The 60948-nt window shown below is 41.1% G+C and overlaps 1 protein-coding gene across 2 annotated transcripts; it reads left to right on the forward strand.

Moving 5' to 3' along the window:
• Positions 1-5620: 5620 nt before the first annotated feature.
• On the forward strand, positions 5621-60291 carry SPATA6 (spermatogenesis associated 6). 2 transcript variants are annotated; one of them, XM_034778341.1, is made up of 13 exons: positions 5621-5762; positions 11725-11862; positions 13860-13908; positions 15601-15642; positions 16934-17058; positions 23304-23384; positions 25974-26252; positions 28129-28216; positions 30842-30882; positions 33624-33805; positions 46881-46980; positions 55466-55554; positions 59935-60291. In XM_034778341.1, the coding sequence occupies exons 1-13, from the start codon at positions 5715-5717 to the stop codon at positions 60113-60115; spliced, it is 1443 nt and encodes a 480-aa protein (XP_034634232.1). In that variant the 5' UTR covers positions 5621-5714; the 3' UTR covers positions 60116-60291. The 2 variants fall into 2 exon arrangements, with proteins under 2 accessions (XP_034634232.1, XP_034634233.1); XM_034778342.1 differs by lacking the exon at positions 5621-5762 and adding an exon at positions 8668-10013.
• Positions 60292-60948: the final 657 nt, after the last annotated feature.

The raw sequence follows: 60948 nt of genomic DNA on the forward strand, positions 1-60948 counted from the left end.
TTGCTAAAGTCAAGGAATAAAACATTCACTGCTTTCCCCTCATCCACAGACCCAGTTATCTCCTCATAGAAGGCAAATAAGTTAGTCAGGTATGACTTGTTCTTGGTGAATCCATGCTGACTGTTCCTGATCACTTTCCTCTCCTCTAAGTGCTTCAGAATTGATTCCTTGAGAACCTGCTCCATGACTTTTCCAGGGACTGAAGTGAGGCTGACTGGCCTGTAGTTCCCCGGATCCTCCTTCTTCCCTTTTAAAAAGATGGGCATTACATTAGCCTTTTTCCAGTCATCTGGGACCTCCCCCGATCACCATGCGTTTTCAAAGATAATGGCCAATGGCTCTGCAATCACATCCGCCAACTCCTTTAGCACCCTCGGATGCAGCGCATCCGGCCCCATGGACTTGTGCTCATCCAGTTTTTCTAAGTTGTCCCGAACCACTTCTTTCTCCACAGAGGGCTGGTCACCTCCTCCCCATACTGTGCTGCCCAGGCAGCAGTCTGGGAGCTGACCTTGTTTGTGAAGACACAGGCAAAAAAAGCATTGAGTACATTAGCTTTTTCCGCATCCTCTGTCACTAGGTTGCCTCCCTCATTCAGTAAGGTGCCCACACTTTCCTTGACTTTCTTCTTGTTGCTAACATACCTGAAGAAACCCTTCTTGTTACTCTTAACATCTCTTACTACCTGCAACTCCAAGTGCGATTTGGCCTTCCTGATTTCACTCCTGCATGCCTGAGCAATATTTTTATACTCCTCCCTGGTCATTTGTCCAATCTTCCACTTCTTGTAAGCTTCTTTTTTGCGTTTAAGATCAGCAAGGATTTCACTGTTAAGCCAAGCTGGTCACCTGCCATATTTACTATTCTTTCTACACATCGGGATGTTTTTTTCCTGTAATCTCAATAAGGTCAACAAGTTTCAACTAGGAGGAGCGGCTGTGAGAAGAGACTGGGATGGAAGAAGCGCTGTGATTGAATAGAAGATGCTAGAGCTAAATAGAAATGTTTGTGTTGTGGTGATGGGCTTTATTTTGGGCACCTGATGATTGTTTTGAACTGTTTCTGTTATATCTTACATAAGAATGACCATGCTGCGTCAGACCAGTGGTCCATCTAGCCCTGTCTTCTGACAGTGACCAGAAGTAGATGCTTCAGAGGGTGTAATCCATCCCCTACCACCCAGTTCCAGCTTCTGGCAGTCTGAGGTATAGGGACAACGAGAGCATGAGGTTGTGTCCCTCATAATCTTGGCTAAAATGTATTTAATTCTTTCTTTAACCCAGTTATACTTTTGGCCTTCATGACATCCTCTGACAAGTTCCACATGTTGACTGCGTGTGGCGTGAGGAAGTACTTCCTTATGTTTGTTCTAAACCTGCTGCCTATTAATTTCATTGGGTGAAACCTGGTTCTTGTGTTTATATGAATGGGTAAATAACACTTCTCTTTTCACTTTCTCCACACCATTCATGATTTTATAGATCTCTATCATATCCCCCTTAAGTGATAATCTAAGTAAGGGTTGTTTTCCAGAACCAGGGCCTAAATGATGACTATGGGTATGTGAACTTCATAAAACAGTCCTTGGTTTGTGACTGAGTGAAAAATGATTGAGTAATTTTCTATAGTTTACTTCAGCCAAAGCCAATAACACTGAGATATGGAATAAATGTTATGTAATGAAAGCACGTTAAAATAGATCCATCCATTTCTTCTCCTCTCTTAGACTGTTCATTTCAATGGAGAAACTGCTTACACTCTGAAACGTCACTGTAATAATGAGAGTGTTGAAGATACGCAGAATGTAGGTATCAATGCATAGGCTGACTATCGAGATATGTTGTCTCTTCGTGAAAATATAACCTTGGCTTTACTTCAGTCACAATTTACTTCAAAAGTCAAAGCTAGATATTCACTTCAGCCAAAGTCACTATCTGCTTAGTAGCAGAATAGAGATCACTTCCCCCGATCAGAACTGAAAGAGAGGCTGTAAAAAGCAAGAAGAAACATCGAGATTGAGGCCTGGTCTACACTGGGGGCAGGATCGATCTAAGTTACACCACTTCAGCTATATGAATAACGTAGCTGAAGTCAACCTACTTAGATCGACTTACCATGGTGTCTTCACTGCCGTGAGTTGTTGTATCAACCAGGCAAGGTACTAACAAGCTTCAACAGGACTTTATTTTTACAGTGGAAACTGCTTTACCAAGCTGCAGCGGCACCCTCTGTAACTCTCACTCAGCCTCCTCAACTTAACTAATCAAAATCTTGCCATATGACTGCACTGTGCAAGGTACCGTTATCCCAGTAATTAATCTGGAGATAGGAGTGAGATGTGAACACAGGTATTGTCCTAGTAGATCAGACAATAGGTCCATCGAGTTCAGTATCCTCTCTCACACAGTGGTTGGTTTCAGAAATTTCTGAGGCAAATATTAAACCCCAACAACTATGCAATAAGATGCCTATGGGAGAAGTTTCTTACTAACCCTAAGTCTGGTCTTGTAGCATGAGCACATCCCTTTATGTATTATAATTTATTTATTTGCATTGCAATTGTGCTTAGGTCCACTAGTCGTGGCGCAGGATCCCACTGTGCTAGGTGTTGTATTAACACAGAACAAAGACAATCACTGCCCCAGCTGCAGGTATTCCTATTGTTCATATAAATATCTAGCTTTCCAAATCCTCTGAAGATCTTTGCTTCACTAATTTGTTGTAGCAGTGAGTTCCACTGATTAATTATGTCTTTATAAAGCACTTTCTTTTATAATTTTTGAACAGGTTGCCTTTTAATTTTCATATTACCTTGTATTCTTACCCTCTATAAAATAAGTCCTAAACTTTTGTTTCTTTTCATATGGAAATCTTTCCATGCCTAGCAATTTTTTTGTTGCCCTCCTCCAGGTCTGCACATAGAGCAGATGTTTTCATTGAACTTGCCACAATTATTGTTAGGGCAATTACTCTCAGTGATGAAATCTCAAGAGAAAAGAGGCCCAATTCTTAGTTAAGTTAAGGCTCTTTTATGCTGCTCTGTCAATACGGAGGCTTTAAAGGTAGAGACAAATTAAACGAAATGGAAAATAATTGGATCAAGGCACAATTGCTCTCTGATCTAAACTATCTACTCTGCCTCTCTCTAATCCAGGGTACTTCCAAGACTTTGATCACCACAATATTATCTACTGCTTTATGTATGTGATTTCTTCCCTTCTCCACATTTCTGGATCCCTGAACCCCCGTCAGCAGGACTAAGTGAATAGTCTAGAAAATGTCCTGCCGCAACAGATCTAAAGCCTGATCCTACTCCCACTGAAGAAAATAGGGTCATGATTCTCCTCATGTTTGTCTGGTACTGGTGTAACTCCAATTCTTTTAGCGGTTACTCCGATTCTCACTGGTAGAAGTGAAAGCAGAATTAGGAGGAGGAATTTTTCCATTTACTTCCCTGTTGCCAGGATTTTCACTTTCTCTGTACATTGCCCAGATAGGGGGAGCAGCAGCAGAAGGTGCACTGGGTTCTTGATCGTATCGTTTAGATGGAGCTGAGTGCAAAAAATTAATATTATGCAAGGCAGCCACCAAGACATCTTTATTCACCTCCATAAAACTGAGTGGAAATAATGCTAAGAGAAGATTTATGCCTGCAGAAGCAAAGGAATTCAGAGTTGAAGAGGCACTTCCATACTAGGGGAAAGCTTATATCCTTTTAAACCCCGAATCCTTTAAACTAGCATGTGTTTCTTGTACCTCTGGTCACCAGTGTTGCTAATCAGTAAAGGGTATCCTTCCCTAAAAGCCTATCTATCGAGCTGCTTGGGTCTATAGTGCAGAGCAGTCATTGGACCAGATCATGACTGAAAGATCCAAATGGCTCTCATCCCTCCAGTTAAATAGGATGGGGAGGAAAATTGCTTCTGCAGTAGGACTCGGATCCCCGTAGGGTGCAGGAGTGGAGACTTTACAGGCTGAGACAGGGTTGGGGCGGTGTATGGGTGCAGGATGGGAATTGCAGCAGTGAGGTGCAGGGTGGTGAGGGGCCGTGTGTGGACTGGGGTGGGGGGGGGGGGATCTAGACTGTTCTCAGTGGTACCAGATGACAGAACAAGGAATAATGGTCTCAAGTAGGGGAGGATTAGGTTGGATATTAGGAAAAACTTTTTCACTAGGAGGGTGGTGAAGCACTGGAATGGGTTACCTAGGGAGGTGATGGAATCTCCTTCCTTAGAGGTTTTTAAGGTCAGCCTTGACAAAGCCCTGGCTGGGATGATTTAGTTGGGGAATGGTCCTGCTCTGATCAGGGGGTTGGACTAGATGACCTCCTGAAGTCCCTTCCAGCCCTGATATTCTATGATTCTAAAGGGTGTGTGTGGGCAGTGGAGTGCTGCAGGGTAGGGATCACAGCTCTGGGGTGAAGGTTTGGGGGGGTGGTTTGTGGGCAGGCAGATGGGGCGGTGTGTGGGTGCAGGGTGGGAATTGCAGCAGTTAGATGCAGGGCCGTATGTGAACGGGGGGGAGAGGGGTGGGGTGTGGGCAGTGGGGTGCTGCAGGGTTTGGAGGGGCAGTTGGTGGGCAGGGAGGTGCAAGCAGGTTGGGGTGCTGTGTGGGTGCAGGTTGCGGATTGCAGCAGTGAGGTGGGGGGGTGAGGGGCTGTGTGTGGACTGGAGGACAGTGGTGGTGTGTGGGCAGTGGGGTGCTGTAGGGTGGGGATCACAGCAGTGGGGTGCAGGGTTGGGAGGGGCAGTTTGTGAGCAGTGGGGTGCTGCAGGGTAGGGATCACAGCGGTGGGGTGCAGGGTTGGGAGGGGCGGTTTGTGGGAAGTGGGGTTGGGGCGCAGGTTGCGGATAGCAGCAGTAAGGTGCAGGGGGGGTGAGGGGCTGTGTGTGGACTGGAGGAGAGTGGTGGTGTGTGGGCAGTGGGGTGCTGTAGGGTGGGGATCACAGCAGTGGGGTGCAGGGTTGGGAGGGGCAGTTTGTGAGCAGTGGGGTGCTGCAGGGTAGGGATCACAGCGGTGGGGTGCAGGGTTGGGAGGGGCGGTTTGTGGGAAGTGGGGTTGGGGCGCAGGTTGCGGATTGCAGCAGTAAGGTGCAGGGGGGGTGAGGGGCTGTGTGTGGACTGGAGGAGAGTGGTGGTGTGTGGGCAGTGGGGTGCTGTAGGGTGGGGATCACAGCAGTGGGGTGCAGGGTTGGGAGGGCGGTTTGTGGGCAGGGAAGTGCAGGGGGTTGCGGTGGTGTGTGAGTGCTGGATGGGGATTGCAGCGGTGAGGGGCTGAGCAGGATCCGGGGGGGGCAGGGTGGGAGGGGCTCACAGCTGCGGAGCGATGGGAGGGTGCATGGAGGGGTCCGACCAGTGGCGCCTGCAGCTGGGGGCACGGTGCAGGAGGGGTTGGAGGGACGCTGTGAGCACAGCGTGGGGCCCCGCCCCCCGAGCGCTAATGCCACTGGGCTCCGCGTATCACGCATGCGCATAGCCTCCGAGGGCTTTGCTCGGTCTGACCCCGCCCATGGGGCTAACGTCATTCCATTAGCCCCGCCCCCGCCCTGGGTCACATGGTAGCGTCCGGAAACGTTCCGGTTGCCACGACAACGGCGTCGTTCCTTGCGGGCGGGGCCGAGCTAGCGGCGCGGCGCATCCTGTGCGGGCCCGGAGCCGCCCTTCCCCCTCCGGCCAGGGCCCCGGGCAGCCCCCGCGCCCGGCCCGGTCCCCCAATGCCGCGGAAGGCGCTGGTCTGCGCCCTGGAGCTGGAGCTGCGCTCGGTGAGTGGGCGGGGCGGGGCGGGGCCTGGCGCCTGCCCCCAGCGGGACCCCGCGCTGCGGCCGGGGATGTGCCGCCGCTGCCCAGCGGGGAAACTGAGGCACGGGAAGGCCGCGGCCGCACGCCCCAGGAGCTGGAGTCCGGCTCTCATTGCCCTCGGCTCTGCCGCCGAGCTGCTCGGTGACCGGGGCTGTGGTTCGAGCCTGGGCCGCCATCCGAGCAGGCCGGTGGGTTAAAAGGCCCCGCGTCCCTCTTCGGCCCCGCCCTGCCGCGCGGTGATGGGCTGCGGCGCCCTTAGTTTCAGCCTCCTCCGCTGGCCGCCCTCGCCTTGCCCGGCCCCTGGCGGGCTGAGCGCGGGGCCCGAGGGTCCGAGTCTTCCTAGGGCGTGAACCCGCACAGACCGGGGGGGCGCTGGAGACCTGGGGGGGGATTGAATTAGTTTAGGCTGCTGGTATTTCTGATGGCTGGGGCCCTACCAAATTCATGGCTGTGAAATCTGGTCTCCTCCTGTGAAATCGGGTCTGTTGTGTGCTTTTACCCAGTCTTATATAGATGTCAGATATATTTAAAGATATACCTTAAATACCTGGGTAGTGTCATATCCAGTGATGGCTCACTGGATAATGAGATCAACACACGACTATCCAAAGCAAGCCAGGCACTTGGCTGTCTGCGTGTCAAAGTTTTAAATCACCACAACATCTGGATGTCAACAAAACTGCTTGTGTACAGAGCGGTTGTTCTTCCATCTCTTTTGTACGGGTGCGAAACATGGACACTGTATAGGCGTCACATCAAGCAGCTCGAAGCATTTCACATGCGCTGCCTCCGCAACATCATGAAGATCCGCTGGCAAGACAAAGTGTCCAATCTCGAGGTCCTTGAGAGAGCCCAGATGACAAGCATCGAAATGATGATCATGAAGTCACAGCTACGTTGGACCGGTCACGTTAGCCGCATGGATGCCAACAGAATCCCCCATCCGCTTCTGTATGGTGAGCTCTCCCAGGGCATCCGGCATATAGGTCGTCCACGGAAACGTTACAAGGATACCATCAAAGCCAATCTGCAGTACAGCAGTATCAAACCTAGGAATCTTGAGGACGCCGCCAGCGACAGAACACAGTGGCGTGCAACAGTCAGAAATACCTGCATCGCCTTTGAGGAAGACCGCTGCCGGCGTCTACAAGAGGCATGCGAACGACGTCATAGAGCATCAGCAGCGCACAGTCCACTGACCCGCGAACTTCCCATGCACCATCTGCAGCAAAATGTGCACCTCTAGAATTGGCTTGTACAGTCATCAGAGGGCACACCATGAGACCAACAATAGATGATCTTCACAGATTTGTCATCATTGGATCGATGGACTACCAGGATACAGATTTCGGGGGGGAGACCAGCGTTTCTCAAATTGGGGGTCCTGACCCAAAAGGGAGTTGCAGGGAGGTCATGGTATTGCCACCCTTACTTCTGTGCTGACTTCCAAGCTGGGTGGCTAGAGATTGACGGCTGTTGGTCAGGCGCCCAGCTCTGAAGGCAGTGCCCTGCCAGCAACAGTGCAAAAGTATGAATGGCAATGCCATACCATGCCGCCCTTACTTCTGCGCTGTTGCTGGTGGCTCTGCCCTCAGAGTTGGGCTGGCCAGGAGCTGCCGCTCTCCAGCTGCTCAGCTCTAAGGCAGCGCCACCAGCAGCAGCAGCAGCACAGAAGTGAAGGTAGCAGAACTGCAACCCCCCCCTAAAATAACTTTGCAAACTTCCCCTCTTTTTTGAGTCAGGAGCCCTACAATTACAACACCATGACAATTCAGTTTTAAATAACGGGGGGAGGGGGGAGGGATAGCTCAGTGGTTTGAGCATTGGCCTGCTAAACCTAGGGTTGTGAGTTCCATCCTTGAGGAGGCCATTTAGGGATATGGGGCAAAAAAAAAATATATATATATATGTCTCAGGATTGGTCCTGCGTTGAGCAGGGGGTTGGACTAGATGACCTCCTGAGGTCCTTTCCAACCCTGAGATTCTATGAAATCATGAAATTTATGATTTTTAAAATTCTATGACCGTGCAATTGACCAAAATGGATCGTGAATTGGGTAGTGCCTTACTCATGGCAATCATGCAAGGGAAGTGATCAATTTTTTCTGGTAAAAGCTCCTGCCCTGCAGTTTCTCTTTGGACTAAAACGTTGTTTTAGGTAAAAGGAGGAGTGGAGCCTGCTATATTTTACCCTAGACTTGCCTGGAGACAAGTGTCAGTAGCAGTGTAAATGGTGATGTTTTCACTTTCATCAGCTGGAAGTAGCGTCATCTGATTCAATTGTGTGCAGTGCAGGACATGCCAGGACTGAATACAATTGGAATTAAAATCCATATATTTCTCCAGGTGACTACTGTGAATTGAGATGTTATGGAGGAGTCATGTGACCTCAACATAACTGTCTCGTCCCATGATCCCCAACCATAATTTGTAGACCTTTGGCGACACCTTGTGTGCCAGCTGGCAAAGTGAGGTTGGGATTATGGGTGACTCTGCAAGGTAATATTAGCCCACTGGTTCCTGAATGCACTTTGCACAAAGGAAAATCGTGGATGCCATCTAAAATATGAAAATGCATTGTCCTCACATTGTCAGTGAGAGCCTATGATGGAAATGGAGCTGGTGTTTTTGCTTTCTGATTTGTTCTTACTGCTGGTAATTGCATGTTTGCTCTAAAACAGCCACATGGCCATGCACTTATTATGAGATGAAGGATGGGGAGGGTACTAGCTTTCCTACAGTTGTTCAGGGATGGCATCTTGGTAGGTTTCATATCAGCCTGTATCTATGGCTGTCTGATTTAAAGATGACCTTCCCCCCCAAAAAGCCCTTCTTGGCTGCTGGAAAGAAGAACTAGTATTTTCTCTTGGTTCTTCCTTGAACCCCAGGTTCTGGGTGCTGTAATGGGGTGTGGGGAAGGGTAGCCCCTACTTCCTCGCTTCTGGCTGCTGCAGTTAGGGATATTTGCTACTCTTCCCACCCTCAAGGTTCCAGATTGCAATCAAAGGAGGCTTTTTAGTTATATCCACCAGCCTCGGTTCTGAATGCGCCTTCCTAGAGAATAGCTCCAGTGCCTGCCTTTGATGCTGCCCGTACCTTTCCCAAGTAGCCGCAGAGTGAACTTCACCTGATTCTTCATTTCACTGCCAACTAGAGAGTTCTTACCTGCAGCAACATACTGAGTTACTAGAGCCGTGTGTCTGCAGGCTAAGGAAGTTAGTGTTCCACCCCTTTACATTCCATTCACATTTGGAAGGTTACCTTTGCAACCGTATTGGCTAACACCTCATTGTAAGTGAAAACTCTGTAGGAGTTGATGGGCACTGTTTGTCCTTGACACTGAGAGCATCTTATTTGTTAGTAGAGAGTAGGCAAGTGGATTTTTGAAGCCCTGAGTCTGGAGTTAGTTAAATACACACACACACACCACAGTCCTAAAACTGCATGTAAACTCAAAGAGCAGGACTCCCCTTCAAAGGAGATCATGGTTCATTATAATATGCTGTCCCCTTATATGAAATGAGTTTGGTGGGTCTCATTCCATTTCTTATTGGATGCCTGTTACATCACAAGACCACTGCGACCACACATTTTTTGGTAAGCTTGGCACAGAAGACACAAATTGAATGAGCATGGATGCTGATCTAGTTTGTTACTGTATCTTTACTGGTGGTCCCTCCAGATCTGTTCTGAGATCAGTTTGGGGGTAGCACTGCCGCTCCCCTAACTGTACTTGTCTTGGGGATAATATTAACATATTTGTACATAGCATGTCACAAAGCATAGAGTAAAACTCTCCATTGTCCTTAAGCGATGCAATCAAAGAGGGGCTTCAGCGTAGTTGCCAAGGTCTGTGCAGCTCCATGTGACACATTATGGAAATTATTTAGTGAGTTAAAATGTATATTTGTAATTCACTGGTATATACCCATAAATTGGCTTTAAAAATTGTAGATTTAGTGTTTTTGCAGCTCTGCTAAATGAAGCCCTTAGTTTGTCTACAGGGCAGCAAAAGTGCAAGCTTCCAGCATACCCAAACGATGATCTGGGAAGAACTTCATTTTTCTGGCAAGGCAAAATGGGAAACTGAATGAAACTTGGGTCTGTCGGATTGGAGACTTGGATTCTGTTCTCAGCTCTGCCTTCAGTGACCTCCTTCAAGCTTTCTTTTTTCTTATCTGTAAAATGGGGGAATGCTAGCTGCCTCCTCTAAGGTAGAGATATGAGGCCTTGGTTATAAGGGTTGTGATGTGCACAGAAATATTAAGAACATTCAGTTGAAGAGCTGAGACAAACTCGTTGTCTCTTAGCTTGTAGTTCAGGGAATCTTCCCCTAGGCTACAGGGGGTTGCATGGGGAAGTCTCTCTTGCATTCATACTTATGTATGCATGAGTTTCATGCAAGAGGTGTAATACTTGGCAGGTCTGCTTCAATCTTTAGGACTATTAACCTGGTGCCTTTCATCAGAGATAATAGCTCTTGGAGGGGGAAACCTTTTGCTTAGCTAATATATGTTTTAACAGACTTTCTTGTTTAGACCATAGGTCCCCATTAAATTCCACAAATCCGATGCTTAATTTGTGCCGGGGTGAGCTCCGGCACCTTTAGGGTTGGCCGTTCATAGCCCCAGCACATCTGGGTTTGCTGCGTCAGTTATGAATGTAAAAAAAATTGCTTGAGCCCCGGCACCTCTTTCATTACAAATTAAGCACTGCACAAATCCATCGGATTTAGCCTCCATAACTTCTTTCATTCAAGGATTATTTTTCTGTGATATATGAAGAATCTTTCTTTAGGTCCAGTAGGCATTCCTCATGCAAAATGTTCATCTGAGAGAAGGAGAACTGTAGCAAACATACCTCACTTCATTCCTGTCACTCTGCTCCCTTTCTCCTCTAGCTGGCAATTGAAAATCTGAGCACTGCTTCTCCTGCAACCTTGTGTTGCAAGAGGCAACCTCACATTTATAATACTGTGATAATATGAGAGCAGCATAAACTGAAGTGAAAGGTGACTGGGAATTCTCTAGCTGGATCACACAGCAGAATCATCAGAATTGGAGAAAATAACATATAGCTGTGGGGAAGAGATTTGTGTGTGTTCTTAATGTGAGAGAACAGCTGAGAATTGTGTGATGTACATCACAGCTTGAAAAAATGTATGAGATGCTCAGTAGCCAGAGAACTAAACCCATGAGTTAGAAATAGATGTGAAAGACAATGCAGTGTCCACCCACCAGCAATGTCCAGGAGTATCTCTCTAGTAAAAAAGTCCAGTCTCCCTTTGGGACTCCTGCGGTACCCAAACTTTGCAACATCAGGAATTGCATTGGCAACTTCCCAGGAGCCCAAGAGCTACACTTAATTCCCACATACACTTCCATAAACTTAAAAAAATCCAACCCTAAAACAAATGTACCTTTCTTAGGCAGATTGAATTAGTTCACAAGCAATAAAAACTACCGGTTCATCAGCTGAGTCCTCACTGCTGGGAGGCTACATTTTAGGACTTGGACTGCTTTTGGCTCTTGGGACGTGTTTTGGATATCTCGTGTGTCATTGTTTGTTCAGTATAACCCTTAATGATTAAATGATGTGGATCGTGAACACCAGCAGCTATTATAAAGTGTGACCTTAAGATTGGGGAGTCAGGTTCAGCTCCGGCTGAAGTTAATGGAGCTGTGACTGCTTACGCTAGGGGAGAACTTAGTCCTAAATATTTTAAAACGATAAGTATTTGCCTTACTATAAGTAAGGACGGCTAGAATTACTTTAGAAAAGGAGGGTGTGCCACCGAATGTTACCATACGGTTCCCAAGCAAACAACTATTTTCATCTTCGCCCATTCTATTTTTTCTCCCAAATATAACCATTAATTCTAATGCTGAAGCTCAAGTTTGTATAATAAATATGTTGTTCTTCCAGATAACTTGCCCTGGAGTATTGCTGAAAGACAAAAGTGAGCTCTATCTCAGCGCCTGTGTATTTGGACAGTACAAAAGGACTCGATGTGTCCCTGCAGCATTTCCACTCTTCTTAGAAGAGAAACTAGTATTTGAAAAGGTATGAGCATAACATCAGACATGAGCATTTAAAAAACAAAGAACCAGAATCCCCAAACACAAATGATCAAACTGAACATGGTATTGTATTACTACTAATTTCAGCAGCTCTTCAACACAAAAGACATTTGTTTTTTCAATATAGATATGGTAATTTAAAATAAATTTGTGAGGATATGACCATAGTATATCATAAGGATTTTTCGGTTTTTGTTCGTTCTTCTTTTACGAAATGACCTTTTTTTCCCCAATAGTTCCTCTTAGTTCCTGCCAAGTGTTATGCTTCTTAACTGTAGGTCAAAATGGAAAATAAAAGTAGGGAATAGGGAGAAGAATGAAAATTAAAAATCACAAAGTTAGATTATAAAAACTATTCGTAGCAAAAAGACAGAATATGAGATTGGGCTTTCTGGTGACAGCTCTCTCCATATGAGCTGTTCTTTCCTGGTTTGACGTCGCAAGAGTCCCCTTGATGGCACTATAGCCTTGTAATTTACCGTTGCCTATCGCCTCTTCTGTGTCCCTACTAGTTTCATTGTGAGTGCCATAGGAATAATGAAATTCTGTACCTTACAAACATGATTCCGGTTTTTGACTACTCATGAATAACAATACTTTGCATGTCTCTAGTGCTTTTCATCCAAGTATCCCAAAGCACTTTCAAAGACTGACTAATTAAGCCTCAACAATACCTTTGTGAGATAGGTAAGGCATGGAGAGGGATAATTTCACCCACCATTGAAAGGCAAGGTGGAAATGGAACATAGCAGCTATTTAACAGTGCATAACTAGAGTACAAAACAACTTAGGACAGGAAGTGCTGATTACTGTATTCAACTGAAACTGAGGGAGAAATCTAGGTGTATTTATAGAGTGCAATTTCTTAAGTAGGAATTTAGCCAGAGCAGCGGGAATAACATCCGTGCTCTTACAAAGAGTGTCATTTAATAGCTTGAGGTATTCAGGTTCTCTACTTTTACATCTTCAAAAGTTTGGTACCTCCAGCAGTAGGGTGTCCCTCAACAGCATGCAGAGGTAGTGGCTCAGTATTGAATTGGTAGGAAGAGTGCCAGCTGCTGAACGTCCAACACTACTGTCTGCAGCTAAAATTGCTGTTTACCCTCTAATTGGGTGTGATGTTTGTTTACAAATCTCATTGAAAAATTCTGTAATGCTACAGTCCATATTCTGAAGATGAAAACTTAGCATATTGTCAATAGAGTACAATTTAGGCATGCTTTGCAACTGTTCAGCGGAGTTGTTCTTCTGCAGTTTAACTATAACTTAATCTATTTTCCCCTAGAAATTATAATAAACTAGTCATTATTTTAGCAGGACTTGCAAAAATGTTTTGGAGAGCTGCTCTTCTTGGCTTTACAGCGGTAGTTAGTGAATGAACGGTATTCCCAGGGTGGTGCTGACATGATCAGTAATAGTTATGCACAAACAAGAATGTAATGGAAATGTGCCACATTATTTTAAGTTCAGTTACAAGTGCCAGAAGAATTATCAACATTATACAAATGGAAAGAAGAAAAAACAAAAGGGAAAATAATTCTATTTTCAAATATCTAAGAAAATTGTGGGATTGCTCAGTGTAGAAAACCCAATAATTAAAAAAGCTGCTGACATTGTCCCTTTCATCTTTTTCAGTTAAAGATGAAAAATGAACTTTTCTAACAAGATTAGCTATTTGTCTTTTATATTGCTGAAATTTGTGCAGACTGCAGTTGCATGTTCATGTGATTGGCTCACATAATTTAGATGGAGAGGAAGAATCTTGAAATGGTTAGAAATCAGCTGACCAAAAGTGCCATCTTTCTAAGAAATAGATTCTGTCTCAGTGCCAGGTTATAATTTCAGTTTTCTGTTGTTTTGCCTATGGGGAATAGTACTGTTTGCAATAATCAATCAAAGGCAAACTTTAGTTTTCTCTAAGCACATCTTTTATTTCTGATCAAATGTGTCCATTACATTGCTTTTAATCTTTTGTTTTAGGTATTTACTGATGTAGTTGATCCTGGAGAACTTGTTGAGCTACTTGAATGTAGGTTTTGCTTTTTATATACATTATATTGTATGCACCTAGGGCTAGATCCTCAGAAAGAGGGCTTAGGCTCGGTATTGTGGTGCCTAATATGTAGGCATTCTGCTTCCCAGCAGAATTCATGGCCACGAGTTTGGTGCTTGGACTCTGTATAGAATGCAGTGAGGAGTTAAGTCCCTTAAAAATAATCATGGGGCAAAAGAAAAAGAGAGACTCTGTCTCCTAGTAGTTAGTGCTCTTTCTGGGAGACTCTGGTCCAGTCCCTGCTTCAAGGAATATTTAAGTATTTCATATAAAGTAGAACAGCTTTAACAGAAGAGATTGAGAGCCCTGCATGAGCTGGGTTCCGAGTTGCTTAGCAGTGTCAGGATTTAAACAGTTTTGCTCATGCCCACAGTCACAAATTTAGATGCTTAAGGGACTTTACCAGTGGAAACTTAGGGGTCTGGTTAATGTAGGTTCCTACGGGATTATGTGACCACTGAGTAGGGGTTTTAGAAGATCTAAAGTTTGAAACTTGGGTGCCTAAAATGGCATTTAGACACCTGAATTCCTTTATGGATCTAGCCCTTGGTGGCTAATATATTAATAATATGGAATCTAAAGATATTTTTGAGAGTTGAGGGGTTAGATAGGAAAACATTCTTACTATCTCTTTGAAACACTAGTGGCTTAAGAATGATCTGCTACAAATATGTGTGATCATTCAATGAAATACTCATTGCTCAATGTGTGATCCTTCAAATGTGAGCCTAGGAAAGTTTTAGAGATGTGATGGATTCTTTTGATAGTAATAACTTACCAGGAATACAGATAAATAAGAGGTCACTTCCAGAAATCTCTAAATTATACATTTCTTCTAGTGTATTCAAGAGAGCGAAATTTAAAACAGTTAAAAACGTAGCTTATTCACATACAAAGACTTCAGGAACTCAACAAACTGACCACATATAGCAAGCTCTGTTCAAATACACCTCTACCCCGATATAACGCGACCCATTATAACACGAATTCGGATATAACGCGGTAAAGCAGTGCTCCGGGGGGTGGGATGGGGACTGTGCACTCTGGTGGATCAAAGCAAGTTCGCTATAACGCGGTTTCACCTATAACGCGGTAAGATTTTTTTGGCTCCCGAGGACAGCGTTATATCGGGGTAGAGGTGTACTTTGAACTTCACTGAGTGTGTTACCTTGTCAAGTGATTGTGATTTTATTAAACAGAGTGACTCCACAATGAACAATGTTGCCATACATTGAGCATGATGAATCGTATTAACAAAGTATTGTGCCTGAACTAAAACTCCAAATCTAGGTCCCCTTAAACAATGCGAGAATTATAGTCCAGAACAGGATCCAAACTTCATGGCTTCTCTGTAGTCTCTTCAGAGGATTGAATCCATCTACTGCCAAACTTGACAGTGTCTGTTATAAGCTTGAGCCAATAATTTATTATTTGCATGATGGTAGTGCCTAAGGGCTCCATTGTGTTAGCTTAGATTTGTAGTATTCATATAAAGTGTTCATAATCTGCTCTTATTATTGGTACATCATAATTGTACTTATTCCATTAGCCCATACATTGTTGAGATGTTTAAATCAGTGAATGGTTGCTCTTTTACTTTGCATATTAAAATTACTTCTGATCATAGTTTATTTTTTGACTTATGAAAAAACTTTTTTTCCTTTCTAGTTGACACAGCAGTACTTGAACTAATACAACTTGTTCCTCCAGGTATTGTATCAATCTCTTCATAAATTATGCAGTTTAATAGGTGAATTTCCATGAGGACGTACAATCATTTTTCTCAACATACCAACCATGTAGAAAGCTCTTCAACAAATAGTCCTCCTGAATATAAAATGTTAATAGATCAAGAGGATCTCATTTTTGAAAGAGAATAAAGCTAATATTGAAATGTTCCATTTTCAGGCTTACAAAAGTGATAATACTTTAAAAATTGAAAATAAACCGAAATCACTCAATGCACACTTATTAAAGGCATCAAAATTCACTTGTGGTGTGTCTGCCTGTGAGGTTTCAAAGTGCATAATCTTGTTCTCAAAATGACACTTTTCTTTTACTTTAATGGTGACCGCTGGGGAAAACCCTTATCCACGCTATAAATATTACAGGTCTCTGGGGAGAGATGAAGATAATAAATAATGATTTGTCATATTTCTGTTATAGGTTTGTGTGATTATAAAAAATCTATCTTAATGAAATTCAAATGTTCCCATGGATAATATAAATCTGCATTTGAAGCAGGACTTGTTTGAGAACTGTGGAATTAAAAGCACCCATAGTTACAGGTCCTTAATAACACCACAGTAAGCAAGAAAATACTTGTTTCTCTCAGTGGCTCACTGGGATATTTATACAAAGAAACAAACTGAGTGTGGATTTTGTTGTTGTGGGAGTGTAGGAGATTTTAGAAGGAGAACGTTAATTTCAGGGGCTCTGAGATAGCTTATAATGGACGTTTGGAAAAGTGACTGTGGTAGAACAACTTGAAAGTTTTATATAATCTATCTTGTGTTTTTTCCTTAAAAAAAATAGAACAAGATTTGAGGATCTTGAAATACTCTTTTTGATTGTACCTAAATTCCTTTCTGACAGCTGGCTAAATCTCTGATTAACAACCATAATTGTTCTGTAATACAGATGTGAGATGTGAAGTTGGCTACTGTTAGAAAACCGTTGGCTGTACATAGGAGAGGAAGAAGGAAAGAAATTGAAGAAATGTTGTAGGAAAACCTTTTACATGTCTCTTAATGCAACAAAGGCAGTCTGATTTACATACATTTGATACAGTATTGAGTAAAAGCTTAAGGGCCCAATCCTGTGCATTCTTACTATCGGGCATAGTCCCACTTTAGTCAATGGTCTTATGGCCTAGTGTAGTAAGAGTTCACTCTTCATTTTTAAAGGTAAAAACTTGTACTAGTTTCGGCATAGTCTTGTGCATGTGTGTCTACACTGTGTAACTGTTTCCCAATACATTAAGTACATATTTCCTTTTTAGTGGGAGAAATTCTAGCCACTTATGAAGAAAATACAAGAGATTTCCTGTTCCCTGACCCTAAGCTTACTCGTGGGCACCATGGTTCAGATCGTGAAGTTTTAATGAAGCGGTCTTCTAGTTTTACAGTAAGTGCATACTGTGTATGGTACTTATGATACAGTGTGTTTCACAGAAACAGCTTCGTGTACTACCTCAAGCCAAAAGTGATTACTTTTGACAGATAATTCAATACCTGAAATGGCAAGTCCTAATCCAAGGCTGAACTTTGTGAAGATAGAATATGTCTGCTGGAAATGTTATTTTAACTTGATGTGCAAACAATACTTGTATAATGTGAACAAGTTAGTATCTAGATTGCTTTGATATATAGTACCATAGCCTTTATTTCTTCTTTTCACCCATCCAGTGGGTGGGAAGCTAGATTTACTACCAGCAGGAACCATCAAATTTTACAGCAGTTGAACTACGTAACAGGGTAACTCTCTCCCCCACTTACTCTTTTTGTTGCATTTTTGTCTCCAGTTACATCGGAAACCCTCTGGGTGAAGGTCCGTTGATCCATCTGTTTGTACAGCACTGTGTGCAGTGTGTCTCCAGCACTCATTGGGGCTTAAGGGATCTCATACAATAAGAATGAATAATCATAACCTGTATTAAAACTTGGTTTAGACACTGTTATAGCTTTGGTTGTCCCTTCTAGAACTTGTCAAACTCTCTTTAGCCTCCATTCACATTGACTGGCCAAGCCATTTTAGAAACTAGCCACATTTAGGCTTTCAAAAAAGCCATAATAGCTGAGGGGTGATTGGCAAAGTGAACAGAATGAATTAGCATTGATCTTTTGTAGCTGTGGGCTCAAATGTACACTAAATGAAAATAAGTTTGGTCTCAGCCTGCACCTTGGTAGGCGTTTAAAGCTGACGATTCTCAGATGGGAATGGGGTAGTCCTGAAAGCAACTTTAAAGGAGATATCATTAAAGTGACAGAACACTGAGATTGGGATGATTTGGGGCTCAATTGACCTGTCAGTTACTACTAGATTTCTTAAATTCATGATTAAAGGTCAAAAATGGCTTGCAGCTGGTACACTGTGCCCCATGAGGGCAACCTGAAAATCACCCTGTCAGTTACAAATAGAGGTGACAGGTTTCAGAGTGGTAGCCGTGTTAGTCTGTATCAGCAAAAACAACTAGGAGTCCTTGTGGCACCTTAGAGACTAGCACGTTTATTTGGGCATAAGCTTTTGTGGTCTAAAACCTACTTCATCAGATGCATGGTGTATATATATTATAGTATATATATATTACAGCACATGAAAAGATGGGAGTTGCCTTACCAAGTGGTGGTGGTGGGCGGGGGGTGTCAGTGTAACGAGACAATTCAATTAACAGTAGAATACCAAGGGAGGAAAAATCACTTTTGTAGTGGTAATGAGGGTGGCCCATTTCAAACAGTTGACAAGAAGGTGTGACGGTAGGGGGAAATTAGTATGGTAAAATTAGGTTTTGTAACGACTCATCCACTCCCAGTCTTTATTCAGGCCTAATTTGATGGTGTCCAGTTTGAAATTATTTCCAGTTCTGCAGTTTCACATTGGAGTCTGAGCATACTTCATTTAAATGACTTGAGTAGCAGAGATGGGCTTATGATGATAGGTTGTATTTGAATGAACTTTGTTTAAATGAACATTTAGTTGGGTGAGTTGGAATCCAAATAGGTGTGTGTAAGCGATTTCTCCTGTACCACAAAATTGTAACATCATGTGATGCAATTTGAAGCCTGCTTATAACCAATCCAGATCTGGACCAGGAGTGTTTTTATGTCAAAATTCAATACACAGGTGCACCTTGTTTTGGAAGATTCCACAATAACTGCTCTACACATACCTTTTTTTTTTTTTTTTTTTTTTAGCATCCTATCTGCATGTTATCAAATATATTTAGTTTGATGATAGATACTCTAATGCAGTATGATTTGCTTTTATATTGTAACTTCCAATATTAATAGGAAGGTTTTTCCCCAAAGAAAATAGTCCTATTATACATTGTTGTTTAGGACTTAGAGTAAATATTTGATGGTGGGGTAGTATTAAATATGAAACTTATTAGAATTTTTTTTAATTAAAATTTGGAATTCTTTAATTCCATTGAAAAGCTAGTTCATGTCTCCCCAAATTCTTTATGGTAAATCAAACGTATTTGTATTTGTATTCATTTTGAAAGGCTGTCTACCTTTTTGTGATACAAGCGTCCAGATAGTTGGCTTTTTGCAACAATCCCTGTAATGAACCATAGTAGTTCAGCTGTGCTTTAGGGCCTTTGATTCTTGTTGAGGTGTTGAGCTGGGGCATTGGCAGCTGCATAATGAAGCTGTAGCAGCCCTAAAAAGACTGGAATGATGGAATGGGAAAAGGTGCTCCAGTCTCTCTCACCCCCAGGAAAGTATGTGGAGCAGTTTAGATGGTGAAATCCGTTCCTGCAGAAGCATGTGTACCTCCTCCCTCCCAGAAACATGGAATGGTTTAGAAGGGTAATGTGGGTAATGGCTGTACCCCAAGAATAATTTAAACAATTTGCATCTCCTTTCTCTAGCTGATGGTTTGGGCAGCCATGAGGGAAACAACCTCCCCTTCCAAACCAAGATGAAAGAGTCTCAAATGTTCCTTCCCAGATCCCCATCATACCAGCTGTGTTTCCTTTTGGGTGGGTCTCCCTCTACTCTCTAAATTGTTTCAGATTCCTGAGGTTTGGAATGATGGGTGTTTCTGCCCCGCTCCTTTGCTCTCTTCCCTCTTGGGTGAAGGGTGTTCTAAGCTGTACCAGTAAGATCTACTTGCTGTTCCGGTGGGCAGCAATCAATGTATGTAAATTTTATTGCAAATGGTAAAATATTAATCATGATCTTGAGAACCAAAAGTACTCACCTTATTTCCACACTAGTCAATTGAGTTCTTCCCACAAGAAAAGTTATAACAAGCTGCCGTAATAAGTGTATGTGACGGGTTCGGTCACAGAGATCCCCTTGGGACTGTCACCTGCTATGCTGAAATTACCTCTGAGCCATTTTTTCCTGCCAGCTTGGGACTCCAGAACCCTGCCTTGTTGAGCCAGACACACTAGCCTGCTGCAACACAGACCCAGGGTCTGGGCCACGCCCCGACAGCTGCAGACTTTAACTAAAAATAGCTCAGCAGGTTACTTGTCTGCAGCACCAGACACCCAGCTCCCAATGGGATCCAAACCCTGAATTAAATTTATACAGGGTAAATTCATAAATTGTCCGCCCTCTATGACACTGGTAGAGAGATATGCACAGCTGTTTGCTCCCCCAGGTATTAATCACTTACTCTGGGTTTATTAATAAACAAAAGTGATTTTATTAATTATAAAAAGTAGGATTTAAGTTTCAAGTAATAACAGGTAGGACAAAGTAGGTCATCAAGCAAAATAAAGCAAAAACATGCAAGTCAAAGCCTAACACATTAAGAAACTGATTACAGGTAATATCTCACCCTCAGAGATGTTCCAATAAGCTTCTTTCACGGGCTAGACTCCTTCCTAGTCTGGGCCCAATCCTTTCCCCAGGTACAGTCCTTGTTAGTTCCAGCAGACATCTCAGGTGGTAAGCAAGGGTTTTCTCATGACTGGCAGCCCCCTTTGTCCTGCTCCACCCCCTTTTATAGCTTTGGCACAAGGCAGGAATCTTTTTTCTCTCTGGATCCCCACCCTTCCTACTAAATGGAAAAGTACCAGATTTAAGATGGATTTCATTATCCAGTGACATGGTCACATGTCACTGTAAGACCCTTAGTCTCCATTCTTCCTGGGTTGGCCCACACATACGCAGGAAGGCTTGCAAGTAAATAAACCATTTACAACCAGTTGTCCTAGTCAAGGGGAGCCATCAAGATTCTAAACCACCATTAGTGGCCCACACTTTGCATAATTACAATAGGACCTCAGAGTTATACTTCATATTTCTAGCTTTAGATACAAGAATGATTCATGCATACAAATAGGAGGAATATATTCAGTAGTTTATAACCTTTATTATGATACCTCACAAGAGACCTTTTGCATAAAGCATATTCCAGTTACATCATATTCACACTCATAAGCATATTTCCATAAAACATATGGAGTGCAAGGTCACAGTATATTTGAGTGATAGCTGTGCTACAATAGTGCTTTGATGCCCAGTAACTTTTTCTTGTGTTAATACTAAAGGTAGCAAAAGCAAGGTTACTGTTCTGGACTTCAGCTAGGCAGTGACAAGCAGTGTCTGATTAGCACTGCTAATCTGCCAGTTGGAAAGAATCCCAAGATTAGAAATCAGAACTCCTTCAGAAAGCTGGCACTTGTCTGATAATGTCTCTAGCTAAATGTCTTACAAGGCTCACAACACACAATAAGAATATAAGGCATTCCTAGAGTTCTCTCAGAACAATTGTATTTCTTTTTTTCCTGCTCTGTTGTTGTCCTGCTGATGCTTTTGCTGATTCTTCAACATTTCTGTGCAGACCTCACCTCTAAGAACATGATTAACCTGCTCTGATTGTGACTGCTTATATAACATACTATCTTCTCCCTCTGTGAAATGTTTGCAGCATCACTTAAACAGACCTTTTCTCCCCTCCAGTATCTTTCATTAGGGTCCCAAGTGGGGAGCTGTTATTTTTTTTTAAACACAGACTGCTTTTCCTCTTACTGCTAACAGTTGCAAACCTGTCATCTGATGCTTCCAAAGTCCTTTATAAGCATTACCTAGCTTTACGGTGTTCCCTTGATCTAGTTCATTTTATACCCATTTGACAGCTGGGTAAACAGTTGGCACAGAGAGGCTGAGTAATTTGCCCAAGGATGCCTACACCCTCAAGCCAGTGGCAGAGTAGTGAGTAGAACAAAGGAGTTGAGACTCTTTGTCCTCTCTTGCTGCTAGTCTGTCAGGTTTTCTGAGGCATCCATTACTATAATACCTAGGTGCTAGTCCAAACTTGCTCTCAAGAAACGGTTTCTCTGTTGAACAAATGTCTAAAGTTTCTGTAATAATTCTTGGTCTCTTTAAGAACAGTAGGCACTTTACTGAGGCTTTTCATAGGAGATGTATTAATTCTAATTTTCTCCTTTTTAGACAGTTGATAATTCATGTAGATAATAAAAATGAGTGCTGATTAAAGAAGGTCAGCTTTAAGATGTGTTTATACCCTGTGGTTTGACTTTTTCACTAAAATTAACCACTAGATTGAATTTGTCACCATCCAGGGCGCTGATGATTGTCATGGCTAAAGGTAACGAAGATCACGTTGGGCTTTGTCTCTTGCACTTCTGATTTCAGTACTCTACGTTGGGGCCAGATCATGCCATCTCATGGAGGGTAGGGAAATCAGTGGTGTAGGCGTGGGGGAAGAAGGGGCAGAGAAAGGTCTCACTCATGGAGTTCCCCCAAAATTCTTAGGGTGACGGAAGCAGGGTTCACAATGGAAGAAGGCTACCTTGAAATCTCGGATGATCTTGGAGATCTACTGGGGAAGAGGTCCTTTGCCTCCATACTGAATCCAAAGCCCCTCTGTCTTTCTGTGGTAGTACACCTTCTCTACCATCTGTGACAGTGCCCAGGACCCCCAGGCTGTCCTGCAGAATGTCCCAGCCCTTACCCTCCTGTCTCCCTCTCCCCACCATTTCCATGTTCAGATACCTAGACCCCAGTGTCCTCTGCAGGTCTGGGGATCTGCACATGGATAGATGTGTGGTGCTTGGAGGGGCTGGAGGATGAGGTTCCCTAGGGACAGCCAACCCCTAGCTCTCTTCTGCACAGCTGAGAAAAATGCATGTGTAGATGGGTCCCGCTGTCCCTTGATCTGCAGAACATGGTATGGCCCTTAATTCTGTATACATTTTTTTCTAACATTATACACAGTCAGTGAATACCAAAAGTTCACATATAAGTAAATAGAAAAACAATAGTTTAGCATAAGCCACAAGCAATAATGTGTTTATAAATAAGTTTGCGAAGTCAGTAGGAATGAAACTTGCAAAGCATTACTTGAATTTTTATTGATGTTGTAACATGACATGAAAAATCTTTAAAACTGCTTTTGACAAAGAAATATATTGAAATAAAAGTCAGACCTTAATTGTTGTACAAAAGCAATGTAATCATCTGTAATTGAATTGTCAGAAATGCAAATGTTATCTTCTTGACATTTACCATTGCTGTTCTGTCTTTTCTAATTATCTTTATTAAAGGCTGAAATTAACAAAGGAAATGGTTTAAAATTAGGAATGGTTTGTTACATTAGGTGACATTTATTTCTTTGATACCCTTTATCTTTAGTTGGAGCTTGATGTTCAATTATTGTCTCTCTTCTAGGGAATTGCACCAAAATTGAGATTTTCTACCAGCTCCCTTATTACAGAAAGCCTGTTAAGTTCAGGAAGGATTCATGTACAGGTTAGCATAATTTAACTGTTTGTGATTTAATTTCCAGATTGAAATTGACAGCTGCGCTGTCAAATGTTTGCATGTGCTACTCCCTACAAACTTTTTTCATCCTTTTGTTTTGAGTAAAACAGTTGTCAGAGGTGCTTGACAACTTGATTAAATTTTTAATCAAGCATGAGTAAAGAGAAGGCTAGGTGCTTGACAGTAGGTGCTGAGAGTTCCTCCAATACGAAACAATTAACAGCTTCCATATCCTGTGATCAGCTGAGGGGCGAGTCCCTGATATGTGTGGAGTTGGGAAGATGTCTTCTCGTCATTATCTAACAGTAGCTGGGTGAACCTGGAGATGACAAATTATTAAAAACAACAAACCAATAAATAAAGTATAATAGTAATTATCTTGAGAAATTATTTTTGTAATGGAGATGAAGACTTCATTTTAAAAAACAACAAGGAGTCTGGTGGCACCTTAAAGACTAACAGATTTATTTGGGCATAAGCTTCCGTGGGTAAAAACCTCACTTCTTCAGGCGACCATCAATTTGTCAATCAAATATCCATCTGAAAATTATGAAACAATGATAAGTAATGCTTTAGATGCCCTAATTGAACAGACTGGAGGAAACTATTTTTCTGCAATTTGTTTACTTTGTGTGTTTGACAGCATTTTGTGTATAGTCAGTTTCACTGTTTTGAGAATCCATTGGGCTTCCTGTCTTATGCACTTATATGATGACATCACTCTTTTCCACGTTGTTCAAAATGGTGTTTATTAGTAATAGCGACAGCAAAACTGAAAATGAACAGGCGGTAGGCAGGCATGTGAACAGAGAACGAAAGGGGTAGCCTGTGAATTTTTGGGTGGTGGTGATGATGTTGGGTCTATCCTTAAGCAGGGGAGAAAAAAAAAACAACAAACCCTCATCAACATTTTTAAAGGAGGATTTTTTTTTAAAAAAAAGGCACATTCTATTAGAAAACTGAACGCTTCTAAACTGATAAACCTAAAAAAAAAAAAAAAAATCAAGTTGACATTGTCACTTTAAAGAGATGCTGTCATATTGGTGTTTTTCTGAAATGTATATAGCATGTACTTGAGATTTTTAATGTACTAAAAGGTACCTGAGATTCTTAACATATATAGTCTTAAACACGTAACCATGAGTGCAGATGGAAAGGCAAGCAATAAACATTGAATACAGCCCAGTTACTCTAGTCAATTTCTGTTTCAGTTCTTATGCACCAATGTAGTGCAGTTGCATTGCATATGCAGCAGAATATTGTCTGTCATCTCTTTTTATTTTAAAAGGAAAAGTAATTTCCAAAGGAAAGTCATAAAAATATACAAAATGAAATACCAATAAAATAAGGTATTTGGAGCCAAACTTTACCTGAAATTCCAGTTCATTATACTGTTACATCAAAGCCAAAATGTGCCATTGAGAAAGCGTTCAAAGCATAGCCTTTCTTCCTAGCATGTCTCAAACTATAAAGCTTGTAGAGGCAGCTGAAAGATGACTTTGTGCTGAAATGACAAAAGAGTGATAATGTATTTCAAATTAAACTTCAGTACTGAAAGTATTAATCTTGACAGTTGACTTTTAAACTGGTAAGTGAAGAAGTTAATAGTTAGGGCTGGCTCTTTCCTTAATAACTCTTAGTTTGGTATTGCTGGTTAAAAAGAATTGTGGCTTGTTAATATACTATGCATGTCACAATGTGGTATTTTTAAAGCTTGTGTCAACTCTGAGCTAGACCCCTATGCTGGAATTTTAAATGGTCTCCAAACTTTGCCTCCAAACCATGTATTTGTGGATGCAAAAAATGCCATTTTTACAGGCAAATGTTTTGGTTTTGCATTTGTATTCTATTATTGGCATAACTGAAGAGGAACACTGGAAAGTGGGTCCTTAAAGTTGTATTATTATAGCTTTTTGCTAATTAGCCTTCTCTTTAACAAAATACCCCAGTAAATTCCCCATCTTTCAAGAAAATGCATTTTTCAAAGCAGTTAACTAATTATGAATCTTTGGTCAGCTTCTAAAATGCATATAATTTAACCATAAACAAGAATTCAGTCTGTTGCCATCCACTGTTTTTTAAAAAAAATAGGCAGATTTATTTAACCTTACACTCAGAAAGGCAAAAACTTGAAAATATTTTACAAAAAAAGATGGTAGCAAGTTGAGCAAATATTTTCGAATCTGTAAACTTTTAATCATATATGCTAGGCAGAGTTGTCATTAAATGAACTAAAGTAACATAATTCAACTTAATTTTATATAGTGTCTTTAGCACCAACTGTGTGAGCAAGCTAATTGGATAAATATCAGGCACTTAACCTTAAAGTCTGACATTTAACAATGTGCATTTTATCCTTCTCCTGTTTTTAAGCACATTATTTTAAAAGGACCATCTCTGTTTTTTTTCTAAATTGCTGTGTGATTATAGTTTTGTTAGGGTAACTTGAACTGACATACGTCTATTTCTGTCGGAGATGTTGGTTCCCGCTTTGCAGATGTTTTTGTTTGCTGTATTATCAGCAGCAATCTTTGCTCGGCATGCTGTCAAGCCACATAATTTCTCTTTTCACTTTAGGATAATTTGGATCGGGTGCATCATTCAACACCAAATGGAAGATTACAAACAAGGTCACCAAAGAAAAACACCCCTTCACCTGAGAAAAACAGGCACTGCTTAGCAACAAAGAACTATGAGCAGCCCACAATAGCTTCTAAATCACGATCTCCATCTCCATACACAAAAAGACGAATGTGTGAGCTATCAGAAGAAGCCAGACAACGACTGGCCCATTTAAATCTGGGGCCTTTTGAATTCAGAAGAGAAACCGATAAACCTCCATTTGTAGTTAGACATGTATGTATTCTCTGCAAAGTGTTTCCCATTTAAGCTCAGGTCAAACATTATTCTTTTGCTAAATATTACTCCCCCAATCCTAGTTTATATGAAAAATCTTTTTTTCTCCTAAACAGCCTGCTACATAGTGATTTAAATGTAAAATTAACTAGAATAAAAGTCCTTTTGTCAGCGTTGGTAACTGACAAGGATCAAACTCTTTCATGAATACCAGGTTTAAATTCTGAGTGCCCATTCTTTTTCTTCTAGCACACTGGACAGCATAATAGGTGCATAATTCAAGTTGGAAGTAATTGGTATTAGTATTAAAAGTGGCTGAATAGGATTTGAAAAGAGTGCAGTGACTTTATGAAAAGTCAGACTCCCTCCTTCGTACCTTTCTTTACGTTATCATCTTGTCTTTGAAATTGTCCCTTTACTAAAATATAAACGTAATCCTTCAAGTTCCTGAGCATTCTGACCCTGATCTAGTAAAGCACTTATGCATATGCTTAACTTTAAGTACGTGGGTCGTCCTGCTGAAGTCAACAGACTACTCTTGCTTAAAGCTAAGCATGTTCTTAAGTATTTTGCTGGATTGGGGCCAGAGTGCTTAACGTCTTGAAGGATCATATTGTTTGATATGTACTTTGTTAATTTTCTTTTTTCTTAATATTTCCTATGATCACTATAAACATCTACCTTAAGAATCCAACCTTGAAAGATTGCAGAGAGAAAGAGAAATGGGGCTCTTTTGTTTCTGTGCTATGATATCAGGGCTTGCGTGCAATTCCAGCGATCTTATCTGCCACGTTACCTGATTATCTTAGGAATAATCAGAGAAGTAACTTTTTTTTTTAGCTTATTACTAATTAATTCATTAGCATATGTTGTCAAACTCTGGAATTCACTTACAAGTTTTTTCTTTTACTCTTAGATACCCTTTAGAAATTCAGATGAGCCTTAAGCAACCATTAATCTTCATCCTACCGCTTATCGTACTCCCATGGATATTATTTTTTCTTTTAACTCAAATTAGTCAATTCTTCTGTTTCTGATCTATAGGTAATGTTCACAGTGTAATTACAGCACCTTTACATGACAATTGCTGCTTCTGATTACTGACTACTTTTGTGCCTCTTCTACAAAAAGAAAATGTGTATCTGCTGCATTCTTTTAATGTGCCATATCCAGACTTCCATTACATTTCTGATGTGATAACACTCCTTACGGGTATCTTTAATGCTGGGGTCTTCTTGGACTGGGAATTCTGTGTGTTACATTAAGATCAAAATTTGAACTTGCTAAAACGTTATCCTTTAATTAGGAAGAAGAGCAACGCTTTAAATATCTTGGTGAGATCTGAACTATTTCTGGTAAATATTAGATATCTAATTTGTAGTGAATGCAAAAAGGAAGGCCTTTCCTTTTCTCCTGTTATGTAACTGGTGCCTGTAGCAGACCATCTGTAATGAAGCTGCATGTTTGGCAAAATTCAAAACAAGAACTTGTATTTATTGGTTACTTTGAGTTACTGTAAGAAGGTTCTAGTGGATTTGCATCAATATATAAGACAATAAATTACATCTTGTTCTGCTGCGTGTCACCCTCTCACCTCCTTTCTGGTTTGCTTTATAATTTCTCATCTAAGGGTTTTCATAACTATGTTCTTACATTATTGTCTGTGTATATGTAATAATACTACATTTACATAGACAAAATTCTGAGAATAACTTCCTAAATATTATCAAAAATCTTAAATTTATAATTGAACCAGAAAGGAGCAGAGGTGTACATAAAGGAGAAGGAAAGATAATTTAATTTATTTGTGTGTGTGTGTGGTCGTATAAAAAGTTTACCTCCAACACTAAACGTTTTAACAATGTTTTGGCTCCAGATTGAACATCCGAGCCCCACTGTTGATGTTCATACTTGGTATCCCACCAGAGACAGTGGACGAGAAGGTTGGTCCAGGGTATCTTATGGTAAGTATTGACTTGTGTATCTCGTCTTAGATACTCCTGTTCCATACAGCAGGTTAGGCTTTTTAACCCCTTAGTGTGGAAAGACTGTCCTTTCTTCCTAGGATTTAGCCAGGATGCTGGGATGAATGAAACTACTGTTATAAAAAATGTGGCTTAGGATATCTAATTATTCCAATGATTGGGTCCTTAGTTCTGTATCATCTGAAAACAGTGTGTCCCCCAACATAGGGTGGTGCCTTGGTAAAGTACAGCCTATGCTAGCAAGGAGCAAGGCACGGAGAACCCGGGGAGAGACACTCACTCACCCTGGCTTGGAAACCTGCAAATGTCTGTTTGCTTGAACAAAGATGACACTGGAGAGGGCACTCCAAGCACTAGGCCTGAGGAGCCCTGAGAACCTGAACAAAAATCCCTAATACGCACTTTGAACTGTAACTATTTTAAGCCTCTGTACCTAGGATATCTGCAACCTTTCCCTTTCCCGGCAGCCAAAGTAAAATACTCTTTCACTTAGCCATATGTCTGATTGGTTATTGGGACCCACCTAGCTGCTGAAGCCCCTATAATGCTTGCCTCTGAATTTCAGGTTTCAGAGTAGCAGCCGTGTTAGTCTGTATCTGAATTTCAGTACACCCGGCGTGCTACTGTTAGCCTACAGGGTTGGTGTACTGGGCAGGGAAAATAATTATGTATCTTCATATGCACTGAAAAATACTGGCCTTCTTACAGTGTTGGCTATGCTTGGCCATTTTATTTAGCGTCTGATCTCTTATTTCCCATATGCACGACATGGATTATTTGTTTTGTTGCTTCCAGTAATCCATGGATTAAAGTTAGAATCCTTTAGTGGAGAGCTATGTTGAATCCTCCTTCCATATAGTATATTTCCACAGACTTTGGAGATTCCCTGTCTGTCTCAAGTAAAATTAGGGAAGGTGGTACTTTAAAACATGGTTTAATTTGTTCAGTATTCCTCATGTATGAGAGCATGAACTGTAGTGAACTTCATCGGTATTTACTATTTACATTAGATTGTGACTCCTCACTAGTAATACCTTCATTGCAATTCACTGTGAATGAAAGGTACTTTGCAGTTTGCCCATAGTGGAAGGACTGGAGGCTCCAGATGTAGACATTGGGATGCAAAGCCTTTCACCTCAGGGTCATAAACTTGAATCTGTTGCAGTTTGATAATATTAAAGCCACGTTACCACCTTAGAAGCATCAAGCATTTATATGAAATGAGTTAGTGGTCTTGGGCCAGTCACTAGGGGACTGAAATCTACCTCAGAAAAGAGTTGTCACTTCTAACAGTCATAAGATTCCTTGGTAGAGAGCAACCCCCTGCCTATGTTCTGGGGTATAACAGTTATAAGGATCAGACTTCTGAAAAATACAGATTCCTGGAATCAAATGTTCTAATCCTAGAAATGACAGCTCGGTCCTCTTTCATCCTTCTGGAGGTAGCTAACTGAGTCCATGCAGTTTACTGCAAGTATATATTGATCTTTTGGATGAGACTGAAAACTGGAGGTCCTGTCTGCTTTCTAGGAGGGGATTTAGAAATTTGGTTAGTTGGTTGCACCCCCAAATTAGATACTAAATTCATTTTGTGCCTGCAGAATCAGAGACAGTTATTGAAAAATTGGCTCTACAGATACTATAGCGCTTTTAATTAAAGAAGGGTTTGACCCAGTGCTTAAGAGGGAAGCTTTCATCCTGAAGGATCCCAAATATATGACCTCTTTTAGATATAAGCACATTGTATTAAAACTTGGGAGCCATTGATATCAGTGGGATTTCTGTGCATGTATCTGTAGATAGAATGGTAGCCCCTTTCTGTTTCTCCTGCTCTCTGGATATCTAAAGTTGCACAGAAGAACTAAGCATTAGATATTATTAGGTGAACTCACTCTTACCTTGTAGGTACATCTCTACCCCGATATAATGCTGTCCTCGGGAGCCAAAAAATCATACCGCGTTATAGGTGAAACCATGTTATATCGAACTTGCTTTGATCCGCCGGAGCACACAGTCCCGTCTCCCACCAACATAGCTACCGCTGCTCGTTGCGAGTGATTTAGTTATGTCTACAGGAGAGCTCTCTCCCATTGGCATAGAGCAGATACGTGAGAGATTTTACAGCAGCACAGCTGCATCAGTACAGCTGTGCCACTGTAAGGTCTCTATGTAGACATAGCCTTAGGTTGCAGTCAAACCTGAAGTTATTGTTGTCAGATGAAGAAATTAAAACCCTAAAACACTAATGGCCGTGACATTACATTGTGTAATTCAAAATATCACGTATCAGAGGGGGAGCCGTGTTAGTCTGTATCCACGAAAACAACGAGGAGTCCAGTGGCACCTTAAAGACTAACAGATTTATTTGGGCATAAGCTTTCGTGGGTAAAAAAACACTTCTTCGGATGCATGTAAATTGCATCTGAAGAATGTAAATGCATGTAAATATATAACAGTAAATTGCTTTGGCTACTGTTTGAAAGGTGAGTTATAAGTGATTTTTGGGAAAGACTTTTAAATTTTTTTTCCTAAACTGCATGTAGCTTCTAGACCTATCGTCTCAAAACTTGTTTAAAAATTCTGCTGGGGTGCACTTTTTTCCAGATCCTTCTCTTCTTGGCAGCTATAGACCCAAGCTTACTAAAGTAAGTAATGCAAATAAAATCGCATGTAAATTTGTCTCTGTTTTGGAGTGTGTGGAATAGAAAAGTGTGTGGGATTTCTGTTGAAGGTGCCTGAGTGAAATCAAGTATACAACTTCTTCATCTTGTTGTTTGATGCTGTATATTGGACCATTATTAAATATAGATATTCCATTTGTACTATAAAGCATTCTCAAAACATTCTGCATAAACAAACTGTTAACACTATGGACATACATTCATAGTAAATCATGTTCTGCAGTTATAGGACCCAATTTTTATTGGTTTACCCAGTAAAGTCACTTTCACTTTATGATGCCGGGGTGAGTCAAGGCACTTTAAAGTGGGTGTGAAATTACATTTACGTTCACTTCAAGAGGATCCCTTGTCTCACCAGAGCATTGGTGTAAATGAGAACAGGGCCCACATTTTTTTATTTTTAAATTGCTGCTCATTACTTCAAATGTTTGGCTCTTGTGCTTATTCTCAAGTTTTGTCTTTCCTTTCTCAGCTAGCTGCTTTCCCCAGGTTCTTGGTTGGGATGGAGGGGCTTGTTTATCTCACCCACCTGATAGACGTGTGAAATGAGATGTAACTTGTTTATCCTTTTTTCCTAATTTTTGTTTTTCCTGAAATACCCCGGAAATTTTATTAGCAGACTGTAGACGGTTAATTATTGTGTGTGTGTGCCTATTAGATTGCCTAATGGCTGTCAAGAGAGGTGATGCAGGGAGGGAGAAGAAAAGTGAATTAAAAGGATAAAACTTTGGTTCAGGCCAAACTGTCTTGTCAGTGTCTCAATTTTCACCATGTAGGACTGCAGTTTTATGTGGCATGTAAGTCTAATATATTGTGCTGCTTCTGGATTATTCCATAGTGATAAGTGATAAACTGTACAGAGAACTTCTAAATATGCTTTTATGATGGATGTTTTAATTCAAATCCATTTTTCTCAAATGGGGAAGAAGATGTTAGTGGCAGTCATTGTTTGGAGCATATAGATATCACAGATACAGATTAAATTCATCACTCTCCTGATGCCCTTAAGCATTCCTGGTTCCAACAAAAAAATACAGGCAAAAGGGAATATACCTTTTATGTTGCCAAAAATAATTGTATAGCTCTGAACTAGATGTTGTTAATATTGTGTAGAGTAAGAGGACCTGAGAATTACTATTGGTGCAATGTAGCTCTTAAGGGGAAATCAGTGTTAAATTTAATAAAGCAGATGATATTTGGGCATGCTGTTTGTCTGTGTGTGTGTGTTTAATCTGAAGATTACATTTAAATGGGATTCTAATTTTGTAACAAACATCAGCTGCCTCTTTTAAAGTTGTTAGGTGAATTAGCTCATGGGGCCAAAATGTTAGGACTCTCCTGGCTTTTATTTGTTAATTTAGGTCTTCTGTGTGGTGTGACTGGGGCATTAAACTTTGGTTAAAGTTCACCTAAAAATACTGTCTTATACAATGGGGTTAGATACAGTCCTGCCTTTCAGAGGGTTTCCTGGCTAGCATGGACAATTCCATGGAATATTATTGAGTTCCTGTACATGTGTGATGTAAAATAACAAATCCAATTCCTTTCTCCCACAGGGTACAGGAAGCTTTAAAGGGCAAATGGTGTGAAGCTTTAGTCAAGGTTACATTTGAATAAGGCTATGATGACTCTTTTTGTAGGAATATATGGGAACAGATTGAATCTTGATCTAGAAATGCTATTTCTGCATAAGTGGGCATGGCAAACAAGATGAGCCGTGGCCTGTTCCCCTAAGCTGGAAAACGTGCATCCTTATCCTGCCCCACATCTTTGTCATGGAGCCTTTTCTGACATCTCTACAGTGTCCAAAGATCTCCCTTATGGGGCTGGAGCAGTATCTGGAGATCAAGAATTTGGCCCTAGTTGATGGGACCAGCAGGGAGTGAGATGCTGGATCAAGATGGTGGGATACTAAAAAAGGTTCATCACAGTGGGGCACCTTTCTGTGAAACTTAAGGAATATAGCAACCTTTCTAAGCCCTTTGCACTGCTTGCACATTTTTCATTAGCAGCAAACCCCATCACTCAAGCGTGCAAGGTGTAACTTTCCTTAGCACTTTACAAGCTTAGAGAGAAAACCCATGCAAAATACACTGTATGGGTGTAGTAGTCAGTTTTTTAAAGGGTCATAACTTGGGCAAATAGAGAACACTTCCAGTGGAAATCTCCAAAGTCTCTTTTCACTAGAAACCTGCAAGGCACTTTCTTCAGTGAGGGCTGTTTCAGATTTTTGCCTTTAATTTTTTTCAGCTCTGTAGCTGGTCCAAAAAAATTGCAAAAAATTCTTTTATAATGGGGAAAATGTTGTCTCCCTCCCCACCACCATCTTGTTTGATAATCCAATATGGCTGAAGAGCTTTTGCTGAGACTAAAAAGTCCCAGTTCAGAACCAATCCTGGAAAATTTCAGCCAGAAAGGTGAAAACTTCAAAAAGATATCAGTGACTGAAAACAGGGGGTTAGCCTGGAATGCAATCTTAATATGGGGGGTGCTGCCATTCCCACTCCTATGTTATATGCAAATCTCTATAAATAATTGTCTTATGTGTATTTCTTAATACAGACAAGTCTAATTTTTAAACTTTGTTTTACATACAGAAAAAGTGGAAAGTGTACGTCTCTGCTCCCTGTTAGCTTATGCACAGGCATAACCTAGGCACTTATAATATATTGTTTGAAGTTCTGCTGCTGTTTTTTCTCTGACAGATTATCAGGTCTTATCATGGGAAAGACTTAGATGGCTCTTCTGACAGCTGTGATGAGCACCCGATGTCGGGTACTGCTAGTAGGCAATTTCGTTCTACTAGTTCGTTAATACGTTCAGCACCCTCCTCATTGCAGAAACATTCCTCAAGTCCTGTACTCAACCGTTCTTCTCTTAGAGAAAGGTAAAGGCTTGTTTTCATTTGTTTGTGAAATTTTGGAACAATTGGCAATAGTTGAATAACAGTTATGTTTGCATAACCGTAGGTTGACTGTTTGGGGTTATACAGGCTAAAATGACTGTGGATTTCCTGTTACTTTATGTAGTCATTTGAGCTGTCATCAAAGGATCACACGTTCAAAACTTAGGGTGTCAATCTTCTCTCAACTGCATCAGTACAGCCCAACTGACATGGGTCCCGATATCATGGCAATAAAAATCTCTTCTCCAATTGCATGTTTCTAATATTTGGTATAACTCAGTCCAAGTTTTGGCTCTGAATGTTTATTATATCTCTCGAGCAAAATGCTAATATTCCAAAGACTGACTTAAACATCAAGAACTTAAATGTGGTGATTGCATTGGTAAAATATTCTGAAGGTGTTTTCAACTTTTTACTTCTGATTTTTTTCAACCCCAATATTTGTTTGTATTTATATCTAATACAATTACAGCTTCTTTTTATAAATAGAAACTTTACTTTAGGGTTTTCTTTAAAAATATGTAGAAATATAGTTTTAGTGGGGCATATGTGGGCTGGCTTTTAAAACATCGTTAGAGTTTAAGTTGGTGTCCCCTTACCATCGCCCTCTGCCTGACACTTTTACAGCGTTCTCACTGCTATAACTGAGAGGTTAGTGTGTATTGTGTGTTAATGTTTCTCTTTTTTCTCCTTGTTTGTGTATTTGATAACTCTGTGTGTGTAATTGATTAGGCATAGTGACCTTAATTTTACCCCCTTTTCTTTTGTGTGGGTCTTTCACAGGCAGTAGACAGGCGAGAACAACACTTTGAAAACAACCTTTAGCTTTTTTTTGCATGGTACTCATCTTTGCCAGTCCAGCTCAAAATCAGGTCAACATTCTTGCTGTTTCACTTCACAGGTCTCTCCCCAGCAGAGATTCAGAACTGTGTCAAGGTATAGTCAAGGTCCAGACTCCAGAGAAAATAATAAAAAAATAACAATACTAAGTAAACAAACAGAATTTTGGGGTCCATTCAAAAGCACCTGGCAGTCCGGATTTGGCCTGCAGTCTGCCTATTGACTACCCCTCCGCTAAAGGCTGTGACTCTCAAAAAGGGCCCAAAAACATTGTAAGACTGGTCCATAACTTGCTTTTGGAAGAGGCTCCAATAGTGCATACATACAGGTGGTTTTCTCCTATGAAAACCCCCATCTCCCCAAGCACAAGTAATTTGGCAGCTAAGCCTTGCTAGATGATAAAGCCTGATGCAAAATCTCAAGCTGAAATCATCCCCTTGTTTGGGATTCCTTTACAAGCATTGAAATGGGTTCCACCAGCTAAAGATCGAAGTTCTTTGGTTGGAGCTGAGAAGAGAATGCACAGGCATGATACTTGGTCATTTCTGGTGTGCTGAGAGACAAATTGGGCTTTGAGAATCATGCATCCAGTTTGAAGTAATCCTTTCCATTCTGCAACTGGCACGTGTAAAAACTTCCTAACTGCTGATTTCAGTCTGAAAGGTGTGGAGCATCATGAGTGGTCACTCCTGCCCTCAGGTGCTTGTGTGATTCCTGCCAGGTGGGATCGCTGTAACATGGATTCATCCCTCTCCAAGTCAGAACAACAAACCACAATCAGGTTTGCTTGAGAACAGTCAAAGATCTATGTGTAGGACTCCTTTCTTTTGCATTGCCAAGAGAGTCTCTTTTTACTCCTTTCTTCTGTTTTCTCTCATTCCCAGAGTACTGGGAAAGTTTTGGCAGCATAGAGTTGGATGATCTTAGTTAATCCAATATGGGTCCAGTTGATCATGTGTGTCCTGGCTCCATTGAAGTCTATGGAAGTTTTGCCTTTGACTTCAATGGAGTTATGATTTCATCCCAGGTTCTTGGCTTCTAGTTTTGTCCCAAGGTTGTTTATTCACTCGCTCCCTGAGTCAAGATCTCCTGTCCCAGAAGGGTAATGCATCCAGACTTCAAGGTCCTTTGTCTCATGTTATAGAGATATCTTAAAATGGAGTCCAGAAAGCCACCTCCACTAGACAGAAGAATGCTGGTAAATATAACTGTTTTTAAAAGTTTGCTCACCGTAGAGGCTGTGACCCGGTTTCCTGTCCAGTTCCAATTGATTTAGACTTTCTTCTGTCTCTGTTATCAAAGCTGTTCTTAGGTAAGCATCTGCAGTTTCCATCTGCTATTACTGCTTATGCTGGCCCTGAACCTGGCCCTGTGACAAGGTGCTCTGGCTTTGTCTGTTCCCCGGTGAAACACGTCTTTAAAAGTCATACAAACTTGTACACTCCTGTTCAGGAACCTACTCAACTTTGGGACTTGAACTTGGTATTAAATAGACTCATGGGAAGGTGTTTGAGCTTTTAGGGTCTTGCTTTCTTCATTGCTTTTCAGTGAAGATCTCCTATTTTGTCACAGTTAACTTGGCCAGGAGGGTTTGAGTTACAGGCCTTGATGATCTGTCACCTTATACCGTACTCCACAAAGACCAGTGGCTACTTTACCCCAATCTAGACCAATTTATATCTGACTTTTCATCTCAATCACTGATATCTCTGCCTGTCTCTTTCACAATGCTCATAATTATGCTGAGGAGGTGAAGTTGAACACCATGGATGTCAAGAGCACTGGCTTCTCCTTAAACAGGACTAAGCCATTTCAGAAGTCAGAAAATTTATGGTCTCTGGAGAAGAATTTGAAGATCAACCACCTGAGCTCAAAGACTGTCACAATGGATAAGAAAATGCATCCAGTTTTGATATATACCAGATGTGCCTGAATGCTTAAGGGTTCGATCAACAAGGGCATTGCAAAGTTGATGGTGTATACATGCAATGTACCCTTATGTGAAATTTGTAGGGCTGCTACCTAGAGGTCAGTTCACACCTACGAATCACTATTTTCTTGACACCACATCCAGAGCAAATGGTGGTATTAAAGGACATTATTTAAGACCCACCTCCTTAGAAGCTGATTGGCTAGCCTTCATGCTTTAAATTAAACGAGTTTACTTATCAGCAAGCTTCAGAGTAGCAGCCGTGTTAGTCTGTATCTGCAAAAAGGACAGGAGTACTTGTGGCACCTTGGAGACTAACAAATTTATCAGCAAGAGCTCTTGTTCTCTGTGTGCCTTCATAGAGCTACCTCTTTTCTGCTTCAGAGCCCAGCTCTGTACAGGGCTTCTGGGGGTGTAAAGGAACTGAGGGACCATTAGAAGGGATGATGCATTCCCTGTCTACAGAATTTAGCACTCAAGAGGAATTGAGTGCACCCACCAGGTACTGCTCAAAACAATTATGTACTGCCATCGTACGACTCTTAGTACTTGTCTACACTTTAAAAAAATGTGGTGGTGGTAGCTATTCCTTCACACTTAAAGCAGCAAAAGCGACATAGTCTGGAAGCAGCGATATCAGTATAAAGGTGCTTATACAAGTATAGTTTCTTGTGATTGGAAACTGAACTAAGCTATATACTATAAACCATATAGCTTTTACTGGTATAGCTATATCTACAGGCGGGCTTTTACTGCCATAATCAGGTCAGCAAAAAAAAAAATCACACCTCTTCCTGACATAATTATGCCAGTAAGACCACTGCTTACAGCATCTCTCTGTGTCGGCAATATATGCCGAGAACAGGTTGTTTTTGGTAAGTAGCCACTTCCTATCCTTTAACTGGGAATAAAGTTACTTCTTCTGGTTACCATGAGTACTGCAGAGATACAAAGTATCCAAGTTCTATCCATTTGGTTTTTCTGGATGATCTCTCATGTTACATGGGTAGTTTCTCAAAGATTCTTTTAGCTGCTTGTCTGATTATATTTAGCTAAGGAGTTATTTCTTTTTTTTTTTTCCCTTCCTTTTTCTGTCTTGCACTAGAGCTCTCCAATTGTGAATCTGCTACTACAGTACGTTATTGATTTCTGTCCTGTGATAGTTTGTCCTTCTATGTAGTTTCTTCTCAGCATGACGTTTCTGCTTTGAAGTTGATAAAATTCTTCATGGAGGCCACCTGCGCACATTTAGACACACAGTTGGAAGGTTTGTTGGTGGGGAAGGAGTTATACCTGATTCAAACGTTCTGCAGTAAGCTTTTGCATTAACTCTGCTATCCAAGATGGCGTAGGGTTTCTTGCTATGTGCAAATGAAGGTTTGGACTGTCTGACATTTGAAAATACCTACTTTTTATACAAGTTTAGAGTTGTAAGCTGGTGTTTAAATAGTATACACATCTATTTGAATTTCTAATAGTCTGTTCCATCCTAGTGGATGTCTGAGAATTGTATTCATCTGTGTTATAACATCCAGACTTAATTCTTTTTTTTGCACTAAGGTAAATGTTGTCTGTATGCATGACTTGAAAAAAAAATCCTTACCTCATAAAAGAAAATAAATGTCTTTAGTCACATTCCAAGGGAAAATAGTTTTGTACCTTAGATCGTACTTGACATAGCATCTTTGAAATGAATGATGAGAACTTCTCTGATCTGGCGTTTTCTAGGTCACTGAGCTATACTTCCAAAGTGTTTATACAATCTATTGGAATCAATAAACAATTTAAACTGATGTAACTGCAGAATGTCTGCAAGGCCCAAGGAAAATTGGAAGTATGACAGAATACAGCTATAGAAGTTTATCAGGGCAAACAGCCATTGAAATGAAATGACTTCCTCCAACATTGCAATAGAATACTGACACCTTAATCACATAAATAAGTAGCTAGTGGTTTTTAAAATGCATTATTAGTGGTTTGGGGCAACTGAAATTCCTTTATTTATAATTTAAGAAGCTGTGCTCTGAAAGCCATTTTATAAAATATCTCCAATAGGAGTTATCACATCATTAGATGGTTTCAATTTAGATTATGGGTGTTACATTTTCTGGCATCATTTTATTTTCGGATGACTTTTGATTGGTGTAAATATTAACATTGACTTAACATGTGGATTAGGCTTTATAGTTATTACTAAATTTAGACAGTAAAGATACTGGCAAAACTAATTAAAAAGGAGCTGATACTGTTTTTAATCATACTTAAGGTTTTGATTTTTGTAAATTAAGTTCAGGGCTGATGTGATCAACAAACATTTCTTATACCACAGTGCAGACTAGTGGATTGTTCAGTAATGCCACTGAAGAAATGCATATAGCTTTTGCACTAAATACTTTGTCTTCTGCTGTGGTACATGGATACATCTCATATGAGTGACTAAAATAGCAAATATGGTTCTATATTTTCCTAGATAGAGCATCTGACCCCTAATGGATATTTATAAACATAAGATCAGTAACAGTGCTTTGAAATCCTCCAAACAAACTTTAGCCGCTTTATTTCCTGTTTCAAAAAAGCAAATACTGTAAACTACAGCCACATATCTGACCTCTCTTTCCAGTATTAAACAACACAAGCAAATCTGACAAATTGAAATTGCTGTATACATGAGACAAAGCACCATGCTCTCATGGACTATGTTTCATTGTGGAAATAGGAACTGGCACACTTGAATTACTTGCAAATCTACATTTTTTTACATGCACAAGTTCAGCAGCAATTTACCCAGTGCCAGGGTTTGAAATTAGTGACCAGAAGTTGGAAGATCACATTACTAACCCTGCTCTTCTTTTTTTGGGGGGAGGGGGGGAGAGGGGGGTCGTTATTTCATTCTAACCTGCTCTAGTTCATTCTCTGTCAGAGCATTTCAGCAGAGCTGCAGGTTTCTAGCAATTTATTGGATAATAATATAGTGTATTCCTTGTAATGTTCAGACCTAGTTCAGTTACATGACAAAAATGCAGAATCCAGCCCTCTCACTCATAATTTCTCTGATGGCAGATCAATTAAGAAAAGTCAACAGACCACTCTGCCTTTTTCTAAGAATGGTTACTTAAAATCTGTTCCTCTGACAAGATTTGTTTTGGTTTTAGGTTCTACCTCGAGAAGAAAAGAATAATTTGAACTGTTCATCCACACTGCTAGGTTTTAAATTAACTGTAACCATTCCAGAAAAAGACATTATGTCTGGCTTAATGGAAAAAAATCTCCTCAGTGCTGGTTAAACAGCAAACAAAATCTTAAACTATATAAGGAATCTGAAAATATGCTGATATATAAATCAGTGATAACCCTCACCTGGATGACTGTGTCAATTCTACACATTCTCTCTCCAAAGGGAGATAGTAGAAACAGGAGGGGGGTCAAAAATGGATGACAAATGATTAGATGCATGCAAATATTCTGTAGGAGGATAGGCTGAAAAGATTGGGACTGTTTACAGGGAAGACATGGAGGCATACCAAATAACAAATAATTTAGAACAGGTAAAATGGATACAGAAAAATGGAGGAAAGAACAGGAATCTTGAAGTAGAACACATATGGAATAACCTGCCCATATTTGGAGTTGCTCAGTTAGAGGTTGGTTATTCTCTGAAGCATGAGAGTTTAGATCACATCGAAACCTTTGGATTATCATTGTCATCTTTCTTGCCACTTCCCTTTTGGGGGTCGATGACTTTGAGTCTTCTTCCAGAACTCATGATCGTACACGAGGCTGTTGTGCAGATTGACCAGATAGCAATAGACCTCAGAAAGGCCAATGTGCAGTGCCTTTAGTCTTTCCCCTCGGTCATCTTCTGTGCACAACCATGAAAGAGCCATCCTACTGATGTAGCTGTCTGATCTCTGCTTGATATGCCCATACCAATGTAGACCAGCGTCCCTCAACTTGTATTCACTTGGAGAAACCCACATTAGGCCCCTTACAACCTCATTTTGTTTCCTATCATAGAATGTCCAACCATTTCATAGAATCATAGACTATTAGGGTTGGAAGAGACCTCAGGAGGTCATCTAGTCCAATCCTCTGTTCAAAGCAGGACCAACACCAACTAAATCATCCCAGCCAAAGCTTTGTCAAGCCAGGCCTTAAAAGCCTCTAAGGATGAAGATTCCACTAGGTAACCCATTCCAGTGCTTCACCACCCTCCTTGTGAAATAGATTTTCCTAATATCCAACCTAGGCCTCCCCCACTGTAACTTGAGACCATAGCTTCTTGTTCTGTCTTTGACCATCTCAGTGACTTAATTTCTATGGTGGAGAGCATACTGATTTCCTTTATTGTGGCTGGCCAACTTTCTGTTCCATATCTTAAGATGGATCGAATTACAATTTTAGATACTCTGCCTTTTAACATTATTGAGGTCAGCTGCTGCCACCTCCACCACAGAGCTTTAGAGTAGTGCCAGGCATTACTCGGGGGGAATCATCATCCTAAGAATGACCATACTGGGTCAGACCAATAATCCATCTAGTCCACTATCCTGTCTTCCAACAGTGGCCAGTGCCAGGTGCTTCAGAGGGAATGAACAGAACAGGCAGTCATAGAGTGTTCCATCCCGTTTTCCACTCCTAGCATTTGGCAGTCAGAGGCTAGGGACACCCAGAGCATGGGGTTGCCTCCCTGACCATCTTGGCTAATAGCCATTGATCGACCTATCCTCCAGGAACTGATCTAATTCTTTTTTGAACCCTGTTGTAGTTTTAGCCTTCACAACATCCACTGGCAACGAGTTCTCCAGGTTGACTCTGCATTGTGTGAAGAATTACTTCCTTTTGTTTGTTTTAAAGCTGCTGCCTATTAATTTCATGGGGTGACCCCTGGTTTTTGTGTTATCATGAGCCATTGAGCCTAGATATTTAATCACTTTCACTCTTCTAAGCTCTCTGCATATATCATCTTTTCTGGTGAGTCCTCCTCCTTCAATTATCCTAGCCTTGATCTTACCAACATTCACTTGAAGTCCAACCACTCAAAACTATGTTGCCATTGTTCAAAGCTGGCTTGCAGAGTCTCTCAATCTTTCACATATATCACTAAGCCATCAGCAAACAGCAGATTCCAAGGCACCTCCCTTCATATATTCTCACTTAGCACATCCATGACAACCACAAACATAAAGGGGCTCAAAACTGACCTGTGACATAGGCCAACATTTACTGGAAAATCTCTACTGTGGCCCCATTCAATTTGTCTATGGTAGTCACTCTGTCATACATATCCTGGATATGACGGGGTATCCTTCTGGGAAACCCTTCTGTTACACACTATACCGAACTATTTCTTATGGTACATAATTATACACCAAGACTAGACTCAACTGCCATCTTTTTTCTCTGAACTTCTCCGTGGGGATTCATAGTGCACATATGGCATCAATAGTGCTCCTCCCTGGCATGAATCCAGCCTGATCCTTCCAAATTTCAACCATTCCACATAAATACTTTTCAATAATCTTCTTCCATACTTTCCCAGCAGGTGATATCTGCTTAATTGGTTGATAATTAGCACACAATGGAATATCTCCTTTATGTTTAAAAATAGGCACCACAAAGCTTTCATGCCATTCATCCAGCATTTTCCCTTTCTTAAGAATATAATTAAACAAACATATAAGATACTTAATACTTTCCATTCCCAGTGATTTCATTTCACCCACTAGTACGTCATCTGGCCCAAGTACTTCCCCCTTTTTCATTTTCTTAAGTGCCTCTGTAGCCTCTTCCTTCTGTATGCAATCCATCAGTTCAGCTTGCATGTTCTTATTTCCTCCTTTGGGTTCTCCTCATTCATCCCTCTTTCACAGTAATCACTCCAAACTTTGCTAATTAATTCTCCATTTATTTGCAATATTCCTTATTCATTTCTAGTGTAAGCAAACTTGTTCACGTCTTTCAACATTTTCTCTCTTGCCTTGGCAAGTCTTTTGATGGTCTTCTCTCCCTCATGTCCTCCTAGTCGGTTATATAACACATCACGGGCCACACTTTTAGCCCCCACAACACTTGTTTTGGCTGCTTTTTTGCCTCCATGTATGCCATCTTATCTCTCCTCAAGCCACTGACCAGCATATTTTTTTTTTGAAGGTTACTATTTTTCACCCCCAACAGATTCTTTAACTTGAGGAGTCCACCACCCAAATCTCCCTTCATATCCTTTTTGGCGTTGGTTACATCATTTCTAGCACTTCATGTGCCATTTCTAGCAGTTTACTTTCATTTGAATCAGTTGTCCTCCACCCATCCCTGTGTATAGTCAGGAAGTCTGTGCATTACTCTTTGTTTGAAGGTTTTCTCATTCCCATCTTTAAGTTGCCATCACTTAGGCCTCACTGGTGCCCAGGGGCTCAGACGTTTCTGCATTCTGGAGTCCATAAGGAGAAGTCTGTGCTGTTTCACAGTGCGCTCTCTGGGTAAATTACCTTACAATTAATTATTTGTGATCTATCTAAGAAATCAATTTGGGACTTGTCCTCCACTGGCACAAGTTATGAGATGGCTTTCCCTCTTCTGCAAGTGCAGTCACCAATTCCAATGCCAGACAAGTCTGTAGAACCTTTCCCCCCTCATGGAAAATGTGTTTATGGTTCCAGTGCCTTATGGCCTGCTTCATATCCAGCCTTGTCAGTTCAAATGTGTGCATTTTAGATCTGTTCCAATAAATGTCTTCTCATTGGATGGTATGTTTCCAATAAGGCACAGCAACTCATCGAAAAACTTCTCTTTTGATCCTCTCAGGATTCTCTGCATCTTGAGGTCTTTAAACCACGATTTGAGGACTTCAATAACTCAGGCATAGGTTAGGGGTTTGTTACAGGCGTGGGTGGGTGGGTGAGATTCTGTGGCCTGCGTTGTGCAGGAGGTGAGACTAGATGATCATAATGGTCCCTTCTGACCTTAAAGTCTATGAGAACTCTCCTAACTGTGGTGCACGTCAACTTATTATACGGATAGTGACATCTTCCCAACACAATTTAACATCCATTAGTCAGTCCAACCTTCTGGTAATCTCCATCATATGCCTGTGCATGGTTTCATCTGGAACAATTTACAACACTATTTCAGGAAGTTTAATTCCCCGAGTAATAGATTTTTGTAACCCTCCACCAGCATCTTGGCTCTACAGCTTTCCCTATGATCTTTTGTATACGTGTCATGTTTACTATTCGCCTCATTTTCAGACCTCGCATAGTTCCAGACTTCCTCCAGAGAATGTTCTACATTCCAACTTGCACGTCTGCGTATTCACTTGCTTCTTTAACTTCTTTTAGCGACCTTTTCCTAGTTACAGTAGTCAAACAAGGCTGCTGTACATAGCTTGCAGGGAACATCTTAGCTCTCTGGGGAACTTGACATAGACGTCAGTTCACATGAGCATGTCTGCTGGGTGAGCTTTATAGGTCAGCTATCCAAACCTGCGACCTTTTGGTTTGAAATTGGAGTTTCCCTTCTCCTAGTTGAGCTGCCTACCAAGGGTGACAAGCTCCACCTGCCCTGGCAATACCTTTGGGTTTTTTATAAACATATTTAATCATCATCAGTTTAGCCTTCCTTCTTTGCAAACTCTTGGTCAGCAAAAAACAGCCTTCCCTCCCACCTTTTATCTAGCAACTGTGCCTAAGCAATCAATAATAATTCTAGGCTGGGGTGGTAGCCCGGCCTATTATTAAGGTTGCCCAACATGTCCCATAAGACCCTATTTTCAGTAGTTTATAATTTTACCAGACTTCAACTGTTTGGGCTGAAATTTTCCATGCTGGGTGTCTGCCTCAGGCTGATTTTGGTTTTGAAAATTTCAGCCAAAATGATTCCCTGAGTTCTGAGAAAGAGGCTAGTGAAAGGTACATTTTGTCCATGTTTAAGAATTCGAGTTCTCTTTTCTTTAAACTGCTCTAGCATCTCCGTGCTTTTGAGCAGGGACTTGAAATTTCTCAGAGTATGGCCCTGTGTTGTCCACATTAAAATCTCCCCAAATTTGGCCAAATTGTAAGCCATTGAAAAATTGCAGTTCACACATGTTCAGTAGAGACTTCTTAAACTGGGACTTGCTGGACAAAGAGACTGGAGCTAGGAACCAGTGTAGGTGGATACTGGGGAAAGTAACGGGGGAGGAGGCGTGGGGGAGACTGATGGGATGAGGCGCCTGAGAGGAGAGACTGGGAGCTACTGTGTGGGGAGCAGAGAGAGACATCAGGTGTGGAGCTGGAAAGGGGGAAGTGGAACTAGCTGGGCAAGGTGACAGGGCTTGGGGGGAGAGATCTGTGAAACCTGCTGGCAAAGGTCCCATACCACTCTACTGCTGGTCCTCACAGAGGTTGACAACCAACTATTGCTATCAGTTACTCCATTAGTTCAAGTAGCAGAGGACAGTGTAGTGGATCTAAAAGTTCCATCCCTGCTAATATGATGCAACATGGTAGAAATCCTGTTTTTTCAGTTGGCTATTTTAAAAATCTAGGAAATTACACACAGAAAAACTGTTAAAAGAACATTTTTAAGGTTGCAAAGTCAAACACTCTAAAGTTATGTAATGGCAGAATTAAAATTCTCTGTGCAACCTTAATTCATCTCCCTTGTGCATATGCATTGTCATAGTCTTTAATTGCATGATCACATATTGTTTAGTGACTTCCTCAGCATCACATAGAAACACTGTGGCAGCAGGAGGAATAGAAACCCATCCTCCAGGCAGCATTCAACTCCTTAACCAGAAGACCAGCCTTTCTCTTCCTGCGGTCCTTGGCCTCATTCTGCACTCTTCCAAATTCTGCAACAAATGAGACAGGCGTTGTACAGATAACAGCCTCCTTCACTACACAGCCCTGTTTTATCTTCAGAAGAAATCCACTGCACTGATTGAGGCAGAGGTCTTGTGGGAAAAAATTGTACTTGATCATCTAATGAAAGACTGTATCGTAATGCGTAGATGTAAGGGGGCTGAATTAAGGTTGCACAGGCAACCTTAATTCTGGCACCTCCTAACTTCTGAGTGCTGGACTTTGCAACCTGAATAATAATATTCTAACATAGTAAAGAGTTTGGCGAGGGGTGTGTGAGAGAGACAGCAAAAGTGTAGGTCAGCAATGAAGAACGCGTGTAAAAAGAGCTGATCCCAAAATCTTAGTGGAGAAAAATAACTATTTAAGATTAACTCCTATTCTGAAAAGTTAAATGCATGGGCAAAGGTAAAACTGAAATCTTTTTAAATTACTTTTTCAAGTAAAATGAAATAAACAGGGTGCATGTCATGAAAGAATAAAATCCATCCGTTTGTTTTGCATTAACAGATGGAGTTTCTTCTTTGATATGGGCGTCTTTTAAAAAAAAATTAAGACTTAAAACTTTGCTACGTCTTGTAAGATGGAAACTGAATTTGCAGTTTCATAAAACTGTTTTGTGACTTTCAGGGATTTTTTGGTGGTTTGGGGTTTGTTCTGTTGATTCATTTTGGTGGAGGGAATTTAATGAATCTAATTCTTCATGTAAGAAGAGAAAATGGGACTTCATTGCTGGGGATGAAATGATTGTTTAGCTTTTCTATACCATAGCAATAGTACAGATATGACACACAAACTTTACAGTTACAAATCAGTGCACAGATAATATGGACAACGCTTGCACATCATTGAAATTGTGGCTATCTTTTACCAATGCACACCTTCGAAAGGTTTCTTTAGCTCAATGATACTCAGACTGAGGTTCATTGCTGCACACGATATTAAAATGCTGTGTGATTTAATTATTAACCAATCTAAGTTATTAACCAATCAGGATGCTTTTATGTTATTTGGTTTATCAGGATGGTTTATGTTATTAACCAATTGTAGTTGATAAAATAATAATACTTTGGTCAGTCATTTTTTGTGAGAATACTAATATATATATATGTGTGTGTGTGTGTGTATATATATATATGCTAAGTATTTCCCCTGTTGTACTGCTTAAATATGAATATATAGTAAATGAAACAATAAATTCACACTACTGTGGCTCTTTTGGGTAATGTTGATTGTTAATTTGGCTCCTGAATACCACCAAGGTCTGAGTATCACTGCTTTAGCTCTATCCCAGAGGAGAAAGAGAGGATTGAACTTTAACCTTCTATACATTCCAAATAGAAAGTAATAATTTGTGTTTCTTAATTTAAAAAAAAACTTCACAGCAAAAAGTGTTGGCCCTCTTTAAACTAAGAATATTTCTTCTATTTCCCCCTCTCTCTTATAGATTTAATTCTGGTTGGTCTACACCAGCAAATGGAGAAGAGATCCATAAACGAGTGAAAAACATTTTAAGGACACACAGTGCTAGGCAAAGGCTAACATTTGTAAGTTTTATGTTTACAAGCTAAAAAACATTATTTGCCACAAAATATTTTAGGAAAAAAATTGTGCCTCCTATAGGTTTTGTGTAATAAAAGGTTTCTTTTCTGTGTAAGTCATGGACAGTATGGCAAGCACTATGCAGCCTTTATGGACGGGGTTGTGGGTAACTCCCTCACAGAGCGTCAAGGGATAGTGACATTGTGTTAATCTTTACATTTCTCTCTCCTGCTCCAATTTAAAATAAACTTAATAGAAATGTGTTATGTGACTTCAGAAAGCTTAATTCCCAGGTGCCTAAACGTCACCCAGCCGGGGATACTGTATTCAGCTGTTTTGTACAGGTATCTTTATTCCTCAGATGCATGTAATTTTTTTCTTCATTACCTGACCTTCTCTGAATGGTGGAGGAAGAGTGTTCTTTACGTAAATAAGAAGTTTATGCCCTAGATCAGTGAATTTCATTCTTCTCTCAGTTAGAACTTAAGGGCATTTGTAGTCAGATAAGTGAACCCATACTCTAGTGTGTCGGAGTCCTAGAAACATAGGCCAAGATTTTTTTTAAAGTTAAGCTTCTACAGCCATAAAAGCAATTCTGCTCTGAAAATGATTTTGTAAAATTGGCATAATGAGATTCCGTTTTTGTGTCTTGGTGACTCCAGGTCAAATCAATTTACAAGTAAAAAGATTTTATTATAATTGCCTAACTCAACCTGGAATCTGAAAGTCAGTATGTGTTCATTCTGCCTCATGGTCCCCCAACAATAATTCTGTAGCTGAAATGCAATTAACAGTGCTGCTGATCTGTAAGCTAGACTGGAATCCAAGTCACTCTCCTATAGCTGTATTGGCTAGTCAGAGGTAATGAGAGTAAAAACACTAGTAAAACTCAAATTGGAGCAGATCTACACAGTAGTGATAATACTTAAATGTTTTCATCCATGGAACTTAAAGGGTTTACGAAAGAGAGCTAGTGTTAGAGATGGGGAAACTGAGGTGCAGAACGGTGAAGTGACTTGTCAAGGTCACCCAGTAGGTCAGTGGCACAGCTGGGAATAGAAACTGGTCTCCTGACTTGTTGTGCTACCCTATCCAAAGACAAGAAGGCATCTCTTCTTCTTTTTTTCATAACACTCTTCAGAGTAGAACTGTGCTTAAAAAACCTCAAATCTATGTAGCCAGAAATCTCTTTAGTCTGAACCTATTTCCTGAAGTTTCAAGTTGCTCAAGTTCATCTATGTCCTTTGTGCTCTGTTGACAAGTTAAACAGTATGACAATCTGTTAAACGCTTTTGTGATGTTCCATTTAGTCCGATAATTCCCCTCTTGAAGCTCTACCATTGTATGGGGTGAATACTGTTAGAGAAATTTCCCTTCACGAGATCTCTTATCTCCAAAGCACAGACTTCTCTTGTCGCTCCACCTGTGCATGCAACATAGCTGAGGGTGAGCAAAGCATGATATATGCCATACCACCTTACTGCAGCACTGAGTATCTTAAACCATTCTTTACTGAGAACTTCACAAATACAAACTCCTACATCTTCAGCACTCTGGCACAAATAGCAATTATACCTGTACTCAGGTTTCACTGCGAGTATGGATAGATCAGTTTTGTTCAAAGGTTGATTTGAGATGTTGGTGCTGTCACACTTTTTTGTCACTGGACATGAGACCAAGCCTCCTTCCTTCCCTCATCTTTATCCTCTACGTTCTCTTCATATTAAACATTCCCTTGTTTTTCTCCCATCATGAAAATCTTACTGAATCCCAACTACTGTATTATACTTTCCCTCCTCTCTTGATCATATGGACAATTCCTTCCTACCAACTCTCTTTGACACCTTGTAGACTAGCTTTCTGTAGAGTCAAGTGGCAAAATCACTCTTGCAAAAGAAACCCATGATAATATCTTGGCAAGATCTAATGGCTTTAGCTCTCTCTTCACCTTTGAAAGGACTGATAACGCCTCCTTGTCCCTGGTCTTCCAATTCAATGTACTGTGTCTTGGTTTTTCTCCTTCCTTTCTAACTAGCTCTATAGTCTATGGCTCTATCTTCTCCTCCTCTCCCTCTTCGTCAGAGTTCCTGGGACTCCATTCTGGGACTCCATCCAGCTCTGTCCTCCCACTCTCTCTGGGTCATCTCATCCATAACTATCTTTACAGTAGTAGTTATCCATAAATCTACTTCTGTGCTTCTTATTGTTACTTCCAATTCTGCATCTTGCGGCTACCTATGATTCACGATAGTGAACCCAGTCTTGGCTGTTCCCCTACGCCCCGTTGTCTCATGCCACCACCATTTTTCCTGTATTACAGGCTCTCATGCCTAGTGTCATTTTTGATTAGTCTTTGATTCTTCCATCATGGCCAAATCATTGCCAAAACTTGTCATTTCCTTTTTTACAATACTTCCAAAATTAGTCTCCTCTTTTCACACCCACTGCCAAGATGATAGTCCATGCTCTAGTAATTTCCTGCCTAGGTTACTGTAACCTCTTCCTCATTGGCCTTCCCCTCTTCTCTTCCTCTTTTAGTGCATCCAAAATGTATCTGCTAAGATCCACATGTTGTCAAAGCTCTCCATAGCTCCACTCTGCTTTTATACTTTCCCTCATCTCTACCCCCAACCCAGCCTCATCACTATGTTCTGCCATACTTCCTGTTTAACTCTCCCTTGTCTCCTTTTCCCACGCTAAAATTCATGTCTCGTTTCATGCTTCCCCAGCTTCGCACTCCAAGTTCCATGCAGCCTCTCTGGGTATGTCTACACTGCCAGTTGACCTGTGTCTAGTGGCTTCGAGCCGGGGGCTCAGCGCCTGCTGGCTCTGGATTGCGAGGCTCAGACCCTTAGCCCAAGTCAACAGGCATGGGCCAGCCATGGGTGTTTAATTGTAGTATAGATATACCCTCTGAGAGCGATACTTGTTCAGTGACGTGTATCCTTAGCGCCCTCTACCAGCTGTGTGTTATATTGTACCTGCTCTGACTTTAGACAGTTGGATTTTCCTATTTACTGAAAGGTACAGTTTGACACTAATGGTGCTATATATATCAGAGGGGTAGCCGTGTTAGTCTGAATCTGTAAAAAGCAACAGAGGGTCCTGTGGCACCTTTAAGACTAACAGAATTATTGGAGCATAAGCTTTCGTGGGTGAATGCCCACTTCATCAGATGCATCGGACGAAGTGGGCATTCACCCACGAAAGCTTATGCTCCAATAATTCTGTTAGTCTTAAAGGTGCCACAGGACCCTCTGTTGCTTTTTACAGATTCAGACTAACACGGCTACCCCTCTGATATATATAGCACCATTAGTGTCAAACTGTACCTTTCAGTAAATAGGAAAATCCAACTGTCTAAAGTCAGAGCAGGTACAATATAACACACAGCTGGTAGAGGGCGCTAAGGATACACGTCACTGAACAAGTATCGCTCTCAGAGGGTATATCTATACTACAATTAAACACCCATGGCTGGCCCATGCCTGTTGACTTGGGCTAAGGGTCTGAGCCTCGCAATCCAGAGCCAGCAGGCGCTGAGCCCCCGGCTCGAAGCCACTAGACACAGGTCAACTGGCAGTGTAGACATACCCAGAGAGGCTGCATGGAACTTGGAGTGCGANGAAGTGGGCATTCACCCACGAAAGCTTATGCTCCAATAATTCTGTTAGTCTTAAAGGTGCCACAGGACCCTCTGGTGCTATATATGACTTCTTTACATGAAGGGATGAGAATGAATTGTTACTGATTAGCCTAAAATGACATCCATGAGCTCCTGCAACTTCTGTTTTGGAGGGAGGACAAAAATTTGACTTTTCAAATTATGAATCTACAAATTTATTTACAAAACTAGGTGTACGCACAGACTGAAATTCTTGTCAAATGAAAGATATTCGGTCTGAATCCCCAGATTTACAGTATAGACAGTAACTAAAATTCATATAATTCATATGTTTGTGCCCACCCATTCATATTCAGGTATGAGAACCTAGTCTCCTAATCTGATTTTTTCTGTCCACCCTTGGCTATTTTTCAAAGCTATTAGAGAGACTTTTTTTCTGTGCGTGTTAAGTCTATTTGACTAAATGTAAGTGCACACGCTGTACCTTCCCTAAACTGTACATGAACTTCATGACCTTGTGTGAGCTGCACTGAGGCCCGTTAAATACAAGATGTTTGTAACATTTTTCTGTGTTCTAAGCACTCAAAAGCAGGTACAGCTCAGGTCAGTCTCTTCTGATGTTCCAATGAATTTAGGATGGCAAATTGAATTTTATGATGGTCTAGCACCTATGTGTAATGAAAGTTTGCACAGCCTAAACCAGCTCCAATAGTCCTTGACTGCTTCTCCTGAATACCAGACCATGACTCTAAGATAAAAGGATTTACTAGTTTGCTAAAACACCCTGATGACCAGCTACATTGTCTTCCCATGAAGCCATAAATGGCTTTTAACTATTAAAGAGGAACTGCAAATGGGGAAATGTGAGTCTTTTCCTCCAAGCCCCCCTTTTCCACTGGCCCTGTCTTGAAAAGTCATCATTTGAGAACACAAAAATAAAGCCTCATGCCACTCCTGAGCTGTCTCTGCATAAGGGGCTTCCTGTCTCTTACCGCCATATTGAACCATTTCTCCCTCACGCTCACCCAGACTTGACAGGATGTGCTGTGTTGGCTTGAGCAGACATGGCCAGTTCTGCAGGTGATTGGATGGGCTAGTATAGGCTGTGTTGAACAATGGTAAGGCAAGTCTCTGTGACCCCCTGTCCCTGCCCCAAAAGACTATCCCATTTAGGAGGGCAGGTGGGAGTGAGACCCATTGGGAAGAAACAGGAAGGCAGGACATCAGGCAGGATGGGATCTTTTATTTTTGGTACACTTATAACCGACTGGCTTTCAGATAAAAGCTCTGCTTCTTATTCTCTTTTGTTCATGTTCACATCACCTTTCTTCACTTAAATAAGCAGAGAATTGCTTTGACATTTATTATGTATTATTAATTTGTGTTGACCATAATTCAGGGTGCTCTATAACACCCGGTAGAAAGACACTTCTTATCCTAGAGATCTCAAAATCTAGGTTGTGATAGAAGGCAACAGGTAGGTGAGGCAGATGAGGAGGGGAGGTAATAATACAGCAAGCAAATTAGCATACAAGAAACTGAGATCTTGGCTCAGGTCTCCACTCCTGTCTAAATTTGTTATACTACGGAAGGGTCTCTAATTCCTGTTATTCCAGAGAGCAAGGGCCTAATGTCTCTAACCTTTCCAAATAACCACAGACCTTGAGATCAAGTGCAACATCAGCCAACTGTGTTTTGCTAGTTTTTATATCTGTAGTGCCTTCTTAAAATACTGTGACCAAAACTCTGGAGAATATTCTAAAGGGGGCTACTACAGCTCTAATTATAACTTGTGGGAAAACTAGAGCTGGGCGAAATATTTAATCTGAAGCTCTTTCGCCAAAACATGTAGCTTTGGGTGGCCCAAAACGTTTTGTGGATTTGTTGATTTTTGGCAAATTGTTTCAGTTGAGAACAAGAAAAAAAACAGGAAGTGTTGAAATGAACTATTTTGCCTTAATTGAAATGAAATATTTAGATTTGGGGGGGGGGGGCAGAGGGGAGGGAAGGGCTGGCTTCACCAGGAGACGTAGGTACCATTCACAAAACGGAAGAGGAGGCAATGGTCATGCCCCACTTATACAGAGTAGTTCAGTGGTTAGAGCACCCACCTGGCACTTGAGAGAGACTGGTTCAAATCCCCACTCTGGAAGAAGGACTCAGGTCTCCCACCTTCCAGGTGAATGCCCTAATCACCAGGCTATAAAGTACTCTGGGTGGGGCTCTCCGTCATCTCCTGTTGAAGCTGTTCCACATAGAGTATCCGTTGGGCCAGAGAGAGTGAGAACAACTCTAAACTATAATCCTAGTGGTTACAGCGCTCACCTGGGTGTTCCAGTCCCTGCTCCTATGAATATTTATTTGATTTCTTTTTCTTTTTTGGACCTGCTAGCAAACCGAAAACTCAGTTATTCAGACAGCTCTATGGACAGCATCTTCCTGTTTACATTTGATGCATCTTCTTATGCCTTCCAAAATTTAATTTGCTTCTGGCAAACATTTCAGGGTTTATCACTGCACCTGATTCCTTCTGCTCGGTGCTTTGTAGAGTGTGCCTGCTGAGGGCAGAGTCAGATTTCCTGTTTACACATGCACCCTCATTACCTTCTATGTCTCCATGATAAATAGCGTTAGCCTTTCCACAGTCCTAGGCCTTTCAGCTTGCTCTCCATTTTATTTCTCTTTTCCTTTATATTCATTGTCCTGTTTCCCAGTTTTGTGTTCTCAACCAATTGATTATATTAACGGCATACGTGAAAGGTAATTTGTTCACTAATCCTTGCAGCAGTTGCCTTCTGCTGAAAACATCTTCTAGCTTCGACTCTGTACAGTCCTTTATTCTATTCTTGCACAGTAGGTGTGGATAAGCAAGGGAAGGGTGTGAACTACGCCCCCATATTCTTCATAAAGATATTGTTATGATATGATTATGGCATAACTGTGATGTATTTTATACAAGGTCATGTGATGTATCATTGAAAAAGTTATGATTTACTGGATAAGATTATCCTATTTGTAGGCATGTATCATTTTTGTATCTGAAGTTAGGAATATTGTTTATGCATCTATTACAAATGTTTACACCTGGGGAATGCCCATTAGGCGGAATGCAATCAGTCTAGATGGCTGGTTGGGAAGGACCATTAGGGAGAACAATAGGTTTTAGAGGATGCTAATCTCCCGCCAGGGGAGCCTTCCTGGGGACACTGCAAACAACCTCTGAGTCATAGCTGTGGGGCCCTACAGGCACATGTGACCAAGTCACCTGGTACTGGACTCCATGATAATACTGGTGTTTTTCCACTGACCCGGCACGGGAATCAAACTGGGAGACAAAGGGTTCCCACCATATGTTAAAAACTGTTTAAGGCAGGGAAGTGACATCATCGTGGTTCCTTCTTCACTGGCTCCCCGCCCAAGATGACTGCTGTAAACACCTAGGAAACAAAAAGACTGAGCTGGGGGAGAAGGGCTGAATGCAGGCTAGACGGCTGTCTGTCCTGTGAAAGGAATAACTGGAGTTTTTAAGTTGCAAGCAAGTGCAGCTTGCCTTCAAGATGCTCTGCAATCTGCCTAAAACAACGTTTAGGGTGAGAATTTGCTACACATCTCCAATTTCTTTAGTATATTAAGCTTAGATTGCGTGTTTGTTTTATTTTCTAGGTAATCTGCTTTGATCTGTTTGCTTTCCCTTATAATCACTTAAAATCTATCTTTTGTAGTTAATAAACTTGTTTTGTTTTGTCTAAGACCAGTGGGTGGAAAACATAAGTGTGGGGCCAAAAGCTGTGTATATTCCTCTCCACGTTGAGGGAGGGGGCGAATTTCATGAGCTTACACTGTACGAATCTCTGTGCAGCGCAAGATGGTATCATCTTGGATTTACCCTCTAGAGGGGGGTGGGGTGCACTTGAGTACTGGGTAGTTCCTTAGCTGAGCCTTCCCCTGCAGAGCTGATCTCAGCATCTGTGTGAAGCTGCAACTGGGTCTGTCCCTACCTGTACGTGTGCTGGTAAAGTTCAGTCTGACGCCTGAGGAAGGGCTTGGCAGGCTGCCCAACAATACAGCGGAGAGGGAACCCAGGCTGGTGGGTCAGGCGGGCCAGTGGTACCCCAGTTCTAAGTGGCACCCCAGGGGGGCGGGGGACCCATCACAAAGGGATTCCTACCTTCTAGTCTTGGTTGCTCTACTGACTTTCAGTGGGTATTATGCTACTTACCTTTTGCACAGGGGACTAATTCTTTAATGTTTGTTAAGCTCTTGGAAGATGAAGAATCCTAAGTAGTTACTTTTTAAGACTATCTCTGCAGAGTCAGTAAATACTAGGGTGATCAGATAGCAAGTGTGAAAAATCGGGACGGGGGTGGGGGGTAATAGGAGCCCATATTTAAAAAAAAAAATCCCAATTATCAGGACTGTTCCTATAAAATCGGGACATCTGGTCACCCTAGTAAATACATCACAGTTACCTTAAAGTCTGTTAAACTAAAGACATACCCTTCTCCTGAGCCCCACATACCCCTTCTGCAAGATACAAATGCAGTGCTGCCACCAGCATGCTTCCTAGCACTCAACCCTGTGTGTTATAGTGAGCATGAGTGACTACCATCCTCTGCACAGGCCCTTGGATGTACAACTCCCAGAAATTCTTTCCAGTTTATTACCTGAAAATTATTAGCTGAGTTCCAGTGGTTTTAATTAAAACTGATCAGAGGTAGTATTTGGTTCATTACACCTTTTCCTTTCTCTCCCTCAAGAAATGTAAGCAGTTTAATAGTCATTTACGAAATGAAAGGAAACTATTTCTAAATGAAACTATTGTAATCAGAAACCGAGCTAATGAGAATTTGATTTCTGTTTTTTAGGATGAGAGTAACTCATCGAAAGGAGACTCAAGTAAGACAAGAGACATTTCATGTAAAGACTCATTATGTGGCAGTGAACTACAGAGCAGGTATTAAGTTTGGTTACTACGATATATACTGTCCTGTCTGGTAATTGGTATAGAAACAACATGTATGCCACATTGCTAACATGGATACTTTAAGAATTCATTTTCTATTTATGTTGTCAAATGGCCAAATGCTTCTCTGAGTTAGTCCTACTAAGATTTTTTTACCTAAAAGCAAAATACAGTTAATTATCATGGTGTCTTCCATGCTCCTATGACTGACACTGTCAGTCTAACCTTCATTAATCCCTATTTTCAGGATATACATGGTCATAAAAATGATCCTTGGGCAGTAATTTGGATTTTATAATCTCAGCCAGAGAGCAAATTTTCTATTTTGTAAAAAGTATTTGGTTATCTTTTTTAAATTATAGAAATGTGAGAATTGATGCTTAGTAGCTAGACAGCTTTTCCCAGGCATGTAACTGAGAGAGGATTTTTTTTTTTTTTAATTTAAGATCAAGTGTCGTACTCTATGCTTCATCTGTGATGGGGGGATTAAACACAGTACTCGACAGGTTAGTGTATGTATTTCAGATGAGACCTCAAAAATTGAGGTCCTATCTGATTTACATAGGCTTGGTATCTTCTGGCACTCTTCATCTGAAGAAGCTCTTGCTCCAACGTTCCTACTCATAGTGCATTCATTGGTTCATTGCCATCCCGTATCCTAGAGATGGTTGCAGTTGTGGGGGTGGGAGAGTGAGGAAAGGGTGTTGGTGGTAGTTTGTGAAACACATTGGGATTTCTGAGGACGAAAGGCACTATGTACATATAAAACATTATTAGGTCTATGTACCTTTGCTTTTTGTTTTTTAAAAAACCCTCCAGAATTGCAGTGCTAAATCTAGGCGGTTTTGACCTAAAATAGCTATGTTTTGACACTTAAATGTGATGCAAACTTTCACAATGACTGCCAAGTTGTCATTGTATGTACAGACAGGAAGAACATTCATATTGTGCAGTGTAGTGAACTTGTAACATTTAGTGGTTTGCTATTAGCATCGTTTAAGAAACCCTACATTTTAATTTCTGCTAATGTAGTTAGGGTGTAACTAAGGGTTACAATAACAACCATACTCTCTTCTGTCAGAGAACACTTACTTTTCTCTTAAGTTTTAGAGCAATTGCTACATAAGCGTTGATAACACTTCTATACTTACACTTAGGATAAAGGAGTGGCAGTATCCCTTATGTTCCCTTGCCCTGACAGTTGAAGCAAACAAAGTATCTGTGTGTCTGTATACACACATCTCTGTATTGAGGCAGCTTTGAGACTTTAAGATTGATGTTGAAACTTCAGGCCTTGAGGGGGGAAAAAAATAACCCCAGTACTACAGCATCAAGAAATGACGGGATATGAAATGGGGCATTCAAGTTGGGAAAGTACTGCATCTTGGGGTTAGACACTGGCAACACTAATTCCACTCCACAAAAGGCAAAGAGACATAATCTGACTGCTCAGGGTTTGCACAGTTTTTGTTAACAGGATACAAGGACAGAGACAGAGTTCAGAGAAGGACATGGTACTGCCAACGAAATGTTTGCAGTAAAGTAGATGATTGAAAACCACTGGGAGTATGGAAAAGGTCCATGTTGTGTGAAATATTTAGTGTATGACTCACTCTGAAAAGAACTTCTGGGACTCCTAAAGGAGATGTATGAGGGAATAAAAGCACATGACAGGTATTTCAGAGTGGGGAGTTGTGTGCAGAAATCCTGCTGTTAATGATTTGTGTGTGTAATTCCCAGGTCACTTAGCTCAGATTGTCAGGATGCTTTCCAGTTAAGACAGGAGACTGGCTTTTCTGTAACATGGCTGTCTTTGTCCATACCAATGCTGAATATCTCATGAGCAAGGAGTGACTAATGGAAATGCACCAAAAATAGACAGCCCTTAAGCTTTAAGGCTTTGTCATGACCTTGATATGGAATCTGCTGACTTTACTCTCATTCTTCATGAGTCAGCCTTGTTTGCTACTGTGATGGTTTTTGAATGGAGGCATGTGAGGAACTTTAGTTTTTCTGGCCCACATTACGTTTTTAGTAGAAGGAAGTGCAAATACAGACTATAGGGAGCAGTCTATCTAAATAAGGAAGTAGAACTGTTGGTTGAGTTGTATACATGAAGGTGGATGCGTTGTCCTACTAGGATATTTATTTGCTGGACTGTGGACTGTGACTTCTCTTCTGGAGGATAGATAGTGGTATGGGCTGTGTAAAAGAAAATACAAATCTGGTATCTTGACCTAGCCTCCAATTCTATAGAACTGTCCAAATTCACTATGGGACTATGAGGATCTCTTGTTGATTTGACATTCCTTGTGTGTTGATTTCTTAAGAGTCAAAGCTGTAAAGTGCAGTTCTACCTGGATGGTAAGGAAAGCTATGTTTAATTTACTGCAAATAGTCAATTGATTTAAAATACCAAGGCCTGTTTTTGTGTGTGGGGGGGGGGGGATTAAGTGTCAAGATGGCCTTTATGCATTTTCAGCCTTGTGCCCACAATTGTGGGCACAGCTGATGCATTTTTCACCCAACTCCCTGTTTCTATAGCCTGTAGACTGGCTTCCAAATTACATTGTTTGTGCCCCAGCATATAATTGTAAGTGGAAGATTATACCTTCTGTTTATCATGTGCAAAAAGGGAGACCAGGTGTGACGAACTGGGACTGTTCTTGCTGGGGTGTGTGAATGCTGACAGGTGAGTGTGGCTAGGATGGTCTGCATCGGGGGAGGGGAGTGTGCCCGAGGGAACATACCTGAGCTGGTAACATGAGAACCCAGGAAGGGGTTGGAGGCCAGGTGACTCCGGGGCCCGGGAAACTGAACAAAGGCTGTGGGTGGGGTCGCTGAAGGCAGAGTGCTGGAAGCGGGCTGGAGAGATGGCTGGGAGGCAGAGATGGCTCTGACCCCCCCCCCCCAAAGGGGGGTGGGCTGGGATGCCCTGGACCCCAAGCTGGACCTAACTGAGGGGGGCCCTGTTGTCTGCGCCTGCAAGACCTGTCTTGGACTGTATTCCTGTCATCCAAATAAACCTTCTGCTTTACTGGCTGGCTGAGAGTCATGGTGAATCGCAGGAGGCCGGGGGTGCAGGGCCCTGAGTCCCCCAATACTCCATGACACCAGGTTTTAGAGATCTGGCCCTAAATCTCTCATCCTTCCCCACCCCATTCCCGTTGTTTTAAGTGCAGCTTTCAGTGGAAACCTCAGTACGAGATGCTGTTGCTACCTAAAAATACCCTCATGAATAATTTCACATACATTGGTTCCCCCCTTTTGTCACATCGTTTAATACATATTAACTTCAAGACAGAATATTAAGACCTGGAAATTCTGTCACTCTGCTGGAGTGGTGTGACTTGACTTGATCAATATATGCATAAGCAACACAATTTTGAAGTTTAGCTGTAAAATCAAATCTTACTTCTATTTTCTAGACAAAGATGGCCACCAGTAAACTTCACATGTCCAGTTTATTTTCCCATTCAGAAGATGGTAGGGTTGGGATCTGAACCTTTAGAGAACAGGGGTAAACATTTCAAAAACACCTAAGTCATTTAGGTGTGTTTGAAAAATTTACCCCAGAACTGATTTTTACCTTTTTAATGTTTGATGACCTAATTTCAGATATAATAACATAAAATCAAACTGGTTGGTTTTATTATAATGCAACCATTTATTTCAAAGGTTCTAACAGAAAGCAAACAATCCGTGAAGCTTAGATATATAAATGCATTAAAATTTGTCAGTGCTTGGTAATGAAGACTTTCAGAGGATAAATTCTACTTGATGGTTCTAGGAAAATGAATTCTGGAAGCTGCTGGTATATGAAAATCTTTTCTTACAAATATTAAAATACTGACACATAATGGGAAGAAACAAGTAACGTTCCATTGCCATTATATCATAATGTATTTGGTAAAATATATTTTTAACCTGAGATGGTGAGGATAGAACACATTATAGCTGCAACTGCAGTCATTTAATTTACCTTGAATAGATTGTCTTCATATTGAAATAGCTGCTTATGGTTACATTTTGACCTTCAAAGGACACACACTTCCTGTGTAGCTCCTGCATAGGGCTCAATGCCTAGTCACATTGCCAGTCAAAATACCGTAAAGCAACCACATTCTGTTCCAAAACGAATTCTGCCTCTGTTGCGGAGGTATTTACAAAGTGTACTTGGTTACATGAACTAAGTCTTCTGTATTTTAATAACATGGGCTTCTGTTTCTTAGAATAATTTCAGTATAATTATATTTCTATTTGTAAAATGTCACTGTTTCTCAGCACTGTATCTGGGTTCACACTGCATTTGCAGATTCATGATTCCTCTTCTCCTCAGACGGATCATTTTGGCTTTGCTTGTGTTAACAGTTCATCGGCTCAGCAGAACACCACCGTTCACTTGGATAATGGTGAATATTGGTCCAACCGGGCAGCTGTGTATAAAGGAAAACCCCACAGAGCTATCTTTGAAGACAGCCTGGAGAAAATATACAGAAACATGTACAAAAAAGCTTGTGGCACCGTTTCAAAAAGAAAAATACACTCCTGATAGCAATACAACCAGAAATGTACAGTGCACAAGGTTACTATTTTTAATGAGAATTATTTTTGTGTAACAAATATTTGTATTCTATTTTTTAACATGGAATGTTCACTGGGAAGAACTCTTCTGGGCTAGTGGGGCTTTGAGGCTGGGACCCCAAAAGCAAAATTTTAAAATAAAAAGAAAATTAAACAATTTTCCGAAACAATTAAAGTTAAGCAGGCGCATTGTTCCCTTAAGAAGCTAGGATGGTGCTATTTCACCCACCCCCTCTTCGTCCTTTTCAGTTCTGAAGCAGGCGCTGAGTAAAGTGGATGCTCCTATCAGTCATCAGTGCAGGCTTTGATTGCAGCCAACTTGGTTTCAGTTATTAGCAATTTAAATATAAGTGGTTGAAAGTGAAACCTGCCCCAGTGTTTAAACAGCTAGTGAGATGATCATAGTACAAGACTATCTGTTTGGAGGGATTTTTTTTAGAAGGATAATGACTGCTCATTCCAGGTCTAGAAATGGAGAAGGGAAAAATTCTGATACAGTAGTAACCCTGTAGCTGTGTTGAAAGTGTTTCTCAGCACTCTCAGCCAGGAAATTTCTATTACTGGTAAACTCTTTTGAAAAGAACTATCTATATATTGTAAGAAAACATCTCTTCTTCATGCATCCCAATGTAACGATGTCTAAAAGTTTCCAGGATCGCTTTCGGAGCTCGTCGGCTAGAGCCAGATGCCCCATGCAAGCATTATGAAGTCCCTGCATCACAATCCCACCACATTTGGAGCCCATCCTTACTAGCCTGCTGGGGATGTATTGGCAGAAATTGCATCTTTTCGTTAAAGGCC

The sequence above is a fragment of the Trachemys scripta genome, chromosome 8 (genome assembly GCF_013100865.1).
Source record: "Trachemys scripta elegans isolate TJP31775 chromosome 8, CAS_Tse_1.0, whole genome shotgun sequence".
NCBI lineage: Eukaryota > Metazoa > Chordata > Testudines > Emydidae > Trachemys > Trachemys scripta.

Excerpts from the sequence above, each read along its gene's own strand:
- SPATA6 (XM_034778341.1), top strand. The coding sequence starts at position 5,715 with ATGCCGCGGAAGGCGCTGGTCTGCGCCCTGGAGCTGGAGCTGCGCTCG. Across the intron at positions 17,059-23,303 it reads AGCGGTCTTCTAGTTTTACA|GGAATTGCACCAAAATTGAG; the intron begins GTAAGTGCATAC and ends TCTCTCTTCTAG. Across the intron at positions 26,253-28,128 it reads CTCCATTTGTAGTTAGACAT|ATTGAACATCCGAGCCCCAC; the intron begins GTATGTATTCTC and ends TTTTGGCTCCAG.